This window comes from Vulpes vulpes, chromosome 3 (assembly GCF_048418805.1).
Source record: "Vulpes vulpes isolate BD-2025 chromosome 3, VulVul3, whole genome shotgun sequence".
In the NCBI taxonomy this organism is placed as follows: Eukaryota; Metazoa; Chordata; class Mammalia; order Carnivora; family Canidae; genus Vulpes; species Vulpes vulpes.
The window spans coordinates 143,195,039-143,267,127 of NC_132782.1; the positions used below are offsets into that span (position 1 = coordinate 143,195,039).

The window sequence follows — 72,089 nt, forward strand, 5'->3', positions numbered from 1 at the left end:
CAGCAACCTGAACATTTCTCAGAAGCCCAATGTTCAGTGAAAAAAAATGAGAAACAAAAAAAAAATCAACAAAATAATGCCATTTATGAAAATTAACAATATAAACGCACAAAACACTACCGATGTCACCCATTGACATTCACTTTCAAGAGTAGATATGCTCATGAATGCCTATGGGGGAGACCCTTTTGGAAGTGCAGGAAGAGAGGGGGGAAATTTCAAAAATGAAAGTGTTTTACAACTAGTGATGATGGTGAGCAGAGTACAAGGGGCTCACATATTTGAACCCGAGGCATAGAGGATGGTGAGGGAGGGAGGGACAGAGGAAGAAAGAAAAGAAGGGGTTAGGGAGGAAAATGAGCATGAGGGCGGACGTATAGGAAAATAAAGCTGGTAAATAGAATTCTCTTTTGATCTCCTCGTTTCATTGAGGGTTGGGTCCTAAGCACCTCAGCTTGTGTTCGTGGGACCATTCCTGGATGTGAACTAAAGTTGCAGCAACAGCTCAGGGTGCTGGATCACCAGGGCAGATAGTGCCAGCTCACACCCAAGCTTTAGACATAAAAGTAAGGAGACGCCAGGATGTCCTTTTGCTTTCCTTGAGCCTCCGAGTCTATCCTGACTTATTTATGCCATCTACTGGTCCTTTCAATTAATGGCCTTTGCAAAACTCACTTGCTGCTGGACAAGGACAACTTTGCAGCCATCTGGGAGCCAGACCCCAGAGTCTTTTCACTCAAGTCCTCCATTTCTTGCCAAAGATGCCTCCTCCGAAGCAACCTCTGGCTCTGGCTGTTGTCTTCGTAGGTGCCACCTTCACCTTTCTCTTTGCTAGCCAATCCCCCCGGACTTAATGCCTCTGTTAGAAGTACTCTCTCAGGGAAAAACAGGAGCCCTTTTCTGAGAGAGGCGAGAAAGCCACTTTTCAATTTTGCCATAAACATCAGGTTTGAGTTTCTCTTCCAAAACTGGAAACGTGCCTTGGAAGGGACTATCCTTATGTCCACCTAAAATTCATTTCTTACACTTTCCTATTTGAATTAAAAAGATTTGCAAAAACTCATTATACTCTTTGGGATGGATTTCTGGTTGTTGTTGTTTTTCCCCCACTTCAGTGTAAATCTGTGAGCTGCAACAATCTTGCTGTTGGATGCGTACTATCACATGCCCTTATCATCCTACTGCCATTTTTTAATTTTCTCATTTATTGAGGCTGTTCCCGGGCTTAACTCATAAGGAAAAGATAAATGCCAGTATTTTTAATGTTGTTTCAGCCAGACAGCCAGTCACTGGCCCCATTACTGATAGTCCCCTCCCCAACCCGAACATGTGTAAGAATCTCATGGTCTTACACCTGTTCAGAAATAGAAGCCATTCGTCAACAAATGTAAAATTTCAACAATGACAAAAACAAAAATTATGTCTCAATCCACATTCCACAGTCCAGCACATCATGCTGAACAATTTCTCATTCATGTTGAGAGCTTGTTGCTCTGAAGAAGGAGAAAAATCAAGCAAGTTGTTCCTGGAGCCAACACTGGGAATACCCATTACATTGACAAGCCATCTCCTCTTCCTTGTTGATGTGGCTATGAAGCAGCTGAAGTCGATTCCAGGAACAGATTGTCCCCAGAGTGTTTCCCCCAAATTCCACATGACCGTGATGCTGCCATTACAGAGAAAGAGTACTGACTCTCCTGAGGAGCCTGAATCTCAGGGAGGACTTGAGACCCTAAGAGAGAGACCAGAAAACTGTAGCCATGGGTCCAATGCACCCACCACCTGTTTTCACACAGCCTGTGACTGAAGAATGGGGTTTTAAAAAATACTTTGTTAATTTTTTTTAAAGTTTTTATTTAAATTCCAGTTAACGTACTGTGTACTGTTATTAGTTTCAGGTGCACAATATAGTGATTCAGCACTTCCATACAACACCCGGTGCTCATCACGGCAAGTGCCCCCTTAATACCCATCACCTTTTTTTTTTTAGATTTTAAATGTTGAAAAAAAGATATCAAAAGAAAATAGTAACTCATGGTGCATGAAAATTAGATGAAATTTATTTAAATTTCAGTGTCCATAAATAAAATTGTATTGGAACACAGCCCTTCTCATCATTTGCTTTTTGTCAGCAACAGCAGAGCTGAGTAGTGGCAACAGAGAATTAATTGCATGGCCCCCCAAATTGAAAATATTTTCCAACCAGCCTCTACAGAAAAAGTTTGCTGACTGCTGTAGTCACTTGGGTGAGAGGGTGAGGCACTGTGATCCCTTTCATGGTCTCTACAGCCTGAGACACTCAGGAATTGGTTTCAAAAAAAAAAAAACAAAAAACCTAAAGAACGAAAAAAGAGAACCAAAGCAGCCAGCCCCTCACTTCCTGAGATTCATTGTTCTTTTCTTTCGTACATTTAACTTTTTCTTCATCAGATGCTGGTCTCAAGACTCTTCAATTTTTTTTTTTAATCGCTATTTCCATGGTGTGTTGGTTCACCTTGAAAGGTAAAGAGTTTGTGCTAGAAATTTCCCCTACAAATCTCAACTTGTGGTGGTCTCTGGAGGCTAATTCTGAACAAAGAGTTGGGAAGCTCCAGGTATATCCACAGAAGACAGGCTAACATTCTTCAGAGTAGGATCCTTACTCAATGTATAGCATAATACGCGGGCAAAAGCCACCTAGAAAGATGGCTTCCTTTCTCCATGGTGCCCTTTTCTTCAGGATCCTCCCCTGAAATTGGGAGTTCCTTGGTATCTGTAACCTGTTTTACATCACTAGTCTGCTGAGATTACAGCAAAGCTTAAACCTCTTTTATTTAGATTTTTGACCTTCAAACCTGTTCATCAGCAGGTGCCTCAAGGGGCAGAAGCTGCTGAGGAAGAGGAGCTTAGCTCAGTGCATTGTTGGGTTTTTATTTTCCTTTCTTATTTCTGGTTGCCTTGGTTCCCTTCCAGTGCTTTCATATTTTTTTCCAGTGCTTTTAAATAGACGTTTTTATTGATTGATTTTTTTTTATTGTATCCAGTGTTCATTGTTTGTTTCAAGACAGGAAGTTTGCTCTGATGCAAGCTACTCCCTTAAAATCAGAAGCAGAACTATTTTTTTTTAAATCTCTTTTTAAAAGTAAATACTAGTCTCCAGTTTTTTGCTACTAGGATTGCCAGATGATAAAGCTGTCCGCTTCATTCCAAGAAAAAGGTGACCGTAGGCTGGAAATCCTGAGAGATGTCTTTACAATATAAAGTACATTATATTTTCACTGAGTGTCAAAGGGATTCGCTTTGTGATAGTAAAGATAATACAATTATGTGACACAGAAAAATCCAAACTATGACCTGCGGAAGAATGGAATTTGGTCCCAAGGAGATCTTTGGCAGGTGAAATGCCATTGAGAGACCATGAATCTATGAGGACTGCTCATGTCCGAATTGCCCTTGGATACCCAGTTTGGTCCCTTTTATCATGTTTCCATGCAGATACTGAGCTCTCTGACGAAGTACTCAGAACCAAAGTAACTCTATCCCTCTTGGCTATTGTTCGCTTCTTCTCAGTAACCATAGAATGCTGATTTTCCCAAATTATCGCAGTAGAAGACTTCACTGCCATGTTATTTTCATAAAGGTAGACCTTGCCTTAAGATAGTCATAGGCAGCGCAGTGTTTTCAATTGCATTTCCCTGATGACTGTTGGCGTTGGTCATCCTCTGCGATGGATTGAGAGATAACTGGCCACTTTTGTGAAGTATCTGTTCAAATCTTTTGCCCATTTAAAATATTTTCTCTTTGAATAAAAGTCCTTAATATGCTCTGGATGAGGTCTTTGCTTATTTTTTTGGCTATCTGCTCTTTGTTGACATAGATATTTCAAAAAGAAAATATTTTTAGGGCAGCCAGGGTGGCTCAGTGGTTTAGCACCGCCTTCAGCCCAGGGTGTGATCCCGAAGTTCTGGGATCGAGTCCCAAGTCAGGCTCCCTGCACCGAGCCTGCTTCTCTCCCTCTGCCTGTGTCTCTGTGTCTGTCTCTCTTTCTCTCTCTCTCTCTCTCTCATGAATAAATAAAATATTTTTTAAAAAATCAAATATTTGTAATTCAATCTAGTCCATTTTTCCAATTTTTGTTTTTTGTGGCCATTGTGTCCTGTTTAAGAAATCTCTGCCTAAGCCAGTATCATAAAGATTTTCATTAAGCGCAACACCTGGATGGTGCAGTGGTTTAGCATATGCCTTCATCTCAGGTGGTGATCCTGAGGTCCTGGGATACAGTCCCATACCAAGCCCCCTACAGGGAGCCTGCTTCTCCCTCTGCCTAAGTCTCCGTCTCTCTGTGTCTCTCATGAATAAATAAAATCTTTAAAAAAAAGATTTTTAAACTTCTTAATTGTAGCTCTTACATTTAACTTTATGGCCCATTTTGGGTTAACTTGCGTTTGTGGGATGAGGTAAGGGTTGGAGTTTCTTTCTTCCCCTTGCATTTATTTATCTACTTGTTCCAGTACTGTTTTTGAAAAGGCGATCTTTTCCTGTTGAATGACTGGAACTCTGATTGAAAATCCACTGAACATTTTAGCATAAGTGTCCTTTCTGATGTCTTTCTAAGCTCCAGCTAGGAAGCACTACATTAGAACAGCAGGCCACCCATTGGAGCCAAAGTGGAGGTCCTCATAACAGGTCATTTGTAGGAAGGACTTAGAGACGTAAGCAGTTTTCACTGGTGACCTATACAGCCAAGATCCTACCTAATTCTCCACTTGTTTGCCTATCCAGGCACTTTTTGGCAGGCACCTGGGAAGAATGAGGTAAACAACATGTTTCTTTAGCTATTTTAAGCAGAGTTTCGCTATCCTTCTCTTTGATTTGGATGAGGGGATTTGATCACTCTGAAGAGTCATATAAATTAATAAATGATGATTTAGAAGAGTGCACGGGTTACAGTTAGCTCTTGTGAGTCCTTGTCTTATAATCCTGTATAGTATTCTAAATTTTTGCAATGTATTTATAATAACTGGCATTAAGGGAAACCAACGATAATAAATGTTGTGCAGGGAAAATAGCAGTTAATGTGTTGTTGTTTTACAACTGATACTGGCTCTTAATGCAAGTGATTCATTTTGTGACTAATAGCAAGAGAAAACACATGAAATTAGCAGCTGAACAGAGCCACTTAGCCATCATCGTGATCAAGGATCACTGTTGAAGCTCCCAGGCCCTCGATGCACATGATTCTTTCTCAGTTCCCAGCCTCTTGGGTCCTTGCTCCCGCTGAACTGCCTGTCCCTTTCTCTCTACTCGGTCTGTCATTCTCCTGCCCTCCTCCCCACCCCACCCCACCCCCAGGCCTCACTGTAGATTATGAGTTTGTCTCTTTTTGTCCACACAGACTTCACTTGCCTGAAGTAATGATATTCTCGCTTCTCTGGACATACAGTCTTGTCATCTGAGCCCACAGGTGACAAACCGGGACCAATTACAGATCCTTGACACAACATTTGGTAATTTTAAATGATCTATGAAAACAGAATAAACATGGATTGATTTCTATGTCCTACTTTGATTCTAGTCAGTTGCAAATTGTGATAAAACTTGTTTTGAATAGAAAACTGGGGAAAGGTGGGAGAAAAGTCACAGAAAGATGTTCTGTAAACTACAGGTTGCCAAAGTCTTTCTGTATTTCTCCCACCACTTGCTCATCAAAGATACTTGCAAAATCAAGTTATATCACTTAGGACCTCATGTGTCAGAGATGTATACTTCATAGAGTTTTAGCTGCCTCCCCCATATATGCAAATATTTAAATCATAATATCAGAATTTCAGAGCTGGAAAAGAGCTTAGAATTAATCTTGTGAAGTCCAAGCTGATAATTTTACAAATAAACTGACTATTACAGAAGTAAAGAAATTAACCTCAAATCACAGACTACTTAATGATTGAGCAAAATGTTGACTCCTTGCTTCCAAAGTCCCATTCTAATGCTACCTCCTCAGACCCTAGAGTCTGGAACAGTACTCTGCACCATAGAGAATCTCATGAAAATAATCTCGAAGAATGGAAGGAATCAATATTCTGGGATACAAATAAGAGTCCATTCTTGTAACTTATGATTTACATGATTTTTCAGGATAAGCATTATTTTCCATGCGTAGAAATATGGAATGCATAGAAAATGTAGTTCAGATGAGTGCTAAATGTTTTAAAAACAGAGTATGCCTGGAAAAGAAGCAAAATTAGAACAATACAGGAGGGAGTCTCAAAAATCCATAGTCTGAGGCTTTGAAGAATATCTCAAAAGTCTATGGAGATTACGAAATAGCTGCAAGTTTTTAGATACTGAGATGTTGAAATGACTGACTAAGGTCTATATGTTAAAATGCATGCCCTTGGCATGGCTGTGATTCAGTTAGATGGTATCATTTTACTCCAAACTGGGCCCTTGATAGACCCAATCCACATCCTGAAAGGAACCACCTCACCACCCCAGGGATCACTATAACCAAACTTTGTGCACAACTAGCCTTCCCAGGGGGCGCCTGGGTGTCTCAGTGGGTTAAGTGGCTGCTTCTGGCTCAGGTCATGACCCCAGGGCCTCGGGATTGAGGAGTTGTTGGGCTCCGTGCTTGTGGGGGAGCAGGGTTCTCCCTTTTTATCCCTCCATCCCTCTCCCTGCTCATACTCGCATGCTCTCTCTCTCTCTCTCTCTCTCTCTCCTCTCAATTAAATAAATAAAATCTTTAGAAAAAATAAAAAAAGAACCGACCTTGAAACATTTACACAGTCCATGGCACATGGATGCTTAATAGAGAATGTTGTTGAACAGGTAAATAATTTCTTCCCAGAATACTGAGAAATTTGTAGTATGAGACATTGGGAAATATGGAGTTCGAAGCTCCGTCGGCAGATAGTGAGCAACCCTAATACTGGTGTTACTAAATCAGCCTCGCTACCCCTTGTAAAGGAAAAGCATACTGGCTATCATGTTCTCACCCTCTGGAGACTTGTCTTGAAAAAGAGATAGAAATTTCTGTATTTGGAAGAAAAAAAAAACAGTCCTTAAAAAATTCAGTGTACTTATTTTTCTAACTAAATTAGGTCCGTGCCAACAATGGATTCTCCAAAAGAGAGGGCAAAATCTGAACATCCATTATAGCTTCAGTGTCCCCATACCTGAGGAAGAAAGTTCTTTTCCTATCGTAGCTAAACTAACAGAAGTCTTCTCTGGTGCCAGAGTCCCTGGGCCGTGGATAGAGGCAAACCACCTCAGGTAATGCCCTGTGGACACAACTCACAGTCCACACATTCTGGCACCAAAGAAAGTGTTGAATCAGGGGGGATTTTTTTAGTCTAGCATTAGCCCAAAATATTTTTAATATTAGGAGAGAAGGACACATACATAAATCACCACACTGTAAAGCAAAATTCATTGCTACAGAGATATAATGAAAGTACTAGAAGGTACCAGTGGGATACTTTCTGTAACTGATAGCATGAGAAAAGTCATAAAATGTGGTCAAATTGGGCTTTGAACAATTTGTTAAATTCCAATAGGCAGAACCATCAAGCTTGCATTCTATGCTGCAGACGTAGTGAGGGTGTACATGTTTGGCCTGAGTTTAGGAGTGGAGAGACCAGAGGTCTCAACGTAAGTTGTGGGGAAGGAAAGAGTTATAGGATGGTCCCCGGCACCTTTGCCTCTAGATCTCTTCCTCAGACAGTCACCGGATTCCACTCAATCACAGGAAAGCCCACTTCTGCAGGCCGCTTTCTCCAGGCTCCTACCTGGGCAGGTTTCCATCTGCATCTGGCCAGTGGGAGGTACCCACTAGAGATGAGAGGGCAGACGTGTGAGATCCGGGCTCCCCTCTTCCTCTTGGGCATGATCTCTGGCAGCCAAAGTGCCTCCTTCCTGGCTCCAGCTCCCATGGGAGAGCCCCACCCCAAGCCCTAACCTTTCACTTGGTCCTTCCCTTCTGTTCGCTCCCTCTAGAGAGCTTTGGCCCCTCGGTTCTGGGACCTCTGTCTTATCACATTGTTCCTTCCGCCCTAAGGGTGGTAGTGGCTTCTCTGTTTTAGCTGAAGGGAATTGGAATACTTCACCCCAAAATATGCCTCTTTGACCTAAAAATGATTTTTGAGCTGTAGGCAATTAAGAAGCAAGAAATGCAAGAAAATCTCTATCACCCCCCCCCCCTTCTGCCTAAAGGTAGGAGGTACATTCTCCCTTTCCTGGAGACAGACTCTTTATTGGCCCATGGACAGCACCAGAGCGACCTGCAAACAAACCTGACTGGATCAGTGCCCTCTCATGGATTTACCACCCCACAGCTTGCCATCTTGGAAGCCTAAAACTGTTCTCCTTGTCCAGCCATTCCCCCACAAATGTCTTGTTCTTTGACAAGGATGCTACATGAACTAGAGTTGTAAGCCACAATTTTGTTTGTTTGCAATCGGCATATAAATTTCAGGTGCACAACCTAGAGACTGGATGATTCTGTATATCACACAGTGCTCACCTCAGGTGGAGTCACCATGTATGACCACATGACGATGTTACAGGATTATTGGCTATATCCCCCATGCTGTCCTTGTCATCCCCACAATTTATTTATCTTGTAACTGGAAATTGACGCTTCTTGTGCCTTCTCCCACCCTCAACCCCCCCACCCTCCACCCTCCAGCCCTTCTGACCATCAGTTTGTTCTCTGTATTTGGGTCTTTTTTTTTTTTTTTTTTTGACTTTCTGGTTTGCTTTTTTTTTTTTTTTTTTGGTCATTTGTTTCATTTTTATTTTTTCTTAAGGTTTATTTATTTTAGAGAGCAAGTGTCAGCTGGGGGAGGGGCAGAGCAAGACGAAGAGAATCCTGGAGCCGACTCCTGGCTGAGCACAGAGTCCAAGGATGGGGGGAGGGGCTCAGTCCCAGGACCCTGAGATCATGACGTGAGCCAAAATCAAAAGCTGGACGCTTAGCTAACTGAACCACCCAGGCACCCCTGTTTTGGTTTTAGATTCCACATATAAGTGAAATCGTGTGATTCTTGTCTTTCTCTGTCTGACTTATTTCAGTTAGCATAATACATACCCTCTAGGTCCAACCATATTGTCACAAAGAGCAAAATTTCATTCTTTTTTATGAGTAATATTCTGTTGTACACATTTTTTTCTCCGTTTATTCGCTGATGGCCCCTTGGATTGTTGCCATATCTTGGTTATTGTAAATAATGCTACAACGAATATGGGGCTGCATGTATCTTTTTCCAAGCCATGGTTTTGAGTTACTCATTGAGGTTTCTCCATCATGATGTGCGGTGTGCATGTGTTAATAAACTGTTTTTCTCCTGCTGGTCCCGCATTTTGTTAAAGAGCTTCAGCTGAAAACACTGAAGATGGATAGAGGTAAAGTTCCATCTCCCATACTTGGCCAACCTATTGCTTGCTTCTCCGTCTTTCATTTGACTTCTCAGCTTTCCCATCACTTGCATAGCCAAATTTCTACATAAAATCACATGGCTTAAAAGACCTGGAGTCCCTTCTATTTTCTGCCAGAGTCTGATAAATAAGGGCAACCTTTAAGACTGACTCTTAAGGGCACTTGGGTGGCTCAGTGGTTGAGCGTCTGCCTTTGGCTCAGGACATGACCCCAGGGTCCTGGGATTGAGTCCTGCATCAGGCTCCCCACAGGAAGCCTGCTTCTCTCCCTGCCTATGTCTCCGCCTCTCTCTCTGTGTCTCTCATGAATAAATAAATAAAATATTAAAAAAAAAAGACTGACCATTAAAAGGAGTAATGGCTTCAGCTCTACCTTTCTTTGCCTCTTCTTACTTTAGCTTCCTATATTTAAAAATAGTTTTTTGTTGTTGTTTTCAATTGGCATTAAATGAATCGGGTTCACATACCAGCAACCTTCATATGTTTTCTCATCACTTCTTTTAGTCTCCCAAAACATTATTGGATGTCTATTATGCCCAGAAACTGTACTATTTGGACTCCTGCCCACAAGAAGCTGTGTACCACGTACACAGTCATGTAGCAAGATAATTCGCAGAGTGTGATAATGCTTGAATGATATCTACAAAAAGTCAGCAGAATGCCAATGGCAGAGAAAACAATTCTTTATTGGTAGGTGGTAGATGGGAAAGGGGAGAAATATTACAGAAAGTCAAGAAGGGCAGCCCGGGTGGCTCAGCGGTTTAGCGTCGCCTTCAGCGCAGGGCCTGATCCTGGAGTCCCGCGTTGGACCCTCATGGAGCCTGCTTCTCCCTCTGCCTGTGTCTCTGCCTCTCTCTCTCTCTTACTCTATGTGTCTCTCATGAATGAATAAATAAAATCTTTAAAAAAAAAAAAAAGGCCAGGGAAAAGTGAATAATACTTAAAGGCATTTAGTGCTTACTCTGTTTCAGACACTTTTCAAAAAGTACTTTACATATACTTTCTCATTTAATCCTCAAAATAATCGACATAGGTGAAGTATCCCCATTTACCAGATGAGAAAACAAGGCAAACGGAAATTAAGTAACTGCCCCCAAAGTATGAACAAAGCAATGGAGACAGGAGAATGCACAAAAGAGGGAAGAGGAGGAAGTCACGCAGTTGAGCTCTTGTTTTACAGTTTATCAAATATGAGATCAAATATGTCCAGATTAGGAAAACCATCCTAAGAAAGGTTGGACTCAATACTTTTGTAACTGAAAGGAAAGGAATCCACTGTAAATCTCTACAAAGGCAGCATTGGCAGGGAAACAAGGCGTATTTTCATGCTTTGGTAGCAATTTGCTACAGTAACTAATATGCAAACTCTTGGTTCATAAGTAATAATCCTAAATCAAATAGAAATCAAAATTGAGAGAACACAGCACTTGAAGTATAATGTTTCTCCTGCTCCCCACAACTGTGATTTGTCTATACAAATTAACTCCTGGATAAGTGGGTTCAAGACTTCATCCAAAAGTAATGTAATTGGGGATCACATTTATGAAAAGCAAGGGGCAAAAGTACTCATTTTGTGTGTTCATTGATCACCATAAGCCTTAAATATTGTACATTCAATTTTCTATTCTGCAGGTTAACAAAAATGCTAACATGGGGCACATTACTGTTAGCTTAAAATGCAAATTTGCATAATAATAAGTCTAATATAACGCCAGAAATATTAGAGAATGCAGAACACAGCATTTCCAAATACTACCACAGCTTCAACACCAGGAAAAATGTAAATTTTGCATACCTTTTACGAAATTACACATTTAAAATTGTTTCTGTCGTGATAGCTTTTCGAAAAATTAGAAAAACTTTAGTTTTTATGTGAGCTTCCAAATTCAACCTTCAGCATCCTTCCCGCTTTGTAGGGCCAGCAGGGGGCAGACGTGACCAAGCCATTTAATATGTTTCTCTGCTGTTATAAAGTTTGCATTTGAGATACAATATGCTCTTGAAGCCAAAGGTATATTAAAAAAAAAAAAAAACTGCATATCAAACAACCAAAATCGAAAACTCTGATAATTTGACTTTAGGTCTCTTTCATCTTTTTTTTTTTTTTTATGAGCTACCAAAATCCAAGTCTAACTTTTGTATCAGTTTGCCATTATACAAAATTAGCAATGCCCATGAGCACCTGAGTTTCTGTTTCTAAGCACCTGCACTGATAATCTACTTGTAGATATTATCTAATTTAGTTCTTACAACATATCTATGAATAAAGTGTTATCATCATCTGTAAGATCGGGAAATGAGAGACTTTTTAAAGATCACATATGATGTAGCAGAGACTCAGTTTTGTCTAATTCTAATGTTTGTATATGATATCGTTTCTCATTTTTTTCTTTTTTAATTACAAAATATATAATACATACAGAAAGTGCATGCAAGATAAATACACAACTTAAAAATAATTATAAAGCAAATATCCATTTCATCACCACCCTGTTCAACACATGGGACATTTTTAGCTTCTGCAAAACAGCTAGGTGAGCCCCTGACTCTTCACAACCCCAAACCCTTGAAAGGTAATCACCATCTTTTTATGGTCGTCATTTCCTCCTTTTATTTAGAATTTTTGTGAGATTTATACAAATCTATTCATAATGTATAGATTCATTGATGTCTTTACCCTTTAGTCAATATTATATTTGCAGTATTTGCACTATTGTATATATAATTCTTTAATTTTCTTTGCTATATGAAATGAAGTACTTTATATAATATGGCACAATTTTATACTATTGATGGGTATGTGGGTTATCTTTTCTACTATTGATGGGTATGTGGGTTGTTTCCAATTGGGACTATGATGAACAATGCTACTACAAAAATTCTTATACATGTATTCAGGTGCACACATGAAAGTATCCCTAAGATACATAACTGAGAGTCAAATTGCTAGCTCATCAGGTCTGTCTGCATATCTTGAACTTTACCACAAACCATCCAAAAGTCTGTTAACAGATGAATGGATAAAGAAATGTAGTATATTCACACCATGAAATACCACTCAAAAAAAAGAAAGAACTATTGTTACATGCAACAATAGGGTTGAATCTCAAAACACACTGAATAAAAGAAGCCAGACACAAAAGGGTATATTTTGTACAATTTCATGTATATAAATTCTAAAAAATGAAAAGTAACTTACAGTGACAGAGTACAGACCAGCGATCATCTGAGGATCAGAACAAGAGGTGGAATTAAGAGAATGGATTATGAAGGCCCCATGTAAATATTTTTGGAGGGAGGGATAGAAATATTTGCTACCTGGATTGTCAAGATCGTTTTACGGTATATTCATATGTCAAAAATCACTCAATTTTACACCTTAAATATGCATACTTTATATGTCAACTAAATCTCAATAAACATAAAAAAAGAATCAAATTATTTTAGTTTGGATTTTTTAATTATTACTAATGATATAGAACACATTTCTTCTGATATAGAACACATTCAAAAAGGAAATATTTGAATTTCCTTTTTCTTTAGAGCTCTTTCTCAAGTCTTTGGTTCATTTTCTGTCATGTTTTAGTTTTCTTCTAGACCTGTAGGATTACTTTGTACATCCTTTTATTAGTTCTTTGTTAGTCATATGTTTTTCCACATTTTGTGGTGTCTTTTCACTATCTTAATGGGATTTGTTGAATATAAAAGTTACTGATTTCAGTGTAGTTGAATTTTCAATCTCTTTTGAGATTAAGCTTTTTGTATCTTGTTTAATAAATATGACATAAGAAATATTTTATTACCCCCATTATAAAAGTACCCTTCTACTTTATCTTCTCAATGCCCTTTAGCACATAGGTACTTAGTTCACCTAAAGTAGACTTTTGTGTATAATGTGAAGGATTCACTGTTATTTTTCCCCAAACCAATTGACTAGACCATTTATGAACTGTCTGTTGTTTTTCCATCCATCTGCAATGCTAACCTTATCATAGGACAAATGTCCAGACGTGTTTGAGTCTGTTTCCGGATTCTCCATTCTGTTCCATTAATTTATTAATGCACCAAAGTCAACTTACATTTCTTAATATGTCTCTTTATACCTTGTTTCCCACTTCATTCTTTAAGAACATCTTGACTATATTTGACCCTTTACACAACTCCATAAATTTTAGGATAATATCAACTTATTCATGATGCTACTTCTCATTTCCAAGGTATATTTACAAACTGAAATATAGTATGTTCCCATTATGGAATATTTATTATCATACAAAACTGGAAAGACCCAAAGTCATATGGTTTATTTCTATGTAGTTATAAATAAGAAAAATGCTTAACACAACATGTATGTTGACCTATAAGGAAAGTATTAGAACTGCCCATTAACATCACAATAACATGAGAGATAAGATTAAATTATCTTTACTTATGTACAATAATAGGAATCAAACAAATATACTATCTCATGAAATAAGTCAGATCCAAAAGAGTAAATAGTGCATGATGTTATGTAAGTGATAAAAGAGACAAGACCAATCTATGCAATTAGCAGCCAGAGTAGTGGATATCCTAAGTGGCTAGATGGGGGACTTCTAGGATATTCTACAATGTTCTGTTTCTTACCTGAGTTCTAGTTTTATGGGTTAAGTCTATCAAAATGTACTGAGCCATGAACTCTGTACTTTTTATGCATATATATTAATAAATAGCTTTTTTAAAGTAACTGTTAACAATTTTAGACCTATTGATAAGACTTTCTTTATAATTTAAGTGAGAAACTAGATACAAAATGTTCTGAATCTGTGAGATACTTCTTGAGGTGCGTCTCCAGCTGAGTTAATACAACAGCGACCATGTCCATGATTAACTCCCTGTTTCTAATAACAAATCACTCTTCCTGGGCAAGTATGACTCAAGGTAGGATGATTATATTTCTCCCTCTTCTGGAGATAAAGTGATTGCTCCTATAGGCTCAACATATGATTCAAACTAGATCAATTGCGGTCCTTTTTTGGAATATTTCATAATGAAACTGGAAAAGAAAAGCCCTCTTCCTTTTTGGGTCCTGGGACTGAATGAATGTCAACTTGAAGGTTGGGTTCAGATGGCTCAGGATTTATCAAGAATGCTAGCCTGAGAAAATGACAGCAAAAGACACAAAGAAGGAACCAGAGAGTCTGTGCTTGTGTATGTGGGTGTGGGTGGGTGTGGGTGTGAGAGCATGTCTGCAAGAGAGAGAAAGAGAGGATAGATTTTGAATCTATAGATACAACTAGCTGAGGCAGTTCTGTTCAATCCCAGCCTTTTCTATGGTTTATTTTTTATTCGTATAATTCAGGTTGAGTCTTTTCACTTGTAACTAAAATAGTCGTAGTTGGCAGAAAATCAAACTATAGTCAGTTTTAATTCTCTAGAATTCTCATAAATATTAATTGTCACATCCTGGAAAAGGGTTTAGATATTATACAAACAAAAACATGGCTTTAGGTTAAAGAATACAACATTGACTGGAGACCCAAAGAGAAGATCAAATGCTTTAGAAATAAAACAAGAAGGCAAAATTAAGATGACGTGGGTGAAGATCAAAATATGCTGACAAGTTATATTAAAATAAACTTTGCTAAAAGCACACACACACTTAAGGTAACAGGTTTTGTAAGAAGAAACCTTCATTTTTCACACAGATACAGAACATAAATCCAAAAGAAACTATAATCTTTTTTTTTCACCATTAATAGCTATAAAGCTATTAGCTTTCCTATTAATAGCTGTTCCTAGTTATTTGCAGGTATTACAATTTCGCATATGCATCTTCATTCCAGATATACATAAAATATGCCCCTTCCGTTTCAGCTACTTCTATTTTTCCTGTTTTCTTATTTCTCAGTTTTTGCTCTTCTATGATGAGATTAAAATTATTAGTATGTGAAGGAGTCACATATTTGTTTCCTTCTTTTACTTCTTTTTCTCTGAGAAAAGAGAAACAAAATACTATTACTGGATTATTTAGGGAAGAGAAACCAGAAGGAAGGGGAACATTGGGTTACTGGGGGTCTAAACCAACCAACCCCAACTTTGGAAGTGCATGCTCTATGAAGGAGAGAAACCAAGATGGTAGGATCAGTAGTAGCTTGAGGGTTTCTTCGTCATTTGCAAGTGAGAGAGAACAAAGAGGGTAGCATATCCTAATCTGATTTCTTACAAACTAAAATAAGATTTTAGTATAGATTGAAACTTCTATCTGATCTTTGATTGAAATGGCGCAGCATGTATTGTCGAGAGAATTTGAGAAACATGGTGAACAATAGATCCAAGCAGGGGGTAGCCATAGAGCTGACACTTTCAAGTGTCTATACCACCAAATACAACTACCTGTTTTCTCAGGAGGCAAATCCTCTAAGAAGTCATCTGCAGCCCACAGCATCTGTCTCAGTGCAGAGAGAATCAGAAGGTCCTTTACGGGCTCCAGTTCCCACTCTGAGGTATAATTACTAACCACCAAGATGTCAGAAAGAGCAAATCCAAGTTCTTTGTGGACCATCTGTAACTGCAAAACAGAAACAGTGACAAAGACTTATCTTAGGTCAATATATATTGTGAAAACAGTGACAAAAAGCAGGAGCTTGGCAATGGTATACCTGTTGGGGAAATGAGGATAGAGATCTGGTCCCATAAATACTTTCTTAAAGAGCTTCACAAGTCAATGTTCAGTATCGCTATTAATTTTCATCAAGAATACACACAACAGATTCCATGTGAATTAGAAATGAAAGATAACTAATAGTTCTATTAGATAACTTTGAAACTGAAGCATTTTTAATACTCTTACGCTGGAATCTGTAATTTCCCTGTTTCCTATTATAAGTATTCTCATGATTAGTCAATTTTTATTAGACTAGTTTAATGATGATATTTAATTCTTGCTTAGACTAATTTCTCTGTGGAATGACACCACCTGGGTTCAAAACGGGGCTCTGTTACTTCTTGTCACTGTCAAAAACACTGTGCTTTTGTTTCCTCATCTTTAAAATGCGGTAATGATGGCACCCATCTCACAGATGGTAGATTTAATAGGTGATGGGAATGAAGGAGGACACTTGTGATGAGCACTGGGTGATATATGGAAGTGTTGAATCACTATATTGTAAGCCTGAAAGCAATAAAATACAGTATATTAACTAACTGGAATTTAAATAAAAACTTAAAAGAAGAGGAAAAAAATTGCTATGACTCCCTGTAATGTACCTAATTAAGTCAAGTCACCCGTGCAAATATAACTTTTTAATTTTATCTCTTCCTACAAGGATTCAGCCCTCCACTAAACGGAATGATTCCATGCTTCCCACTCACACTGCCTTTTCATACACTGATGTATTGACATATATCATCCTCATAACCCCAATTTTTTTCCTCTTTTTGTCTCTTCACCTCCTGAAACTTTCCTCCTCTTTGAAAGCTATTTTCCAGTGACACTCCAGGAATGAAATCTTCCCCATCTCCCTTAACATAATATTTTCCTCTCTAAACTTTCATTTTTGAGTCCCTTCATGACATTTATCATACTCATACTCTGTCAATTTTTTCCTATCCCACCCCCCATCCCCTCACCTCCATTGATAAAATTCTAAGCTTTTGAGTGAAGAGAAATTGTTTTAATTATCTGTGTATCTGGTTAGAGATGATCACTCTGACTCAGTATGAAAAGCAATCAATAAATACTTGTTGATGGGCACCTGGGTGGCTCAGTGGTTGAGTGTCTGCCTTCAGCTCAGGTCAGGAACCCCAGGGTCTCCATCGGGCTCCCCACAGGAAGTCTGCTTCTCCCTCTGCCTACGTCTCTGCCTCTCTCTGTGTGTCTCTCATTAATAAACAAATACAATCTTTCTAAATAAATAAATAAGCAAGCATTTGTTGAATTGAACCTAATTAGATTAAATTATAATGAATGGAATGATCTGTGTCTGTGTAAAGATGAATAAATATTTAATTTTTAAATCTTGGGACACGAATCTGAATTATCCAAGCAATTGTTTTAATTCTTAAGTTCTGTAGGTGTCCATTTTATTTTTTTTCCATTTTATTTTTATACACAGTAGTACCAGGTGATTATAGTGACATATCCCAGAATATGTGTTTACAAAAAGGAACATCATTCATTACCTTGCACTTCACAGGTGTACATCTATATATGTCTATGAAGTCACCTTTTGTAATCAGATCCAAGCTATCCACATGAGTGAGCAACACCACATGTATTATACCTAGACCAAACAGATACATGTCACTTTGATCATTAAAGACAGCATCAGTATTTTTCAGTTAATCAGCTATCAATTATAAAACACGCTTTCTATGGAGTCATTTCAGAGATTTGGGAAGGTCCACTCCCCTAAAAATATCCCTTTCAACTACTCATTAGTACATGGAATTCCTTTGATATAGGAAATTTCCTTCATTGCTTTCTATGGGAAGAAATGAGGCTTCAAATAAAACCACCTCTTGGAAGAGATAAACTAAAACTGGGCTACAATATTGTTGACTGGTCTTATGTCCTATCCCAACAATTGTTTTTATGGAGACTAGAGAAAAGAGATCTAATAAACAAGATGGGGGAGAAGAAGGAGGAAATAGCATTGTCAAAGCATCACAAATAAACTGCTCTCTGTCACAATGCTTTCTGCACACCTCCCTTGCAAGGTTTCAAACTTCAATGAGCAAGTAAATCATTTCATGCTTCTAACTTAATCAAGATTGTGATAAACTGGCTCTTTCCCAGACAGAATGGATAATAAAGCCAAGAAAAGCCAATATGGGGCTTTTCTAATTCCCTGATCCTGTTTACCTTCTCCTAAGCCTTTATACTACCACTCCCTACCTAACATCTTACTTCCCTGTCACCTTTTCTTACTGATATATTGTTTTCCATTTCTAATCATTTAAGATCCAAGGGAAAAGCTAGAACTTTTGGTAAATAAATTCATGCTAGGATATAGTGATAGCAGGTAGTGAGGACTGTGCTAAACTCTTCAAATATAATGATTTGTTTAATCCTTATAATAAATCTCTGAGGTAGGTGCTATTATTATACTAATTTTATAGATTAGGAAATTGAGACCATAGAGAGTTTAAGTCACTCACACAGAATCATACAGCTATCAAGAGCTTGATTTGATTGAATCACACTGATGGGCCAGAGAAGATTCACATGCCCAATTTCTTAAGCTTCTCATCCTGTTCTAAAACCATTCTATAATATAGTCTAATAAATTACTCTTAATAGCAAAGTGGAATGAGACTCACCACACTTTATCAACTCCCTTCGAATTTTTTTGATCTTTGCCATCATCTCATAAGAGAGGTGTTCAACAGAGTTGATGTTGAACACAAATACCGCACAATGAATTCTGTCCTTCAGCAATGGGTTTTCAATATAGTTACTATGACCTGGTGTGATTGGTTTCATGGGATTAAACTGTAAGGTAAACATAAAGCAATATATTAATTCCATGGATATTTATGAGCACATACTATGTATGAGGCAGTATACAAGTCTCTGATATTATGAGGCTAGCAATCCAATAGGGAAGACAGTCTATGTAAGTAGCAAGTAGCCTGTTCACACAGGCAAGGAAAGCTTCTGCAAGAAAGGGACACGTAATCTGGGAGCTACAAAGTAGGGGGTGGTTTGTCTGATAAAGGGAACGAGCATACAGTAGAAAGTGTTCTAGATAGAAGCAGTGTGGGCGAAGGTGGAGGTGAGAACATTCAGAAAGAAATCCGGCATCATCACACAGAATGCAAGGGCAGAAAGTGGTTCAAAACGAGATGCATATACTCTCAAACTAGCAATCCCTCTGCTGGGAATCTGTCACAGGTATACTAGCAAAAATACAAAACGATGTAGGTACAAGCCTATTAACTTCAGGGCTATTTGTAGTAGCAAGACTCTAATATATCAATTATATATTTATATATATATATATATATATATATTTATATATATATATATATGGTATTTCATGACTTCCCAAAAAAGAGAAGAACCACAAATCTGTAAGTATTTTCTTATACAGTAAAAAAGGAAAGTAAACCATACATTTTTATATGGTTGCTTATTTTTAAAAAGGAAAAAAATGTATTTGAAGGGGCAGAGAAATAAAATGGATTCTTTGACTATGCCCCAGTTTGTAAAGTTGACTTTAGACTACATTTCAGTATGCCAAAACTAATTGCATATGGTTTGGGTAAATGTTAGTTGACTACTAGGGGTGTGTTCACCATAGTTTTGGTGTACTTGCTATGATTTATGGATTAAATGCTATGATGTAGGGATGCCTGGGTGGCTCAGTGGTTGGGAGCCTGCCTCTGGCTCAGGTAGTGATCCAGGGATCCAGAATCAAGTCCCTCATTGGACTCCCTGCGAGGAGCCTGCTTCTCCGTCTGCCTATGTCTCTGTCTCTCTCTCTGTCTCTCTCTCTCTCTCTCTCTTTCTCTCTCTCTCAGTCTGTGTATCTCATGAATAAATAAATAAATCTTTTTTAAAAATGTTACAATGTATTAAATTTGATTCCAAATAATACAGGAGAGGAGAAAGTGGATAGACATGGATGATGGGCTGTGAATCAAAAATTGTTGAAGCTGAGTAAATGGGAATTCGTTAAATTGTCTTGTCTACTTTGCATTGGTTTGAAATTCTCTATAATAAATTTGTTTTTTTAAAAAAGAATATTTAAAAATAAACTTTGCCTCTATAAGATAATGCTATACTAAAGAATGAAAAGCCATTGCATGAATAGAAAAATAAAACATGCTGTGTTTCTGGATAAAAACACTGGATATGCAAAGATGTAAATAAACTTTCAATATAAAATTTTAATGTAATTTTAATCAAATCACCAACAAATCAAACACAAACAATCAAATAAAATACAAATAAGCTCACTTGGAAAAGTATATTGTGAAAATGTTAAGAAAAACAGATGCAAGAAATAAGTAATGAATATGACATGTCCGGTGAGGTATAAAGACATAGTTGATTACTATGGTAATTAAAACAATTAAATAGGGACACCTGGGTGGCTCAGGGGTTGAGCAGCTGCCTTTGGCTCAGAGTGTGATCCTGGGATCCCGGGATCAAGTCTGACATCGGGCTCCCTGCATGGAGCCTGCTTCTCCCTCTCCCTATGTCTCTGCCTCTCTCTCTGCATCTCTCATTAATAAATAAATAAAATCTTTTAAAAAACAATTAAATGATATGGTAACAACAAGAATATCATAAAGGGATTGATAAATACAACAAAAGAACAAACTAGAGAATATGAAAACCAATCCCTACATTTGGTAGGTAAAAGATGCAAAGACATTCAATGAAAGATGTTGGCACAATTGACTATTCATTTGGAACTAGATAAATTAATGACTAATTCAAAATCTAAATGTTTATAAAAAGTACTAGAAAGTTTTAAAAAATATGACAGACTAAAGTGGCTTTCTCTTTAATCTCCCCCCTCCTCTCGCCTAGGACATCTGAGAGCATAAGGATGAAAGCCACATGTCTTAGTCTGCTTGAGCTGTTATAACAAATGACCATATTTGGTGTCTTACAGGACAAAAATTACCTCTCACAGTTCTGGGGGCTAGAAAGTCCAAGATCAAGGTGCTAGCAGATTTGGCATCTCCTTGCTGTGTCCTCATATGGCAGAGAGAAAGATTTATATCACTTCTTGTAAGGACACTACTCCCATTCATGAGGGATTTACCCTGTGACCTAATCACCTTTCAAAGGTCCCAACTGAAAAAAAAAAAAAAAAAGATCCCCTACAATGTGCTGTAATGCCATCACATTGGGGATTAGGGCTTTGGCAAGTGAATTTTAGGGGGACACAAAGCACCCCATACTGAGGGTCTCAGTAAGAGAAAGTCAGATTGACCTTTGAAATTGATAACCTCAGAGAGCTTTCACACTGGCCCAAAGCTGCCTACCTTCAGACTTCCTGTTACGGAAGGAAAATTACCTTTGTGAGTAAATTGCTGTATTTGGATTTCTGTTTCACATAGCCAAAGGCAATTGAATATGCAACAACATTCAGAGTTGTTATGGCAGCTTTGACAAAAGAGTCTTTGGATGTTTTAATTCTTTGTAGAATAAAGTATCAAAAAGGAACAAATGATCTTGAACAAGTATAGTTCAAGAAAATAAATCATAATGCATTAAATTAGACTAGCCTCTGCCGTTGTCTATAGTGAGCAAAAATAAACATTTTAAATATCAGTTATACTTTCTCAATAATTAGTTCAATCATACCTGGTATCTGTCAGAAATGTGGCCTTTTAAGATGTAGACTATGTCATCCATGCACGGCCCTTTGTCCTCCTCACCCAGGCCCATTGAGTCACACAGAATAAATGGCAGGGAGTTGTAATGCCCCGCATCCTTAATGGAATATACCCTGTACTACAGAGGAGAAAAAGGCAGTATTAAGGTACATTTTTTAAATTGCAAATGGAGGTAAAGCCTTCACGTAATGAAGTCAACCAGCAAAAGACTTTTCAACCCTAATTAACTCAAACAAAGAAGTAAAGACTGAGTGACCTTGAATGGACATACCTTGTCAGACACCCCGGCTGCGTCAGAGCCCACCAGAGCCTGGTGTGTTACATGGCCTCGGAAAACAGACTTAACTGAGTTGAAAAAGCTAGACTTCCCAGCTCCAGTTGGACCCAGGAGCAGAATCCGTATTTGGCGAACCAGGTCTCTATATGGCCTATAGGATTTTATGTCAAACAATAAGCTCTTGTGGAGCCTGTTGAAACAAGACAATTTTAACAGTTGACTGGAGGGTAGATCACAAGAACTTATCATAAATTTTCCTAGGATTCATTTTCTTTTCTTATATATTGTTTTTTTATTTTTGAGTAGCAATTTGCTTTCCTGTTAAAAGGACACGAAATTATCCTACTTCAAATCCTACTATAAAAGAAGAAAAAATAAAAATAACACTTATAAACTAAATCCAATCAGACATAAAATCTACCAGGTTTAAGCAAGCAGATCATATAAACCTAGTAATAAATATGAACTGTGTTAAGTATGAAGATAACTTATCAGTAATAAACTTCAAAAAGCACAACATAATATGTGACTTTTGAAGTTTGTGGAAGTAGGTAATTTCTAACATATTCTTGATGTTCATGTAAGCATTCTCCACCTACCAGCCAGCCCTTCCAAAGTAATTCCCTAAAATAGTTGAAATTGTAACTGCAAGAAGCCTAAGATATAATGTAGACATACAGCCAAATAATGGTTTTCCTTCAAGTATATAAAAACATTAGGAAGGCTTTCCCTCTACTTGGAGTTCTTTCTGTTTTAACATTGGTATTATCACAAACAGCTTTATAATTATAATTATAGTTTATTCTTAATGATCCACAAGCTGTCTGTTATAATCTATGCTGCCAATTTGACAGAACCTATAATAGAATAAGTCTAAGATAATGAGCAGAATAAAAAAACATTCAAAACATTGACTTACTGAGTAATCTCTTCCATGTTTCTTTTGTCCAGTAAGTCTAGGGGAATAATCAAAGAAAAATGCAAATTACCAGTTGTTGAATGACTGGCTAACTGAATGTCAATGCCTTCACCAGGGAAAAATACAAAAATAGCTTTTCCATAAGAACAGCACAGTATAATGAAAGCAAGTGGAGAAAATTCTGGCAAACCTCCTTAACATCTCTTTGGAGAGTCTAGAGCTAGAGGCAAGGTGGGCACTGTAAGATTAGATGGTTCACAGATCTCTTCTCATCCAATTACTCAGTGGTAGTGTGTGGCTTGCTCCAACATGGGAAATGAGAACTGAGGTCCTTTCTGAATCAGAGAAGCAAGGTATAAAGGCAGGGACAGGCCAAAGAAAGACTGAGAATAGTTAAAGATAGCTACTCTCCATAATCCAAGAGGTCTGAAAGGGATAATGTACAGAGACACACAAACAAAAAAAAAACCCCATAGGTACCAATGTTTCTCTGAAACCTACTATCGGTGGGATGCCTGGGTGGCTCAGTGGTTTATCATCTGCCTTCTGCCCAGGGCATAATCCTGGAGACCCGGGATCAAATCCCACATCTGGTTCCCTGCATGGAGCCTGCTTCTCCCTCTGCTTGTGTCTCTGCCTCTCTTATGAATAAATAAATAAAATCTTAAAAAAAAAACCCTGCTATCTGCAATTGGATTTCCTGGAACTTCCAATACATTTGATTTTCTTCTTGGCTCCTAAGAGAATGTAGAACTCATCCCTACCGCATCAGAGTGTAGTGAGTGTTCAGGAAAGGGCTGAGGACTTTATGTGAACAATGAGACTCAGGCACAGAATTATTTATTTTCTGTGAAGAGACACTCTTTTGTGGTTGATTTAAAATTGAAAAGGCAAAAAAAAAAAAAAAGAAAAAAAGAAAAAACGAAAAGAAAAGGCACCTAGTTGCCTCAGTGGGTTGAGTGACCAAATCTTGATTTCTGCTCAGGTCATGATCTCCCGGTAGTGGGACCAAGCCCAGGTCAGACTCCATGCACCACATTGGGCTCCACCCGCAGTGTAGAGTCTGCTGCAGATTCTCTCTCCCCCTCTTCCCCTTACTCATGCTTTCTCTCTCTCTCTCTCATAAATAAATAAATAAATAAATAAATAAATAAATAAATAAATAAATAAATAAAATCTTTAAAAAAGAAACTGAAAGGGTCAGGTATAGTGATGCTGGCAATTCTCTATAATACAAAAGAAGAATACTATGTGAAACATTTAAAAATATGGCTATCCATATCTTTCCAGAAAATCCCTTTAAATTACGGAAAGTAGGGATCCCTGGGTGGCGCAGCAGTTTGGCGCCTGCCTTTGGCCCAGGGCACGATCCTGGAGACCCGGGATCGAATCCCACGTCCGGCTCCCGGTGCATGGAGCCTGCTTCTCCCTCTGGCTATGTCTCTGCCTCTCTCTCTCTGTGTGTGTGACTATCATAAATAAATAAAAATTTTTAAAAAATTAAAAAAATAAAATAAATTACGGAAAGTAAAAATATTGAAGACTACATACAATGACTATAATAAAACAAAAAAAAGTGTAAGTGTAAACAAAGAGAAAAGCAACCTCTTGGGATGTTACAAAGCACTTCCTTAACTTTAACATCCAAAAGGAAATTAAAAATCAAAATTGTAAATATATAGAAAATAATAATATAAACACTATATCAACCTTGTGATAAAGTACACTTTGTTAATAACAAGAAAGAAGGAAATTTTTGAAAATAGAAAATAGAAAAGAATATTGAAACAAACCTTAGAAATATAAGAAGGAATTAACAAAAACACAAGATAAATTTTGTACATTGAAGAAAGGATAAATTAATATAGTAATTGGTTTAAACTATAAAATATATTACTGACTAGTCTAATCAAAGAAAACCAAATTCACAAAATGTCATGCCACAACTCACATGCCAAAATGGCTACATATTATAACAAAAAGTGTTGGGAAAAATTCAGACATGATGGAAACTCTAATATACTGCTTGCAACAGTGGAAATTGCTAGGACTATGTTGTAAAACTTTGTCAGAATCCATTGAAGCTGAACATACACAAATCTGATGACCCAGAAAGTTTATATTTATATTCTTTAAAAAATATGAACTAAAACACATGTACAAGAATGCTTATAGCAGTATTATTTGTAATAGCCCCCAACTAGAAAACTCAAATGTCTACCAACAGCAATTTTATTAAAAAACCAAAAGAAAACAAAAATAGAGGCTCCTGAGTGGCTCAGTCAGTTAAGTGCCTGACTTGATCTCAGCACAGGTCCTGAGTTCAAGCCTGGAGTTGGGCTCCACACCGGGCATGGACCCTACCTAAAAAAAAAGAGAGAGAGAGAAAGAAAAAAAAGAATGAAAGAAAGGAAAGAAAGAAAGAAAGATGGAATCATTACACTGGCAAAGTATATGGAAATGAAAAGGAACAAATGACTACAACACATAATATGGATGAATCAGTAGGGAGGCAGGGAGTTAAACAGCTGTCCTGAGATACATTTGCTCAGTTTACCAAATAACACTCTCAGGGGAAAAAAAGAAAATGACTCAACCTGATTCCTTTGCAAATATGCTACAAATCTTATCTCCTGGTAAACAGACTAATGATATCTCCTGCAAGGAACATACTTATCTCTTGAATGTCCTTAACAGGATGTTCCTGGCTAAGGATTACTTAGGATAAATAAATACGGATCCTATGGATTCATGAGCACATCTTCAACAGGAACTGTCATGTAAGCTGACCGCTTTCGTCTGCTCAAGGACAACAGAAATGTATTTCTCACAGTTCTGGAAGCTGAGAAGTCCAAGAACACTGTGCAGTAAGGTAAATTTCATCCTGAGGCCTCTTCTCTTGTTTTGTAGGGGGCAGCCATCTCACGGTGCTCTCCCATGACCACTTCTTATATGTTCATGGGCGGAGAGTAAGCTCTCCGGTGTCCCTTCTTATAGGAATGCTTGTCGTCTTGAGTTAAGGCCCCACTCTTATGACCTCACTTAACCTTAATTACTTCCTTCGAGGCCCCATCTCCAAGTATAGTCATATTCAGTGAACATATGAATTGTGGGGGGGGGTGGCACAGTCAGGCCATAGCACTGACATATAAAGGTTCCATTACATAATCACTCTTCAATATGTAAAGTGGCCCATAAACTTCATAAAACAACTCTGCTTGTTGTTTTTATACAGAAACATATGTCTAATAAGCAAAGCAAGGACCTAGGAGACACACAGAATATTCTTGCACCCTTTCCGCCTTCTCTGAGATTTCTGATTGCCTTTATCCCTGAAATTATTACCCAAACCTAATACTGGGTAAGATATCTGATTTGTAGAGGTCTTATTTTATAAACCAATCCCTGGTTTAGCTCAGTCCCCCAAACATAATATTGAACATAAGAAGCCAAGCAGAAAAGAGTACATATTTTGATATGATTCCATTTATATAGAATTCAAAAACAAGAAGTAATTAATGTTGACAGAAGCCAAAGCAACAATTAACTTGGGTTGGTAATAAGCTGAAAGAATCAGCAAGGAGTCTTTTGAAACGATGATAATAATCTATTTCTTCATCTCACTAGTGGCTGTATTAGTGTGTCTAATTTACAAAAGTTTGTCAGTTGATACATTTATCAATTGTGCACTTCTCTGTTTATGGGTTATACTTTTTTTTTTTAGATTTTATTTTTTTATTCATGAGAGACACACAGAGAGAAAGGCAGAGACACAGGCAGAGGGAGAAGCAGGCTCCATGCAGGGAGCCAGATGTGGGACTTGATCCCGTGACCCTGGGATCACGCCCTGAGCCAAAGGCAGATGTTCAACCGCTGAGCCACCCAGGCGTCCCTACGTGTTATACTTCAATATAAAGTTTTCTTAACTGACCCATGATTGTCAACATCATGACATAGCCAGGTAAATTTACCAAAGATCAACAAAAAACATTTTAAACGTTTGGGGCAGCCAGGAAGAAAGATCAAATCATCCAAAGGGAAACAATAAAAACAAGTAAGTCTGGCCCTAGGTTTTCCACAGCAACATCAATAGTGTGGAAACATTACAAAATCGCCCCTCCCCCAAAATTATATACTCTGATGATCATTCAAGTATAAAGACCACAAACCATTAGTTTGGAACATGAAAATACTCAAGGATTATCATTCCCAGGGTCCCTTCTTTTAAATGGATAGACATTAATAACTATTTCAGAGAAGAAATTTAAATAGCCACTACCTATAGACTTGCTAGTAATCAGGAATAAGCACGGAAGAAAATGAGAAACCATCCTTTGACTATCAGATTGCAAATATTCTAACATTTGATATTACCGAATAGTGGCAAGAAGATAGGGAAATAGGCATTTCTATAACACTCTTGGGGATAGTATAAAAGCTTTTGAGAGGTATCTATCAAAGTGTGAATGTAAATAATTCTTAAACAACAATCCTACTTCCACGAAGTTACTATTAAAAAAGCATTTTTGGGCACAATTATATTCATAAATACCTTACCAAAGCATTATTTATAAAAGAAAATACTGGAGACAATGTCCTTTAGCAGAAAAATAAGTAACTTAATTTTGATCTTTTGATATAATGGATACAATGGGAAACTGCTGGATCTAGTACCAATCAAGAGGAGTTCAAGCTTTGGTTTCATTCCAAGAGAATCTAACAATCTTTAGGTTTGCTGCCTCTCTCTCTTTCTCTCCCTTCTCCTTCTACCTTTCCTCATCCTCCCTTACTCCTTCTCCCACACAAACACACTCCAGAAAACTGTAAATGCTACTTTTGGCCATGGTTGGGTCTCAGCAAACAATGTGTGGCCAGGTTTCAGTCTGGGTCACCCAGAGATAAGGAGATTCTTTCTTAAAGAGATAAGTCAAAATCTCCCAAACATTCAGGAGAAAACTCTATATAAGTTTATCTGATTAAACCTACCTTCACATCGAAAAACTTCACATTCCTTAATGGAAATAATTTGATCTTTTTGATGCTTTTGATGTCTCTCATTTGAAACTTGACCTTTCAGTTGAAGTTTCTCAATTGCATCTAATTTCATAGTCACTTTTTTTCCATCCAGATTTAAGAGGAATTCTGAACAATTATCTTCATTGTACAGACAGAGAAATGTAGATGGTGAATATGCACCTATTTTGCATTCTGAAATTTCATTCTTTTGAAAGGCAAATAGGACAATGGGAATTTTTTCACCATATTCCTGGTAACTGTCTTTTATATATGCCCCAAAAATATCATGTCCACTATAAATCACCATCACAGTAGGCCCTTGGTTATTGCATCTCTTGTACACATTATGGCCAGAGAAATCATGGACACTCGCTTTATAGAGAAGGGTAAACCGTTTTCCTCCAAAACAACTTTGCAGCTTCTTTTCTTGCATCTCTGTCAAACAAGTTGTCACTGCCATACTTCTCAATCTAGTAGAAAATCAAACACATTCTCCATTAAATATTGAAAAACAGGTAACACATACTGTCACAAAGCTTACATTTGTGCCTCTTATTTACTCTACATTAGACATAAGATGAAGAAATGGAGGATGATCAAATAGCAAGAAAAAATCTTTAACTAGCTTTTCATTCTAAATTATTTTTTTCAATTCAAAAAAGAAGACTTCTATTGGCAAGTGGCTAGGAATAGTGAAAAGCAGCAAGTCATTTACCTGTTTGTAGAATCTGTACAGGGACTGAAGCCAAGGATAGCTGCTCTGTCCTGATAGCTAAGCAGACACAAGATAGAAAGAAAATTCTTCAGCAACCTCCAGGCTTCAGGGACTCCGAGAAAAGGAAAATGAAACTCAGAAAGGCCCAGCCCACTTGGCCGGGTGCCAGCTTCCTTCTGTGAGGGAGCACAAAGCGGCCCAGTTCAACATATACAGTCAAGTCAAATAAAAATATTAGGAAAGTCAAAGAATTGAAGTCAGAAGAAAACCTAACAGCTCGCTAGATTTTTAAGTGACTTTTGGAAAGAGAAATTCAATTTCTCTATGTTGAGATACCAAAAAGTGCTGTCTATTCCTGCTCCAGGACACAGGCCTCAAAGTGTCCACTTCTCTGCTATCAACTTCCTCTCATCAGAGTCCACTGTTTCCTGTGCTGTTTGTTTGTTGGTTTGTTTTCCTGGGGATTTTTATTTATCTATTTGGTATTAAAATCCACTAGTTCTTGAGTAAGACATGCAGTCTGAAAACAACTTTCTTGAGATTTATTTCAGCCAAGAACTGTGGAGACTTCTGTCTAGCTGTGACAGAGGAGCAGCAGTCTCACACAGAGAACACTGAGGCAGTATGTAAGGCTTTTGGAGATCAGCAAGTGTTGAGGACAATGTCACCACCATCTGAACATCTTTCATGCTCAGTTCCCACTGTTCCCTGACTCAGAAAAGCAGGAGACTCTTTTTCATTTGGCAGAAGGTCTCAAGAACTCAGGCTCAAGCAGGAGGCTCTAACATTGCCTGGCAAACAACTGTCAGTTCACTAAGGAAGCCAGGGATCTTCATGTTCGACGAATTGCTTGTATCATCAGTGGAATGGACATTTTAAAAGCTTAGCTCTTTAATAATAAAGATACAAGACATGGAGATGGTCGAAGAGATCATTTGGTAGTCTGTACTTAGCCCATATTCTTTTAAGAGGTCCTGTAGAATTGGCATTTAAGACACAGCTTTGAACCTCCCTCTTATCACCCCTGCACACACACCAATAATCCAATGATTATGCCCATAAGTTATGGCATTTGAATGAACAAGCACCTTCCAGAAAGTCATATTCCCAGCTCTCCTTCTCTTGAGCTTTTGGAAGACACCAACTCCCCACATGAGCTCAGAAGTGTGATAGGGCCCATCTAAGGATCTGTGTTGGAGGATGCCTCAGTAGTTCAGTCCGTTAAGTGTCCAACTCTTGATTTGGGTGCAGGTCATGACCTCAGGGTGGTGACATCGAGTCCCGCATGGGGCTATATGCTGGGTGTGGAGTCTACTTAAGATTTTTTCTCTCCCACTCTCTCTTTGCCCCTTCCCCTTCTCCCTGCCTGTACATGCATGTTCTCTTTCTTTCAAGAAAAAAAGAAATCCGTTGTTTTAAAAATTTTGAAAATTATATTTTCACACCATTATTTAACATAGCTTGTTATTCTTCTTCTGCATCTCCACTCCCATTCCTACAGTCTCTACCTGCAGTTTTGCTTATGCTGTCATTCCTGTCCTGGAGTCTGGAAGAGCTCAAATCCATTGTGTGAGCTGTACTGGGAAAGGAAGGGGAGGGGGCATGCAGCTGGATATTGACCATAATCCTAAATTCTCTTGTCTGGCTGGCCCCTGCCGTCTGCATTTTCTCTAACATCAGAAAAAGGTTTTGCAAAGATTTGCAACTAGTATGCAAGTTTCCATCTTGTTCAGATTGATGGCAAAAATCAGATCTACTTACATCTACTATTCTCTCTAAATCGGCCCAGAGATTCACCACATTTGGGATGGGATCTGGGGACTTCCAAATTCCCACAACATTTAGGAGCACCATGAAGACTTCGATCAGCCTTGTTATCAATATAGCTGCTTTAGCATCAGATTGAGTTTTGTCACTTCAAGATGATTACTCGTCAGCTGGTATCTGAAGCATCTGAGGGTTTATCTGAGTCTCTCAATCAACTTTGTTGTATTCAATGTGGACTTGCATTTTTTTTTATGAAAAAGCAACATGTAATCTTTAAATTTAGCTTTCTAAAAAAGACACAGGCTTACACACCACTCACCGTAATACCATCTTGGTATATTATTAAGGTGGCTGCTGGGTGAATTTGTACCATGCCACAAACTTCTGTCAGAAACAGCCACTTTTACTTTACTTTCCCCGCCCCCAGCTTTATTAAGATATAGTTGATACAAGCAGACTTTTAGACATAGAGAACTGATGGTTGTTGGAGGGGAGGCAGGCAGGGAGATGGGTTCAACGGGTGATGGGCATTGAGGAGGGCACTTGTAACAAGCACTGGGTGGTATATGTAAGGGATGAATCACTAAATCCTACTCCTAAAATTCATAGTACACTCTATGTTAACTAACTGGAATTTAAATGACAACTTGGAACTGTGAACAAGATTAATTCATTACAATTAAAAGATAAATCAATAAATAGGACTCAAGAAAGTTGTTTTCAGACTGCATGTGTTACTCAAGAACTAGTGGATTTTATTACCAAATAAATAAATAAAAATCCCCAGGAAAACAAACAAACAAAAAGATATAATTGACATACTAAAATTGTGTAAGTTTAAGATATTCGATGAGATGATTTGATGCGTGTATATATTGCAAAATGGTTAGCACAATAAGGCTAGTTAACTCATCCATTACCTCAAATAATTACCTTTTTTGTACATGTGGTGAGAACATGTAAGACCTACTCTCCTAGCAACTTTCAGGTATATAATATCTCATTGTTGACTACAGTCACAATGTTGTACATCAAATTCCCAGAACATTCTCAGCTTATAACTGGATATTTATACCCTTCGAATGACATGACCCCATTCCCCTCACCCCTCAGCCCCAGGCAACCATAATTCTACTCTGTTTCTACGAGTTTGGCTTTCTAAGATTTCACATGATAAGTGAGATCATGCAGTATTTGTCTTTCTCTGACTTATTGTCCTTAGCATAATGCCCGTAAGGTCCATCCATGTTGTCTCAAATAGCAGAATTTCCTTCTTTTCATGGCTGAAGAATATTCCAGTGTGTGTGTGTGTGTGTGTGTGTGTGTGTATGTTTAATATTCTTTATCCATTCCTCTGTCAACAGGCACACTTAGGTTCAGAAAGTCATTTTTTAATGCCACAAGCCAACCCACCCAGCCACCTACCACACAAACTCTCTTGCACTGATGCTTAAATTGTCTCCAGCATCCCTTTCCCTTCAGGTGATGTTCTACTTCCCACTATGTTTGTGCTTTATCCACAATGTCCCTTCACATTGTTTTGTTAATACATATTTTAGTGACTTTGGCTGCACTGTACCTGTATGTACAGGTATTATGTAAATTATGTAAATTTTCCAAATCCTGGGTGGCCTCTAACGTGTGGCAAAGTGGTAAGTCCTCCTGTTAAGATGGTAAAGAAAAATTCAGCAGAATCCTCAAAGTCAGGAAAGGTCCTTTCCCAGATAAAAGAGGAGTCTCCCTAAAAAAAAAAAAAAAAAGAGTCTCCCTTTTTGAGGCTCCCCTCACCAACCTTTTCCAGCCTAAGTCCCAAATATATATTTAATCCCATTAAATGTTTAAGTATCCCCAAAGTAGTACAGTAGTGAAGGATTAGAAACTGTGACATCCTTTACCTAACACTGTCCTTTTTAATACAAAAAAGGGGGGAACTTAGCCTCAATTTTACACTCTCAAATGATGTTGATCCACCTGGACAACCCCTCATTGTTTCTCTCTCTTGATCTCTCCATTATTCCTCTTTCTTTCAAGGTCTCCATCTCCTTCATGAGGGTATTCCAGGCTACCCCTTCAGAGTAAAGAAGTTCCACTTTGAATCTAATTTCACATCTAGCAAAACTTTCCTCTGCTCAGATTTTTGCGGAGTCCCCCTGGAGATTGATCAGCTATGGCCTGATAGGTGGTGACGTCCAGTAACAGGTCTTTAATCATCTTCAGTCTTCTAACCAATGAGAGTCATGGCTTGTTTTTGTCATCAATTATGTGGAGAAAACGGGTCCATCTGACTCTTTGGACCTGTTCCTCCCTACATCCACTTCCCAATCATCCTGGCTGGAACTCGGTTTCTGTTTCCAATATCCACTTCTGGCTCTCCCCTTCAATATCTGACCATTCTATTTCTTTCTTTTAAAGACCCTCCCCATCACTTCCGCTAAATCATGAATCCTGAGCATTCATATGAGCACAGCCTTAACCTCTAGCTTTGCTTTAGGAAATAGTTCTTTTTCCATAACTCTCCCCAAGGAATTTTTGCCCTCATAATACACAGGACTTCCCAAAGAAGACAATAATTCTGACTAAAAGTACATTAGATAGCTTTAATATCAATAACTATTGAACCAAAGTCTATTCATTTGAAAAATACAAAGACATTTGGACAAGAGAGTTAGGGCTTTGGGGGAGGGGGGGAATCTAAAACCAATCTTCTGAAATTGTTTTTTTTTTTTTTCTTTACTAAACAGTCCTAACTTCTACAGCTGCCCAGAGGAACTTACAATCACTTACGGGCACTCGTATAGGGCGACCTTCTCATTGACTTGCACTAGTAACCTCATTTGATCACTGGACTCAGGAGACATAAGGATGGTTTGGAATTCAATTCATGCAAGTCAGGTATAGGTTCATTAAAGGAAGAAACTCTTGTTTGTTTGTTTGTTTGTTTGTTTGCGGAAATAACATGTAATACATGTAAGTTCTTAAGAAATATTTGCTCTTTTTAATTAACTTAAGTTCATAACTTCATCTGGAGGTAAGTGAAACATTCTCCTTCCTCTATGTACATTTCTTCTCTCCTCATTTCTTTCTCTTCCAGTCTTCATTTCTGTAAGGAGAAAAATTTTAAGTACCTGTTATCACCCAGGGGAAGTTGGGAGGAATGCATAATGGCAAGCATGCTTACATGCTATCAGGCACTGTGCTAAATTCTATGAATACAAAGCTATGTAAAAGCCAAACCTTACTTCTTAAAGAACTCACCATCCATTTAGGGAAGTGACTATCCATTTTTAAATTGTTACTCCATGTGTTCATACTCACACAGAGTTTTAAATAAAGTGCTGTAGGCAAATAAGTAAGGGGCTAGTCCGTTTTGCTGGGGAGGTTGAGAAGAGTGTCTCAGAAATTAAAATCCTAAATGGTGGTTTGCAGTAGGGCATATCTTGGCCCACTTCTGCTCAGGGTTGGCCTTTGAACTTGAGATATGACTGATCCCAGAAGACACCATCAGTTAGATGCTGTCAGGGACTCTAGGCAAAACATGAATGAAAGCAGAAGTCATAAGGAGGCTGTCAGCAGAGATGGACTCTAACTGGGGCATGCCAATCCATATTTAGGCCAAGTATCAGAACCAAGGCAACTGGTGTCACATGCAGAGCTGAAACATTCCTACAATTTTATCTGAAAACAAAATAGAATAGGAACAAAGCAGATATCCTAACATGGCTATTAGGTCTAGAGCAAGCAAATCAGCACCAGCCATCCAGTGAGGTAGAACTCTGAGATTTTCAAAAAGCACCATGTTTTATGAGAAGAGCAGAAAGGGGCCAGATTACCTGTTTCCTAAAGAGGCAGATCCTCTAAGAAGTCATCTACTATCCGTAACATCTGCCTTAGAACAAAGAGGATCTGAGTGTCCTTTAAAGGGTCCAGCTCCCATTCTGATGTATAGTTTTCAACCATGAAGGTATTATAAATAGGAACACTTAGCATTTTGCTGACATCCATTATCTGTGGAAAAATTGATAAGCATAACTCATCTGAAAATTGACTGAATTCAAATGTAATTCAAGAATGAAACTGAAAAGGCAATAGCTTGATAAATTCTCTTCTGAATATAATCACAATGCAAGTAATTATTGTTTTAAGCTGGGACTTAAACTTGAATTAACCAGGCAATTGAATCATTTCTTCATTTACCTGTAAGTATGTAGCATAAACACACACACAGACACACACACATTCACACATACACTATTAACACCATTATAAGAATGCCTGGTTAAAAATATATTCTTTACCTGGCTTTGAGAAGTCATAGCTTTAGCCATGTTTAAAAAGTTGTCTTGAGGAAGGGTACTGCAATTATCCATGTTAGTAAGCAAGAGTACACATGCTGTACCTACAGCAAAGAAATAAATCAATTATTTTCTATCATAAACAGCAAGGTGTCAACAAGGTAATTAAGCACATGTGAAAGCAGCTTTCTATCAGATGAGGATCTAACAAATGAAATATCCCCAATAAATGAAAATATGAACCTGAAGTTCTTCTAATAGAAGAAATGATCTTTTAATTTCAACACGAGAGATCATTCCTAATGCAACTAAATGCACATTACATTGCAATCATCTACTATTCCAAATAGTGTGTTATAAAGTGATCTGAGGGAGGGGAGGGTGAAAGTGGTTGCTGCACACTGAAGACTGAGAAAGAATCCCAGAAAGTGAGGAGGGTTATGTGTGAATATTTGTAAAAGCAAGACATATATTTCGCAGTTCTACTAAAGACCTCTTGCCCTCTCCCAATTGGCTTCTAACTGAATCAAAGTTCTGCTTCACTAACAAATGCTTCCCCAGGAAAATATATAAAACCAAGATTCATTTTCATTTTCTTTGATAAATACCCAAAAGTAGAATTTCTGGATTTCTTGGTAGTTCTATTTTTAATTTTAATTTTTTGAGGAACCTATAGACTATTTTCCCAGTTTCAACAGTTTATATGCCCACTAATGGTGTACAAGTATTCCCTTTTTTTTCACATCTTCACCAATATTTGTTATTCCCTGTCTTTTTGTTAACAGCCATTCTAGCAGGTATGATATGATACCTCATTATGGTTTTATTTAGCATTTCCTTGATGATTAATGATGTTGAGCATCTTTCCAGGTACCTTATGGCCTCCTGTGTATCTTCTTAGGAAAGCTATTCACTTGTCTTCTGCTCATTTTTAATCAGATTGTTTTTTATGTCTTGTTTTGGTTTTGATTGGTATGAATTCTTATATATTTTATCTTTTTAAAGATTTATTTACTTTAGAGAGAGAGAGTGGGAGCAGAGAGAGGGAGAGAGAGAGAGAGAGAATCCTCAAGCAGACTCCCCACTGAGTGAACGCAGAATCCACTTGAAGCTCGATCCCAGGACCCTAAGATCATGACCCAAGTCAAAATCAAGAGTCAGACACTTAATCAACTAAGTCACCCAGGTGCCCCTTTATTTATTTTTGTTATCAATCTCTTATCAGTTACATGATTTGCAAATATTTTCTTTCATTCAGTAGGCTGCCTTTTTTATTTTACTGATAGTTTCCTTTGCTGTGCAGAAGCTTTTTAGGCTGCTGCAGTTCCATTTGCTTATTTTTGCTTTTGTTGCTTTTACTTTTGATGTCAGATTCAGTAAATCATCTCCAAGACCTATGGTGAGGAGCTTACCACGTATGTTTTCTTTTAGGAGTTTTATGATTCCAGGTCTAACTTCAAGACTAAAATCCATTTGGAGTTGATTTTTGTGTATGGTGTAAGATAGTGGTTGAGTTTTGTTCTTTTGCATGTGGCTGTCCAGTTTTCCCAACATCGTTTATTGAAGAGACTGTCTTTTGCCACTGTATATTATTGGCCCCTTTGTCATAAATCAATTGACCAAAATGTGTGGATTTATTTCTGGGCTCTCTATTCTGTTCTATTGATTTATGTGTTCATTTTTATGTTAATACCACACAATGCTTCCAGCCTTGTTCTTTCTCAAATTGTTTTGGCTCTTTGGGGTCTTTGGTGGTTCCATACAAATTTTAGTATTGTTCATTCTATTTCTATAAAAAACACCATTGGAATTTTGATAAGGATAGCACTGAATTTGTACGTTGCTTTGGAGGGTATGTGCACCTTAATATGAATTCTTCTAATCTCTAAGTACAGAATATCTTTCTATTTATTTGTGTCTTCTTCAATTTCTTGCACTAACATCTTGTAGTTTTCAGTATGCAGGTCTCTCATTTCCTTGGTTAAATTTATTCCTAGATATCTTATTCCTTTTGATATAATTAAATAAATTATTAAATGTAAACTCATTATTAGTATACAGAAATGCAACAGATTTTTGCATATAAATTTTGTATGCTACAACTTTACTGAATTTATTAGTTTTAATAGTTCTTTCATGAAGTCTTTAGGATTTTATAATATAATAACTTGTCATCTGCAATTAATGACAGTTTTAATTCTTTTCCAATTTGGACATCTTTCAGCTTTTCTTCAGTAAGTATGATGTTAGCTGTGGGTTGTTATATATGGCCTTTATTATGTTGGGATAGCATTCCCTCTATACATGCTTTGTTGAGAATTTTTATCATAAGTGGATGTTGAGTTTTGTCAAATTATTTTTCTGCAACTATTGAAATGATTATATGATTTTATCCATCATTTTGTTAACTTGGTATGTCACACTGACCGCATGGAACCAATATACGTTTCCCTATTCTTCTTTCTAAATACAATTAGAAACACTAGACATTATTTATAATCAAACACAAATATTGAAAAGTGAAGAAAAAAATTAACACTGGGAAAGGACCTCAGGATCCAAGGAACAATATGGTGGTGAGTTCTCTAGATTTTCTTTTTTTACTTCATAAATCCTATATTGGCTGCTGGAGAAGAGCACACTATGGAAAAAGCCAATTGGAGCTGGTGAAAGGAAAAGGAATGAAAGGAACAAAATGGGAAGGAAAGGGAAAGGGAAGAGGGGGAGAAAGGGGGGAGAAGGCAGGAAGACTGCTGTCTCTAACCAAGCATGAGAAAAGAAGCAACCTATCAAGATAGAAAACTTTCACACAACAGATACACTATCCCAGCCAAACACCAAGAAAGAGCTGCAGTCCCATCCACAGAAGTGTCTCTTCCCTTCTCCATCCTCCACACTATGCCAGTATAGTATCACAGAAGAAGAACAAGTAAGGAGCCAGGACTTTTATACCTGTAATTTGCTAGGTCCCTCTTGATGGTATCAATGGAAGCTACTTGGGGTTCCTGGACTTCTACCCCAATCATTAGGGTAGGGTGCTCCCATCCTCTTTACCAGTGTCAGAGGAGGCCAACCGAAACAGCAAAACTTTAATCACCATTCATCCAGTCTTAAGAAGGCTCCTAGCCTCCTTTGGTATCAGTGAAGGTCATATGGAGAGGAAGAACAAAGTTTGCTTCCCCCTGAAGGTGTCAACCAAGGCCTAGTGGGGAACCTACACTTGCAGATCCACAAGCACAGTTTCACAAGAGGTCTGCTAAACACAAGATTTAAATAAGATCCAGGGGCACCTAGATGGCTTAGTCGGTTGGGCATTTGACTCTTGATTTTTGGCTTGGGTCATAGTGTCAAGGTCATGGGAGGGAGCCCCGAGTTGGGCTCTGCACTCAGTGTGGAATGTGCTTGTCCCTCTCCCTCCCCTCACTTGTGCTCACTGTCTTTCTCAAATAAGAAAAATATTAAAAAAGAAAAAGAAAATAAATAAGATTCAGAGTATCATTGTATCATACCCCAAACATTAAAGGTATAAACAAGAATCACTTCTCATACCAAAACCAAGAAAATCTAATCAAATTTATAGAACATACACATAATTTTCAAGCATCCATGGAACATTTACCAAAATATACTATAGACTAAGACATAATTTAATTTCAAGAGCAATTTAAAGAATTTAAATCAGAGTGTGTCCTTTGACCATAATGGATCAAACTGTAAGTCAGTAACCAAGTGGTAACAAGAAAAACCCCAAGCACTTAAAAACTATACAAAACATTCTAAATAACTCATGAGTCATAAAGGAAGTTTCAAGGGAAAGAAAAAAATACATTAAACTGGAAGATAATAAAGATACAGCATATCAAAATCTGTGTAGATCACTGAAGAACTGTTTACAGGAAAATGTGTAGGACTCAATGCTTATAATAGAAGAGAAAAAAGTCCAAAATCAACAATCTAAGTCCCTCCCCTCAAAAACCTAGTAAAAAGAAAGCAAATTATATCCAAATCAGGAAGATGAAAGAAATCCAAAAGAGCAGAAATCAATGAACAAATTGAAAACAGAAAAACAATTTAAAAATCAATGAAACAAAAACATGGATCCTTGGAAAGATCAATACAATTGACAAACTTTTAGAAATAGTGTCAGAACAAAAGATAAGGCACAAATCACTAACATTAGGAAGGACACAGGGGATATTCCTACACACCCCACAGACATAAAAGGAATAATAAGGAAATGCTATGAACAACTCTACACACATAAATCTGACAACTTGGATGGAATAGACTGAACTAAAAACTACAAACTATCCCAATTTGCCTAATATGAAATAGATTATTTTAATAGCTTGCTAACTATTTTAAAATTAATTTTTTGATATTAAAAACGCTAAGAAAGAAATCTCCATACTCAGATGATTTCATTGAAAAACTCTACCAAACATTTTAATAGAAATTAACACCAATTCTTCACAATCTCTTCAAGAAAATGGAAGAGGAGGGGCACCTGGCTGAGTGGCTGAGCATCTGCCTTTGGCTCAGGTCATAATCCCAGGGTTCCTGAGATCAAGCACTGTATCAAGCTCCCAGCAGGGAGCCTGCTTCTCCCTCTGCCTGTGTCTCTGCCTCTCTCTGTGTGTCTCTCATGAATGAATGATTGAATGAATGAATAAATAAATAAATAAATAAATAAATAAATAAATAAATAAATAGAAAGTGGAAGAGGAATACTTTCCAACTCATTTTTTGAATTTAGTGTACTCTAACACCAAAACCTGACTAAAACACCAACTACGGGCGGGGGAACTACAGATCAACATCTTTCATAAATATAGATATAAATATTTTAACAAAATATTATCAATAAGATTCAGCAATATGTGAAAAGAATTATATATCATGATTACACGGCTTTTATTCTAAGGAGATAAGGCTGGCTCGAGAGATTCAAGAACCAATATAATCCACCATATTAAGAAGATAAAGAAAAACTCTGCATGATTATATCAATCAGTGGGGAAAAGTTATTTGATAACATTCAATAGCCATTCATGGTAAGGAAAGAAAAACTCTCAGAGAACTAAGAATTAAGAACTTCCTCAAACTGACAAAGAACAACTGTAAAAAAGCCTATTGCTGTATTTATAATGGTGAAACACTGAATATTTTCCTCCTAAAATCAGAAACACCACAGGGTTATCTGCTCTAAACACTATTACTCAACATAGTACTGGAACTTCTAGGCAGAACAACATGACAAGCGAAGAAAATAAAAGGCATACAGATTAAAGAGAAAGACAAAATTACCCCTATTGAAAATATCATGAAAATCGAAAAAAATAAAAAACCTTTCCTAGAACTAATAAGTGAGTTCAGCAAGGCCACAAGAAACAAGATCTGCATGCAAAATTCTATTGTAATATGAGGTACCAGCAATAAGCATCCGGAAACCAATACAAATATGATACCATTTTAAAAAATTAAACACTTAGGTATAAATCTAATAAACGTGTACAGAACTTGAATCTTAAAAAATGTGGAGCACTTTTGAAAGAAATCAAAGATCTGAATAAATGGATAGACCTAGTATGTTCACGGATTGGAAGACTCCACAGAGTAAGATGTCAATTCTCTCCAAATTGATATATGTGTTTAATATAATTACTATCAGTATCCAATCAAGTTTTTTTTTTTTTTTTTTTTGTAGAAATAGTCAAAGTAATTCTAAAATTCCCATGGAGGAGGAATTGAAGATGGCAGTATAGGAAAACTGTGAACTCACCTCCTCCGCCTGGAGACACAATAAATTTATAGCTACATATGAAATAATTTTCTCTGAAAAGGACCCGACAACCAGATGAATAATATCTCTATAACAAAAAAAAACAAAAGTAGTACATCTAGAAGAGTATGAGAGGCAGAGACACTGCCTTACCCAGGACCCCACTCCAGATGCAGTGACCCTACAATCAGGTGGGATTCAAAAAAATATGAACTCTTTCTCAAGGAATAAAGGGAATGTGCCCCACATCAGGCACCACAACCCTGGGGGTCGGCACCAGAAAGACAAGTCCCCACAATATCTAGTCTTGAAAATCAACGGGGATTAAGACCAGGAGAATCATAGAACTATAAAGAACAGAGATCCCAATCCTAAAGGGTTTCCACACGAACCCAATCATCCTGAGATCTAGTAAGAAAGCAACAGACTGGATAGCACCTAGATTGTAAGTCAAGGAGACCCACTCACGACTTTTAAATGTACACATGTAATAAAACAATACAGAGCCACACACACACATTATAACAGTGTCGATTTCCTGGTTTTGATCAGGTCACATAATGTGGGGAGGTGACTATCCTACCAAGCCACTGGAACATCACATGTGACAAAAAAATATATGAATGATCTGTGTCTGTTATTGCCACCAACCAACCCAGGACTCAGGAAGTAGGGTATAGAGTGCATAGGCCCTCTCTGAACTCTCTCTTTCCAACTTCCCATGAATCTGTGATTATTTCAAAATTAAAGGTTTTTCATAAGGATAATGAGACTCACCACATTTCAAGACTTCTTTTTGAATTTGTTTTAACTTTGCCACCATCTTAGAGGAGAGATCTTGGATAGAGTTGATATCTAAGACATAAGCCACACAGTGAATCCTGTCCTTCAGCGATGGAGAGGTGATGAAGTTAGGATGATTGGGTGTAATTGGTCTATTGGGGTTCAACTGATATGGAAACATAAGATAACATTTAGAGATTATTAACTGAGTTCTTTATGACACATTCATGCTTCAAATGCAACTACCACTAACCTCCAACTTTTCTTCCTCTAGCCACTCTTCCCTCAAGTTAATAAGTAGTACCCCTTCCATACTTCCTCTCCACTATGAGTGTAATGTTATTATATCTTTCTTATGGAAAAAAAAAACCACTTCATTGCATTGGTGAAAATGAGAATTACACATACTTTATATTATCCATACTGGAAATATTTCAGGAAAGTACAAACTATTTAAAAAGCTAGTTTCACATTCCAGTCTCCAGAAAAACAAAACAAAACAGAACAAAACAAAACAAAAACTACCATTGATATTGGTTACACATCATTTAGGACTTCTCTCTAAATATTTTGTGTACTTAAATGGACTAATGGATAGAGAAAAAAGGAGAGTGAAAAATAGATGGAAAATACATTTTAAAATAAAATACTATAATTTCTTTAATTTTACAGAAGAAAAAGAAATTAAGATAAAACAGAAGAAATACCAAATTTCAGTTATTATCTCCTTACCACCGAACAATCATCTTTCTAGGATTAAGAAAATAGATTTAAAAGTATCGTGAAGGGCTACATTCATTATTATTTTACCCATATGTTTCAATGTTGGATTGAACTGACTGCCTCTCTGTTGTGAAAAATGAAGGTTCTCATAGGTTCACAATTTCTCCCATCTCTCTGCTCTGTTCCATCTCCCTGTAACTTATGTCTCCTTGGATTGTGAGGGTAAGAATTATGTTCTTAGTCAGTTATGTGTTTCCAGTAACTAGCATAGTGTCTGGCACAAATTAGGTTTTTAATCGTGGTTTTTAAATATATAAGTACATAATTAAGGTTTCCAATCAAGCACAAATGAAAGGCAACAGAATTCACTGTTCAGAAATTGAGGCTGATTGTATTATACCCAATGCCTAAAAGAAAGGTGACAATAATGGTTGACCCTTTGAGAATTTAAAGTACATCATCTCATTTATCTTCTCGGGCACCCTATGAAAGGGCATTATTATTATTATTACCTACATTTTATATATGAAAAATTAAAACTTACAGAGACAAGTGTATAACTTGCTTATGGGTACACATCGAACTCATGGCAGAGTCAACCTTTGAATGTAGGTGTTTAAGTAGCATTTAAGTGTGATTCCTAAGTACTGACAGTATAAAATACAACACTTCGACAAAAAGTGTTTAATTGTTCCACGATTTTGTCTGATTGATCAAAAAAGTGCATGAGATTATTATTTTCCTATCTTTTACAATTTTACAATATTGTAAAGAGTGATATAAACACGACTTCTTCTTGTCCTTTTTCTAGAATCTGTATGAGTAAAATGCTGCCTTTTGGCTGTATTTCTTTTCTTTCTTTTTTTTTTCCTCTGAGGTCCCATTTTTTTTAAGTAATCGCCATATTCATTGTGGAACTCAAACTTATGACCCTGAGTTTAAGAGTCACAAGTTCTATCAACTGAGCCAGCCAAGCATCCCAGGCTTTATTTCTTATTGCTATAGAAAATAAGTTACTCTACTTTACCTATATGAACACTTAATCACCCAACGTAGAATAGTATTGGTTGATGTTGAAAACATCTTAAAGACAGTTGAAACTGCCTTATGGGATAAAACTTTAACAAAAAGCATTGATGAAACTGATTTAAAACGTTTGAGAGATTGGAGAATTCTTACCTGGTATCTGTCTGGCACGCAGCCTTTTAAGATGTAGGGTATGTCTTCCATGCACAATCCTACTCCTTCTTTCTCATGTATCCCCATGGAGTCACACAAGCTAAATTGCAGACATGGGTCATATTTCCCGTATTTAATAGGATATATCCTATACTATAAAACAAAGTATATCAAAGGTAAAAACTCATTCTTCAACTAGCATTCAAGACATGACAATAGGAAAAACAGAGAGTGGTTAATATTTTAACACTGTGGTCCTCAAACATCTTGGGGAAAAATTATTGAGAATCTCAAAGATATTTTATTTATGTAGGTTATATCTATTGATATTTAACATACTAAAAATTTTAAACTGAACAAAATTTCAAATGAATTCTTAAATCATTTAAGAATACAATTATAAATCTGTTGCATATTAACCTAAAATATATTTTTATGAAAAAAATAAATTCTCCAAAAAGCATTAAAAAGAGCAGGACCAATTTACTTTTTTGCAATTCTCTTTATTATCTGGATTAATATAAGATGGCTAGATTCTCATATCTGCCTCTGAATTCAATCTGTTGTGATATATCATTTCGGTTGAAGTGTATGAAGAAAATCTATCTCGCATACATGCATGTAGTAGGAAAAGGAAAGAGTGTTTAATTTAACAGCTTTCAGAGAATTGTAGCTATTCCTCATTAATAATCCATCAAAGCTCAATAAGTGATAATTTCTCCAAAGGTTAGCTACAATGTGGAATCTGTGACATTTTCATACTCAGCTACATTAAATTCATTGATCTATCTTATGCTTTGAATATACTTTTTACCCATGCATGACTTACTAACCCAATGCATTTGGTCATTTGAAAATATTGGTTCCTTGGCATATCTAGATCTTCTAAATATTGGCACATTTCACCACACAATATTAAAACATCATATTTGTTACTAACACCATTAATCTCATCAGGTAAATCTTTCAGTTATGAAGTTATGGAGCTCAAAGTGATGGATACAGGTTTCCCAAAGTTCTAATTTTTCTTAAAAGTTCAAATGTTATCACTGGCAACAAACATTGCTGGTTGGTTGCTTTTCTTGTAATGATATGCTCACTTTGTGCATTGTCTATTAATGCCTACCAAATACCTAAGTATGAATAAGCAAGTCCGTCAATTGTCTTCTCAATTAAAAATGACATTACATGAGAAAAGTTCAGCTCACACTCAATTGCACCAGTGTCTTTGCTTAACAACCACCATGTCTTGATATACCTTAAAAACCCTTTGAATGTACTTCCAATTTTATCACACAAAATATTAAAATAATGTGTTCTCAAAAGTTGAGGTCTTTTTTTTTAAAGATTTTATGTATTTATTCATGAGAGACACAGAGAGAGAGGCCGAGACATAGGAAGAGGGAGAAGCAGGCTCCATGCAGGGGGTCTGATGTGGGCCTTGATCCCAGGACCCCAGGATCATGACCTGATCCAAAAGCAGACATTCAACCACTGAGCCACCCAGGCATCCCTCAAAAGTTGAGTTTAAATAAAAATCAATAGTTGTTACTTAGTCATCAATTACATTAAGTGAAATTAGCATTTTGTTTGTTTTTACTGCAAGTGATAAGAGCATACACAGTGATTACTAATAGTGCTTGGTGCCATTGCTTGATTCATGCTAAAGTGCCAGCCAACAAGTAAAACTACATTTGTATGATCAGTTCAAATGTCAGCATATGAGAATAAGCAAAACCATCTAAGTATTATTACACAAATAATTTTAAACTCACGGATCCCCTAAAATGCTCTCAGGAATCCTTAGGGGTCTGCAAACCTCACTTTGAGAAGCTCCACTTTAACAAGTCTTCTTTCCTAGAGAAACACACTCCATCTGATACCAAGAGTATTTTTCAGAACTCTGAAAATTTTTTATTGATCAAACACACTTCTGCACAGGCACAAGTATGGAAGACATAGGAAGAAACACAGAAACGTACTTCTCAGAGATAACAGACAACACCTGAATCACAATTCTCCTATTCCAGACCCGGCAGTTGGGAACCCCTCTAAGATCCTACTGTAATCTGTAATGGGGTCAAAGCTCCATTGGGCGATAAACCCAATGCCTAGGAGCAATCCCATTAGATATTCTGATCTAAGTGAAAGGGAACTACTACTGGTGCCTCCACCTGAAGGGACTTACACAAAGCAGTCGAATTACATACTTAAAGTGCGTTGTAAAACTTCAAGATCAGCGGGCGCATTCATAGTCTTCATTAATCTGTTTTCTTCATAAATTTAATTCTTCAAAGAGAAAGGTCTCTTGAGAAATAAAATATTCTGTTTCCCTGACATTCTGTCTCGTGTTCCTTCAGTTTATATAGAAGTATTTGCCTTTCATTTGGACTTTCGGATCTACATCTTCCCTTAAAGCCATGCCTTTGGAGCTTTCAACACGAAAAAGAGGGAGATCAATCCTGTTCTGATGAGTACCTTTATTACAGCATCCATCACATTGAATAGTACTTATTTGCTTATTATCTACACTGAAATCCCTGAATAAAAAGACGAGCTTCTATTTGTATTTAGGTCTTTGTTGCCAATACAATATTTAACAAATAGAAATATGTCAATCAACGCTTAGGGTATTGAATTACTGTTGTGATACCTTGCTTCAGCTTCTGAGACTAGGCTAATATACCAAAATAAAGCCAGTCAAATAAGTAGAATCTAGTCAACATCAAGAAATAAGATGAGGTTCTTGAAGGTGTTAGAAAATGCTTTCATTTATTAAATGTGACACAAAATTAAAATGTCTTACGCTAAATTTTGCACTGACAGTGCACAGAGTGTTTCCAATCAGTAGGCACTATTTGCTTGTAGCAGTCACAGAAAAACAGAGTTGGATTATGAAATGTTCTATTCTTTCATCTTAATATTTTCACTTGAGTATGTAACATTGAAAAGCACAGAATGGAAGAAAGTTTTTCCACCGTACTTTGTAGATCTTCAGATGAACAGTTTCAAAAATGGTATTAGCACTTAACATTTGTTAACAAGTAAGATGGTATTTGTAGGACCACTGATAGATTTACCGTTTGAGGGTTGACCCACCAAAGTGAAATGCTATCTTGCTTTTCACGATCATTTCTTATAAAATGTCTTGTCAAATGGAAAAGTGTTGTAATACATCATTTTCATTATTTTTATCATGGGAAAAAAGAATTTCAATCCAGATACAACCATGTGGGGCATGAGTAAAACTGACTTCTGATATCATGGACAAAGATTTCTATAAAGTTTCTTAAATTTTAGTGGTTTTTTTTTTTTTTTTTGCAAATACCAAAAATCATTCTCCCTGTAACTACTTCTTGCATGCATAAAAATGGAAAGCCTCTCAGTGAAACACAACTCAAGGAGGGAATTCTGAGTTACCTTTTGACTCTTGTTTTACATTTGATTTAGCATTTAATTGCTTGTGGATTGGGAGGAGAGTAATGATCTCAGAGAAAACAACTAAGAAACAAACACACGGAATAGTTGTAATCGATAAAACAAAAGCCTCAGGAAATCCTTAAATAACTCACCTGCTCAGTAATGCTGGTGATATCAGCACCCACTGGGGCATGGCGAGTCCTCTGGCCTCGGAAAATAGACTTCACTGAATTGATAAAACTAGACTTTCCAGACCCAGTTGGACCCAGCAAGAGAATACGAATTTCTGAAATAATGTGTACACAGGGCTTGTAGGCTCTGAGTTCGGCTACAAGTGGATTTCTGTACCTGTCAAATAATATTCAGTACTTAAAGACAACAGCCAAATTTCCATAGGAGCGGTACAATTCTCCTGCTGCTTCTTTTCTTCCCTTAAAAAGTATGTTTTAAGTACTTATTATCTTGGCATTAACACCTATCATATGATTTGAAAGGGTCTAAGGTTACGCATTTTGTACTTGAAGAAAATGTGTTTATCGATGTCCAAATAAAGTTGAACATTAACCAGCAACCAAATCACTGTTAAACTATGAGCCCTAGACCACCCAAGTCTAACAAATTCAGCAACTGAAGATGAGTATTATATCAGTAATAATATCATATTAAGGAAAAATAATATACATGCAATGCAGATATTTATCTATAAATTGGCGTGAGGGGGCTTTTTTTAAAAAACTTACTGAAACTACCCCAAAAAAACTTTATTCCCAGGGAAAGGTGTCAGAGGAATTATCTGAAATAGACACCTAGACTTTTCTGTCTGGAAAACCTAGAATCTAGCAAGTCCAAGGTGAAACATAAAGTCAAACTGTCACCAGGTAGATTTTTAAAGGATCACAGTTGGTAGTGATCTTGCTTCTGTTGTCGCTGTAAATTGCCTCAAATGTATTATGTAAGTAACATAATAACTCACTGGTATCACTCCAACTTATGTGATCTTTATTTTACGATGTCATTTCCAATGCCATTTATAGGAGTGTTCTAAATAAAATGAGTAATAGATAATCCAAGAACCTAACTTACTTCATGGCTCTTGTTATCTTGCTTATGTAGTTTGTATCATCCTTAATCCCTGTAGGAAATAAACATAGTGTAATAAGTTTTTTTTTAAGTTACCTGGCTAAATCTCCCCAAGTCTACCTTCTAAATGGGAGCAGCGAGTCTTCCTATATAATTCAGGGCTGAGCCGTCCAGTTAGGAGTCAGAGTTGGCAACATCATGGGAAAAGAAAGGAAAATTATCCTCCCCGCACATTAACTGGCTCTGGAAACTCTCACATAACTATGCCTAGAGATCCTAGAGCTGACCCAAAAGGGGTCATGTGCCAAAATAAACCCTGCTCTCATTAACTCTCCATCTCCATGTCTCCACTTATACCTCTCACCTTTCTTTGCTCAAAGCTGCCTATACTTTCTGGGTAGTATACTCTTCTGCTCCTTGGGTTTCATTTTGAAGTTTATGGAAGAGAAATTCGATGGCATGAAATCTGACTGCTCCTCTCATTTCTCCTTGTTCTTGCAGCTTGATTATGACCCACAAACACAAAGATGAGAACCAGAATGCTGGATTATCTAATTTAACATACCTTCAACTCGAAAAACTTCACATTCCAAAAACCTGGTCTTGTAGCAGGAATTTTGTTCTGAATCATTGTCTTTTGAAGGGTATGTAGAAAGTATGGCTTTGCCTAGATCTACAGAGAACTTCTTTTTGCCAAAGAAATAAAATTCCAGTTGTTTAGAAACAATTTTCATTTCTGTTTCTAAAACTGCAGTTATTTCACTTTCTCTATCCTTTCGAAATGAAAAATTGAGGGAAGGATTTGGCCTTGTTAACTTATCAGACTTTTCAGGATAATGCTCAAGCATAAAGACCACCCATAAAACTTCAGAAAAGTAAATTATTGTAACAGTAGGTCCCTGATTAATGCACCTCTCAAGCATATAAAAAATGTCACTTTTGTGAACACTAGACTTATAAAGAAGTCTCAAGGACACGTTCCCAAGAAACTTTTGCAGTCTTTTCTCCTCATTCCATGTCAATCTGGTTGTGACTGCCATTGTTCTGTATCTGATAGAAAAACAACAACAGGTTAGGAGGCTAGTTAGTGTATCATAGTGGTTTAAAGCACAGATTTCTGCTTCTAGCTCCAGAGCATTTTTTTTTCCTCTGCTCCAGTGAAAACATTATTTGGATTACAAGGCAAAAAACCATATAGAAATGGAACAATAGTGGTACATATGAAAAAAATAATTTAGAAATAAAAAATATCATCGAATTTTTTAAAGACAAAATAAATGCAAGCCTAGATAAAGAATAAAGTAAGATTAATAAATTAGAACACTGATCACCAAATGTTTTTCTTAATAACAAACAGTAAATATTTTAGGCTTTGCGGGCCATATGGCCTCTGCCATAATGACTCAACTTTGCCAATGTGACACAAAAACAGAGACAATATGTAAAGCCCTTTTTACCAAAACAGGTGGGTGTCACACAGGCCATAGTTGACCAACCCATTGATTAGAAGGTAGGAAAAAGGAATTTATATAGAAAACAGTTCCCAAAGAAGGAAATTGACCTATGAAAGGATTTAACTTTTTTTTTTTTTTTTTTTATGATAGGCACACAGTGAGAGAGAGAGAGGCAGAGACACAGGCAGAGGGAGAAGCAGGCTCCATGCACCGGGAGCCCGACGTGGGATTCGATCCCGGATCTCCAGGATCGCGCCCTGGGCCAAAGGCAGGCGCCAAACCGCTGCGCCACCCAGGGATCCCTATGAAAGGATTTAAAAGACATTGAGGTCCTACAGCAGCATAAACCATGTGCCATCATGCCAATTCTTTCAATAAGAAAAGAGAACACAGGATAAATTGTAAATACATATATTTGAAAACAGTGGAGGGCTAAGATTTGGAAAATAAGTGAACACGGAGACATGAGCTTGGCATTTGGGAGCACATTTCCCTAAGGAGCATCTGTTAGCTTTAGAAGAGATGCCAAAGATGCTGAGATGTTAGGCAAAAGTTTTACTAGACTCCCAGACCTAGAGGAATATAGTGCAACAAAGAGGATGTCTTGGCAATCCTCCTCTCAGGTCATGGGCAAGGATTATTTTTTTTTAATTTTTGTTTATTTATTTATATGAGACACAGTGAGTGAGCAAGAGAGAGAGAAAACAGAAGCAGAAGGAGGGGGAGAGGAAGAGGGAGAGGCAATCTCCTGCTGAGCAAGGAGCCCTATTTGGGGATGTGGGGTTTAATCACAGGGGCTCCATTCCAGGACTCCAGGATCATGAATGGAGCTGAATGCAGACATTTAACTGACTAAGCCACCGTGGGCAAGGATTCTGAAGACCTACAGGGTAGAAGGAAGAGTGGACTGGAAATGGACAACCTTGACTCCATCTCCTAAGTACTTCCCATCTATGATTGGGTTAGGATAAATGAAGATTGCTTGTGCCTCCAAGCTGCGTGGCAAATACAAAACAAATCTTGTCTAGATGAAGAGAACATCTTTCTAGCTTCAAATGATCTCCACATTCTTTTAATATTCAGTGATTCACGTTCATCATAAACACAAGAGGAAATGAAACAACAGGATAGAAAACCAAGAGAAAAAGTAGAACACATGAATAAACCCATACTGTTTATTCATTTGCTTTGTTTTTTTAGATTCCACATGCAAGAGAAATCCGATGGCATTTTTCTTTGGCTTATTTCATTTACCATAATCTCCTCTAGATCCACCCGTGTTGTCCCAAATGGCAAGATCTCGTCCTTTTTTATAGCTGAGTAATATCATAATGGGTGTGTGTGTGTGTGCGTGTGTGTGTGTGTGCACGTGAGTATGTCACATCTAATGGAAAAACCGTCTCTAATGGAAAAGCAGTCAAAGTATACGAAGAAGACATTCACAGATGAGGTAACTCAAATGAACTATAAACATAGAAAAAAATGTTCAGCCATTCTAGAAAGAACTGTAAATTAAACAATAATGAGATGTCATATCACATTCAAACAAAAGTCCGGCAATAGCAAGTTGACCTGGACATGGAGATTCAATAATATTCACATTATTTGACAGACATGCATCATTCTGGGGAACAACTACATTCATAGCAGCATTGTTTAGGATGACATTAGGAGATTGGATGTACACATTTTGGCATATTCACACAATGAAATATTAAAGAGCATTGAAGTGACTGAACTAGACCTATTTGTATCAACATTGATAAAGTTCAAAAAATTAATCTTCAGCGGAATAAAGCAAGTTGAGAATGACACACTTAGTATGGACACACTTAGATATCATTTAAATGAACTGTTAACAAAGCAATACTAGAGATCATGTTTAGATACATATGGGTATACCAAAAGCATAAAAACAGGCAAGACAACAATTTATACCAAAGTCTGGATAATATTTCCCTCAAAGAAGGAAGGGAAGAGAAAAGAACGTAGGAGAGGTTCACAGAGAACTTCGACATTATCTGTAATGCTTTTGTTTTTCAGGAGTGAAAAACTGTCCTAATTGGATAAAGCAAGTCATTTAAAATATCTGATAGAATTGTGTAAGATTACACTGGAGTTTACCTACTCTCTGAAGTGCCCTGTGTTGGAAACTTTCATTAAAAAAGAAAACAGAACAAAATTAAGGAGGAGGGCAGCCCAGGTGGCTCAGCGGTTTAGTGCCGCCTTCAGCCCAGGGTGTGACCCTGGAGACCCTGGATCCAGTCCCACGTCAGGCTCCCTGCATGGGGCCTGCTTCTCCCTCTGCCTGTGTTTCTGCCTGTCTCTCTCTCTCTCTCTCTCTCTCTCTCTCTCATGAATAAATAAATAAAATCTTTTTTAAAAAAAAAATTAAGGAGGAAATTGCATCAGCAGCAATTTGGAATTCTTTTTCAAAGAAAGGAAAATATAATTTTCCATACACAGCTAGGAAACATCGGATGGCAAAAAGTCACTTACCTGCTTTTAAGAGTTGGATGGAGCTTCAATGTCGGGTTAGCTGCTCTGTTTGATGCCTCCAGCAGCCGCAGTGTGGAGAACGAAGGTTCTGCTGAGAGCTCTGGTTGAAAGAAAAGAAAGTGAAACTCAAAGTAGCAGGCAGCAGGCAGCTGTCATTAAGTTTCGTTTTCCTTGCTAGAGAAAAGAGACAGAGAAAACAAAAGGGAGAAAAAAGATTTCTGCCAAACACATGAGAAAGATCTTTGGTCCCTCTGTAGCCTGCATGAAATGGCCATTAATAAAAAACTGCACTAAATCTAATAGCTAACATTTCTGTACATTTAACTATGTGCTTGGCACTGGGCCACTGCATGCATTTTCCTAGTTTCTTCTCAAAACAATCTCACAGAGTAATCACTATTAGTATCTTTATTTCTCAAAGTATGCAGATGAAACTTAGGGACATTTGATGACTTTGCCCAAATTAATCCAGTGAGCAGAGTGGTGGCCCTGGCTGGTGTTTAAAACCAAGTCTTTCTTTTTTTTTTTTTTTTTTTTAATATTTTATTTATTTATTCATGAGAGACACAGAGAGAGAGGCAGAGACACAGGCAGAGGGAGAAGCAGGCTCCATGCAGGGAGCCCGACGTGGGACTGGATCCCGGGACCCCAGGATCACGCCCTGAGCCAAAGGCAGACACTCAACCGCTGGGCCACCCAGGTGTCCCTAAAAACCAAGTCTTTCTGCACTGGAACAAACAGATGGGGACTTGACTTTTCCTGAATTCATCTTTAAGGCAATTTCTTTTCCCATTTATTCACTCAATGCAGGCCTAGACCCTGGGGAAGGATATGGCCAAGTAAGATAAAAACACTGCCCTCAAATGGCACGCTGTGTGCCCAGGGAGATGGTCAGACACACAGACAGTTGTATTAGTGTTCTGATACCAGAACTTAGGGCACTAGTAACAGCTAGTCAAAGTTTAGACTGAGGCACAAAGTTGTAGGGCAGGAAGAAATTTTCCTCTTTCCTCCAAGGTTTTTCTAGTTGGTTTAGGAATTAAACTGACATGAGACAGATTAACAAAAGGAAAAAATAAAGTTGTATTATATGTGCATGGACCCAATAATAAGATGAGGCCCGAAGAAATGACAAAGGCAGGCAGTTTTTATGCAATTAGACAAAGAGACAATAAATTTGTGAGAACTTGGCAGGATAAAGAAAACAGATGTTTGGGAACTTTAATTAATAAGGAATTCTAAGTAGAATTTGGGGGGGACGTATATACAGATTGATAAACACACACACACACACACACACACACACACACACACATGCACCCTAGGTCTATTTCTACTCCTTTCTTGGCTTTTAAGTCCCTCTCTTTGGTGATAAGGATGTCTTTTTACTTACTAGTACAGGCAGGATATTTTTCATCGAAGAGATTTATTTCCTACTTTCTGGGGGTCAGAGAAGGTTCTTAGTGTCCTTGCACTGACTGTTTCCCAAGTAGCTTCAATTCAAAATAATCAATATGTCATGCATGTGCTACATTTGGGGGCAGCCTGCCCTGGGCACCCACAGAGTAAAAGGAAGAAGCGAAATAAGAGAGAGCACAGTTGTCATCAAGGACCTCCAAGGATTTTAGCCTGCCTGGAACAGATTGACAGCATCAAACTGGCAAGCAATGAGGCTAGGGAAGTGATTAGGATTTTAAAAGTCTTTAAGTTGGATTTTATCATGAAGTCAATATTAAGACTCTAAAACCTGAAGAATGGCATGATCAAAACTGAAAGTCTTTGAAAGAAGAGCTATTAGTTTTTTCTTGCTTTGTAACAAATGTCATAACCTAGAGGCTTTATTTATTTATTTTTTGATATTTTATTTGTTTATTTGACAGGGAGAGAGAGAGAGAGGAGAGAGAGAACAAACAGGGGGAAGGGCAGAGGCAGAGGGAGAAGAGACTTCATGCTAAACAGGAATCCTGCCTGACGGGATGAGCACTGGGTGTTATTCTGTATGTTGGCAAATTGAACACCAATAAAAAATAATTTTATTATTTAAAAAAGTCATTATTGATGCTATGTGTAATGTTATTGGTAATGCAATTATTTTATACATAATATTATGGAATCCTCTTGCATATAACAATGTTATTATGGATATAATGTAGCATACCTCTAAGTCTTAGGAGCAGCATATTAAATATTTTATGGCTGGAATGTCAAAAAAAATAAAAGGAATCCTGCCTCAGGGCTGGATCCATCCCAGGACCCCGGGATCATGACCTGAGCCAAAGGCAGATGTTTAACCAACTGAGCCACCCAAGCGCCCCAACCTAGTGACTTTAAACATTTCACATTTATTATGGCTCAGTTTCCATGGATGGGGAAACCCAGCGTGGCTCGAATAAAATTTTTGCTCAAGGTGTCTCACTCAAGGTATTAGCTAATGGTGGTCCCATCTTTCTTGGGGAAAGAATCTGATTCAAAGCTCATTTAGGTTATTGGCAGAATTTAGTTCTTTGCTGACTGCCAGCCTGAGGCTATTCTCAGTTCCTAGAGGTTGCTCAGTTGCTTGACAATGGCCTTTGCACTCCTCTTACACAACAGGGCAGCAACAGAATCCTCTGAGGTCAGCAGCAGAATCTTCCCTGTGTCAAATCTCCTTCATGCCTTGAGTCTCTGCCTTCAGAAAGGGTCCCTTTCTTTTAAGGGCTCACCTACTTTTTTCAAAGCCACGGAAGATAATCTCTTTCTTAAAGACAATAAATGAATCATGGAAGTGATATCGCATCATTTTCAGATCTTCACCATACTCAAGGGGAGGGAGTTGTACAAAGAGGTAGGCCACTGGGGAGCCATCATGGATTTCTGACAATAACAAAGAACAAGACTAGAATCAAAGAGGCTAATTTTTGGCCTTTTGCATTTACTCAATCATTCTTTCAACCATCCATCCATCCATCCATCCATCCATTCTTTCTTCTTTAGTAAAACATAAATTGAGCACTAATATACTACACTCTGTGCTAAACTCTGGAGACATAAACAGACATAGATTCTATCCTCCTAAAACCAACCTGGAACAAGATTAAGTGAGGCAATGTATGACCCTAAGAATAAGATTAGGTGCATTAAAGAATTTAAGGCAAACACAAAATAATCTTCTGGTTCTTTTAAAAATATTATTATTTATTAGACCATGGGCAATAGAATATGAAAAAGCTACTTACACAGGAAAACCACAGGATGAATTAATGTCATCTATTCTAGATTAGGAGGTAATGTGGCCACCTTTTTTTTTTTTTTTTGAGCTATTAGAGTACTTACAAGATCTGCTTTGTATACTTTTCATCAGTTAAAAATATGTTTTAAAAACACATATGTAAAAATACATTGATATTTTCATAAATTTTTGAGAGCACTATTTATTTATAAGGAAATGAATCTTCTGAAAAAGTATATAGAGGCTGTTTAAACAGAAGAAAAATGGAAGATGGAGAAAAATGAAGAGAAGATATTCCCATCTTCCAAGTCCTATGGCGGTAATAAGGAGTGGCTGAAATCATTCCCAGGCCTCCCTGTAGTAGGGCCTAAATCCTACACTCTGCACCTCAAAGACTGAAATGGCCAAAGTTTTTTGTCACTTGAGATATTCCTGTATTCCTGTATTCCTGGATAAGGGACCCACCTCTAAAAGCAGTGAGCATCACCCCTATCACGTGGCTGGTCAGGAAGACCAGGGAGCCAGAGCTATCTCATCTGACGGCCATTAAGGTATGGCTTCGCCTTCCGTCTCCTTCATCACTCTTCCTGTTCTGCAGCCTCTTCCTGGTACAAACTCGGGGTTATTTGTCCCCCAGGACTATCTTGCCTTGAAGAATTCATTTTCTCTCCAATTACTTGGCTTCCCATCTCATAGCTCCTTCTTTTTTTATTTCTGCCTTCTCAACATTTTTCCTTCCTTGGCCTTCTCTTTCCTCCTTTGTAGTTTCCTCCACCTCTGCTTTCCATACCCTAGCTGCTTAATATACATTACAAACAAATTAGGGTGTCTCAGTGATTGAGCATCTGCCTTCTGCTCAGGGTGTGATCCTGGAGTCCTGGGATCGAGTTCTGCATCGGGCTTCCTGCAGGGAGCCTGCTTCTCCCTCTGCCTGTGTCTTTGCCTCTTTCTCTGTCTCTCATGAATAAATAAAATCTTAAAAAAAAAAATGAAATTAATTAAGTGAAATAGATGTGTGACAACTTAGAAGCCCCAAAGATTAAAGAAGAGCCTGGTAATAACCCTTTTGACACAATCTGCTTTTCTTAAGGGAGGTAGACCTTATTTAAGAAAAATGGTCTCTTTGAGAAAATAAAAAGAATAAAAATAAGTGTTTTTCTTATGATTAAATCATTTCCTTTCTTTGTGATTAAGCGTTTACCATTTATTGATTTAATATTATTCTGTATTATAGATAAAAAGTGAACTGATTTGAACGCAGACTTAGTCTCAGGAAGAACAATTTATAATGCATATATAATTTCATTGCATATATCAATTTCAGTTGGGGGCTGTGAAAAACTAAGGTATGATAAATGTCAAATTTAAAAATTCTGCTACAAAGACATTTATAATTTTTACTATTAAATGAAAAAGCATGTTTCATAAGAACATGTTCACAATAACCATGGACATAAAGTAGAGATAGATTTTTTTTAAGATTTATTCATTTATTTTAAGGAAAGAGAGCATGAGTGGGGGGAGGGCCAGAGGGAGAGAAAGAATCTTCAAGCAGACTCCCCACTGAGCATGGAGTTTGATGTAAAACTCAATCCCAGAACCCTGAGATCAGGACCTGAGCTGAAATCAAGAATTAGATGCTTAATAGATTGAGCCACCCAGGCACCCTAATAGAGACATACTTAAATGAAATATGAATTCACTCTTTCAACTCAAGTGTATAAGTCATCATTTTCTTTAAATCAATTTAAATTCATTTCTGGATCTCTGTGTCAGTTTTTGGACTTACTCCCCACCATTTGAGAAGGTCTCCACTTTCAGAATTGGACCGGGGATTGGGTGCAGCAGTAGGATAGTATATACCCTGTTGCGATTAGGGTAAGTGTCCTAAGTGAACCATTGCAGAGACAAGAGCTTGGCTGTGCCCCTGCTTCCTTGATTCCTGGACAAACCTACTTCCACAGCTTTTCTGTTGACATCCACATAACACATTCTTTTTCTTTAAGTCAATGAGTTGATTATGGTTGCTTGCTATAGTACAACCCTGACTAGTACACTGGCCTTCATTCTCTATCAACACTCTCACCTCCTAGATGATTTGATTCAATCCCATTACTGTAAACACCAGATATATTGATATGCCAGTGACTCTCAAATGTATGTCTTCAGTCTGGACCTCTCCCCAGAATATCAGGTGACTTGCTTGAAATCTCTGCTGGATGTATAAAAGGCATCCCATTTTTAACAGATGTACAACAGAACTTGCATTCAAACATGAACTCACTTCTCCCCTAGTACTACCTATTTTAGTAAAAGATACCAATACTCACCCAGTTTTATTAAAGAATTCTCCTTTGTTTCTCTTTATTTCACCCCCATATCCAGATCATGAGCAAAGCTGTCACTATATTTTTTCTCTCTAATATCCCTAGTCTAAAACATTACCTCGATTAGCCTAGATAATGATACAAGCTCTATCTTGATGTTTCAGTTATCTGTTATTGCATAACAAAGCAATTCTAACATTTAATAACTTAAAACAACAATAGTTTACTAATTACAAGATTCTATGCTTTAGCCATTAAGTGCTTCTGCTTTATTTGATCTCAGATGTGATGTAGGACAGCCAAAAGGTCCACTATAACCTCACTCTCAATGCTGGAAGTTGGAAGTTGTTTCTGTCTCCTGGATAGTAGCTCTTCTGGGGCTGTTGGCCAGAAGTCTCGACTTTCTTTGACATGGCCTCCTCATGGTATAATGAGGAAACAGCTGATTCTTTGCAAAGACAAATAAAATTGATAAATTCCTAGAAAGACAGATCGAGAGAGTAACAGGGTGAGGAAAGAGAGGGGAAAAGACGAAACACAAATCACCAATATTAGATATGAAAGAGGAGTCATCACTAGTGATTTAATTCTAAAGACTAAAAGATACTATTCACAGCTTGCATGAACATATGTATAAAATAGAAAATTATCTAGAAAAACACAACTTAAAACTGACAGAAGAAAAAAATAGAAAATTCAAGTTTTCTACTCTCTGATTTAAAAAAATTAAACCCATTTTTTAAAATTTTCCTACAGAAAGAAAGAACAAAGAAAAATTTATAAAAATGCCCATCAAACATACAAAAAAGTGTTAAACACCATCATAACTAGACAATAAAATAAAACGTAGAAAGCATTGATATGCTATTCCTCATATATCAGATTTAAAAATTTTAAGAATTCTGGGGATCCCTGGATGGATCTTAGTGGTTTAGTGCCTGCCTTTGGCCCAGGCCATGGTCCTGGAGTCCCGGGATCAAGTCCCACATTGGGCTCCCTGCATGGAGCATGCTTCTCTCTCTGCCTGTGTCTCTGCTTCTCTCTCTGTGTGTGTCTCTCATGAATAAATAAATAAAATCTTTTAAAAAAATTTTAAGAATTTTGGGACACCTGGGTGGCTTAGCAGTTGAGCACCTGCCTTCGGCTCAGGGCATGATCTCGGGGTCTGGGATCGAGTCCCACATCAGGTTCCCTACAGGGAGGCTGCTTCTCCCTCTGCTTATGTCTCTGCCTCTCTCTCTCTCTCTCTCTCTCTCTATCTCTCATGAATAAATAAATTTTAAAAATCTTTAAAAATTTTAAGAATTTTAAGTGTGGCACATTCTGTTGGTGAAACTAAGGGAAAACAGGCACTCGTATAGTACTGGTAATAATGCAGACTGGTACAGCACTTCAGGAGAGAATCGAATGATATGTAAGTAAAGTACACATTCGTTACCTCCTGGCCAACAATCCCTCCCCTAGAAATCTGTCCTGAAGATACACTTCCAACAATACAAAAAAATACCTGCATACAATGTTATTCATTGCAGCATTGTTTGCAATTGCAACATATTGGAAACAACCTAAATGCTCATAGATAGGAGATCACTTGAAAAGACAACAGTACATTACACAAAGAACTAGGTAGTTGTCAAACAATAAAGAAGATCTCTGAATTGGTAGGAAGCAATTTCGAGAATATACTGTTAAGTGAAAAAAGCAAGTGCAAGAAAGAGTATCTGTAGTAATCCACCTTATATGTAAAAAGAAAAAGAAAGAAGAAAAAAAGAAAGAAAGAAGAAAGAAAGAAAGAAAGAAAGAAAGAAAGAAAGAAAGAAAGAAAGAAGAAAGAAAGAAAGAGAAAGAAAGAAAGAAAGAAAGAAAGAAAGAAAGAAAGAAAGAAAGAAAGAAAGAAAGAAAGAAGGAAGGAAGGAAAGAAAAGGAGCTATTTTGCACTCATTTTTGCAAATACAGGGATGAAAAGCCAGAAACTAAAGAGACTGGTTACTGACAGGTGGGAAGGGGTAAAATAAAAAGGGGATGAATAGGAGGAAGCGGGTATGAGGGACAGCATCACTTCTCTAGATATACCCTTTGAGTGGCTTTTATTCTTAGAGCTATAGTCAAATTTCATGTGCCAAAAAAAAATCAGTATCTAAACAATTAAAGTCAATCAAGATGTGGGCAGAACCCAAAATCCCATACAGACAATAATAAATGAATCTAACTGTGTGCACATAAATAACATAAGCACCCTTGGGGGGAGAGGGAGGGAGAAAAAGAACTAACCTGAGTAATGGTGGAAACAGTATTTTGACTGTACTGTAAGGCCGAAGGCAAAGGGAACCGTACAACACTGTACTCTAGTCAATCAATGTGTTAGCGACAGGGGCTTGAGTTACCAATTTTGAAACAAATTAATGTTGAAGAGAAAAGTAAATTTATTACAAATATTAAGAGCTGGGCTTCTCTTTGTCAGAGAAGAAAAGGAAGAAGACTACCGTCATGTATTCCAGGATCTGTCCAGTGAGAAAGCCTGAAAGCAATGACCCTGTAGCAGAGAGTGCACTTGGCTCTAAGATCTTGGTTTCCAAATACCAGTCTCCAATAAAAGGAACCAGAGCTCCCTGGAGAAATATTTGATTCCAAGTCTGGGACAGGAAAAACATAAAATGAACCTATGCTATCTTGTGGTGCCCGAAAGTAAGGGGGTGCTCAAAAAAATGGCTGCACATCAAAAAGACAAAGAATGGCCAAAGGAGGAATAATTTGAGAAACAAAATAAATAATGGTAATATTGAATTACAACCCACAGAATAAAATAGGTAGCCATGAGTCCATGCTGATATAAACAAACAATTTAATAAATGAGTGATAAACTACAGCTTTGAGTTCCAATTAATAATGGTAGAAAAAAATAAGAAAAATACAAAATCAACATTAGGTAAATTTCCTGGTAATCATTTCTGTAGGGAAGCTCCATCAATGAATGCTAAAATTAATTAGCATAAATTTGAGAAGAAATAGGATATTTACAGTCTCAATGTATCTTCTCCAACATATTTATTAATTTTTAAGGGAAAAAATAGTAATTTAAAGTAGAGAAATCCTACAGACACCACCTTTACTAAGTGACAGAGGTTAACATTGACAGGATAGACATATTGATATCATGTACTTCCAGTTACCATGTACTGAAAAGAGCACATCACCTATGATGTTCTGGCCAAAAATTCATTACCTTCATCTAATCATGAGAAAACATCTGACAAACTCAAAATGAGAGGCATTTTATAAAATAACTGACCAGAATTCTTTAAAAGTGTTGAGGCCATAAAAGACAAGGAGAGGATGAGGAACTGTCATAGATTGGAGAGTAAAAAGACAACTAAATACCATGCAGGCCCTTCTGCGGATCGTGAGACAAAGAAACTAGCAGAAAAACTGATGAACTTGAATGACACCTGTAATTTAGTTAATAGTATAATATCAATATTAAGTTCCTAATTTGGTGATTATATTATGGTTATGGAAGATGCTAATATTAGAGGAAGCTGGGTTGAGAGCATATGGGAACACTCCACTATGTTTGCAATTTGTCCATAAATCTAGAATTACCACAACATACAAATTTAAAGGAAAATCTTCTTACAAAGAAAAGCCTAAACCCTAACCTCTACTAGTAAATTATTTTAAATATTAGAGGACTACATAATAGTAAACTGAACCCTGGAGAAACCACAGGTTTCAGAACTTGCAGAACCAGGAAGCAAAACCCTTCTCAGGCAGTGTCTCTCCAGTGACTCCTACTGACAAATCTGAACTTTGAGCCAGCAGGCAGGGAAAAAACATTTGAAGGGATCATTTCCATTTCAGAGAGTCCACACTAAAGGAAAATTTTAGAACTAAGAGAAAATAAATTGATCACTGAAACAGAAGAAGAAAAGCAAAACTTGAAGACTACTATGGAACTATTGTAAAACCACAATAAACATGAGGATTGATGAAAGAGAGACAAATTGACCAACTGAACCGAATAGAGGCCAGAGACAGACTCATACATAGTCACCTGACGTGCTCATCCCGCCAAGTTCCCCCCTCAGTGCCCATCACCCAGTCACCTCAACCGCCCACTTCCCCTTCCACTACACCTTGTCCATTTCCCAGAGTTAGGTGTCTCTCATGTTTTGTCTCCTTCACTGATATTTTCACTCATTTTCTCTCCTTTCTATTTATTCCCTTTCACTAATTTTTATATCCCCCAAATGAATGAAACCATATAATGTTTGTCCTTTTCTGATTGACTTGTTTCACTCAGCACAATACCCTTCAGGTCCTTCCACGTTGAAGCAAATAGTGGGTATTTGTCGTTTCTAATGGCTGAGTAATATTCCATTGTATACACAGACCACATCTTATCCATTTATCCATTCATCTTTTGATGGACACCGAGGCTCCTTCCACAGTTTGGCTCTTGTGGACATTGCTGCTAGAAACATCGGGGTGCAGGTCTCCTGGCATTTCACTGCATCTGTATCTTTGGGGTAAATCCCCAGCAGTGCAATTGCTGGCTCATAGGGCAGGTCTATTTTTAACTCTTTGAGGAACCTCCACAGTTTTCCAGAGTGGCTGCACCATTTCACATTCCCACCAACAGTGTAAGAGGGTTCCCTTTTCTCCGCATCCTCTCCAACATTTGTGGTTTCCTGCCTTGGTAATTTTCCCATTCTCGCTGGTGTGAGGTGGGATCTCATTGTGGTTTTGATTTGTATTTCCCTGATGGTCAGTGATGCGGAGCATTTTCTCATGTGCTTGTTGGCCATGTCTATGTCTTCCTCTGTGAAATTTCTGTTCACATCTTTTGTCCATTTCATGATTGGATTGTTTGTTTCTTTGCTGTTGCATTTAATAAGTTCTTTATAGATCTTGGAAACTAGCCCTTTATCTGATACGTCATTTGCAAATACCTTCTCCCATTCTGTAGGTTGCCTTTTAGTTTTGTTGACTGTATCCTTTGCTGTGCAGAAGCTTCTTATCTTGATGAAGTCCCAATAGTTCATTTTTGCTTTTGTTTCCCTTGCCTTCATAGATGTATCTTGCAAGAAGTTGCTGTGGCCAAGTTCAAAAAGGGTGTTGCCTGTGTTCTCCTCTAGGATTTTTATGGATTCTTGTCTCACATTTAGATCTTTCATCCACTTTGAGTTTATCTTTGTGTCTGGTGTAAGGGAATGGTCTAGTTTCATTCTTCTGCATGTGGATGTCCAATTTGCCCAGCACCATTTATTGAAGAGACTGTCTTTTTTCTAGTGGATAGTTTATCCTGCTTTGTCGAATATTAGTTGACCATAAAGTTGAGGGCCCATTTCTGGGTTCTCTATTCTGTTCCATTGATCTAGGTGTCTGTTTTTGTGTCAGTACCACACTGTCTTGATGACAACAGCTTTGTAGTACAACCTGAAATCTGGCATTGTGATGCCCCCAGATATGGTTTTCTTTTTTAAAATTCCCCTGGCTATTCGGGGTCTTTTCTGATTCCACACAAATCTTAAGATGATTCGTTCCAACTCTCTGAAGAAAGTCCATGGTATTTTGACAGGGATTGCATTAAATGTGTAAATTGCCGTGGGTAACATTGACATTTCCACAATATTAATTCTTCCAATCCATGAGCATGGAATATTTTTCCATCTCTTTGTGTCTTCCTCAATTTCTTTCAGAAGTGTTCTGTAGTTTTTAGGGTATAGATCCTTTACCTCTTTGGTTAGGTTTATTCCTAAGGTATCTTATGCTTTTGAGTGCAATTGTAAATGGGATTGACTCCTTAATTTCTCTTTCTTCAGTCTCTTTGTTAGTGTATAGAAATGCCACTGACTTCTGGGCATTGATTTTGTATCCTGCCACACTGCCGAAATGCTGTCTGAGTTCTAACAATCTTGGGATGGAGTCTTTTGGGTTTACTAGGTACAGTATCATGTCATCTGCGAAGGGGGAGAATTTGACTTCTTCTTTGCCAATTTGAATGCTTTTTATTTCTTTTTGTTGCCTGATTGCTGAGGCTAGGACTTCTAGTACTGTGTTGAATAGCAGTGGTGAGAGTGGACATCCCTCTTCTGTTCCTGATCTTAGGGGAAAGGCTCTCAGTGCTTCCCCATTGATAATGATATTTGCTGTGGGCTTTTCATAGATGGCTTTTAAGATGCTGAGGAATGTTCCCTCCATCCCTATTCTTTGAAGAGTTTTGATCAGGAATGGATGCTGTAGTTTGTCAAATACTTCCTCTGCATCTATTGAGAGGATCATATGGTTCTTGTCTTTTCTCTTGATGATATGATCAATCTCATTGATTGCTTTACAAGTGTTGAACTAGCCTTGCATCCCAGGGATAAAACCCACTTGATCATGGTGAATAATGTTCTTAATGTATTCTTGGATCCTATTGGCTAGTATCTTGTTGAGAATTTTTGCATCCATGTTCATCAGGGATATTGGTCTATAATTCTCCTTTTTGGTGGGGTCTTTGTCTGGTTTTGGAATTAAGGTGGTGCTGGCCTCATAGAACGAGTTTGGAAGTACTCCATCTCTTTCTATCTTTCCGAACAGCTTTAGTAGAATAGGTATGGTTTCTTCTTTAAATATTTGATAGAATTCCCCTGGGAAACCATCTGGCCCTGGACTTTTGTGTTTTAGGAGGTTTTTGATGACTGCTTCAATTTCCTCCCTAGTTATTGGCCTATTCAGGTTTTCTATTTCTTCCTGTTCCAGTTTTGGTAATTTGTGGTTTTCCAGAAATGCATCCATTTCTTCTAGATTGCTTGATTTATTGGCGTAAAGCTGCTCATAATAAGGTTTTAAGATGGTTTGTATTTCCTTGGTATTGGTGGTGATCTCTCCTTTCTCATTCATGATTTTATTAATTTGAATCTTCTCCCTTCTTTTTAATAAGGCTGGCTAATGGTTTATCTATCTTATTAATTCTTTCAAAGAACCAGCTCCTGGTTTTGTTAATCTGTTCCACAGTTCTTCTGGTCTCTATTTCATTGAGTTCTGCTCGAATCTTTATTAACTCTCTTCTTCTGCTGGGTGTAGGATCTATTTGCTGTTTTTTTCTCCAGCTCCTTTAGGTGCAAGGTTAGCTTTTGTATTTGAGTTCTTTCCAGTTTTTGGATGGATGCTTGTATTGCAATGTATTTCCCCCTCAGGACTGCTTTTGCTGCATCTCAAAGATTTTGAATGGTGTATCTTCATTCTTATTAGTTTCCATGAATCTTTTTAATTCTTCCCTAATTTCCTGGTTGACCCTTTCATCTTTTAGCAGGATGGTCCTTAACCTCCACGTGTTTGAAATCCCTCCAAACTTCTTGTGATTTAGTTCTAATTTCAAAGCATTATGGTCTGAAAATATGCAGGGGACGATCTCAATCTTTTGGTATCAGTTAAGACCTGATTCGTGACCCAGTATGTGGTCTGCTCTGGAGAAAAGTTCCATGTGCACTTGAGAAGAATGTGTATTCTGTTGCGGTTGGATGTAAATATCTGTGAAATCCATCTGGTCCAGTGTATCATTTAAAGCTCTTGTTTCTTTGGAGCTGCTGCACTTAGAATATCTGTCATTTGCAGAAAGTGCTGTGTTGAAGTCTCTTACTATCAATTATTACTATCTAAGTATGTCTTTAGTTTGGTTATTAATTGATATATTTGGCAGCTCCCACATTAGGGGCATAAATATTCATGATTGTTAGGTCTTCTTGTTGGATAGATCCGTTAAGTATGATATAGTGTCCCTCTTCAACTCTTAGTACAGTCTTTGGGATAAACTTTAATTTATCTGATATGAGGATTGCTACCCCCAGCTTTCTTTTGAGGACCATTTGAATGGTAAATGGTTCTCCAACCTTTCATTTTCAGGTTGGAGGTGTCCTTAGGTCTAAAATGATTCTCTTGTAGACAGCAAATAGATGGGTCTTGCTTTTTTATCTGGTCTGAAACCCTGCACCTTTTCATGGGATAATTAAGCCCATTCACGTTCAGAATTACTATTGAAAGATGCGAATTTAGTGTCATCATGATACCTATTCAGTCCCTGTTTTTGTGGATTGTTTCCTTGGACTTCCTCTTTCTTTTATAGGATCCCCCTTAGTATTTCTTGGAAAGCCGGTTTGGTGGTCATATATTCTTTCAGTTTCTGCCTATCTTGGAAGCTCTTTATCTTTCCTTCTATCCTGAATGAGAGCCTTTCTGGATAAAGTATTCTTGGCTGCAGGTTCTTCTCATTTAGGACCCTGAATATACCCTGCCAGCCCTTTCTGGCCTCTCTCTTTCTGGCCCTTTCTGGCCAGGTCTCTGTGGAGAGGTCTGCTGTTATCCTAATGCTTCTCCCCATAAGAGTTAGGGATTTCTTGTCTCTTGCTGCTTTCTTTAAGGATCTTCTCTTTATCTTTGGAATTTACAAGTTTCACTATTAAATGTCGAGGTGTTGAACGGTTTTTATTGATTTTAGGGGGGATCTCTCTATCTCCTGGATCTGAATGCCTGTTTCCCTTCCCAAGTTAGGGAAGTTCTCAGCTATGATTTGTTCAAATACACATTCTGGACCTCTGTCCCTTTCGGCGCCCTCAGGAACCCCAATTAAATGTGGATTTTTCCTTCTGAGGGTGAAGGAAAAATTTATTTCCCTTAATCTATCCTCATGATCTTTAAATTGTTTTTCTCTTTTTTCCTCAGTTTCCCTCGTTGCCATCAAGTTGTCTTCTATGTCACTCACTCATTCTTCTACCTCATTAACCCTCGTTGTTAGGACCTCCGGTTTGGATTGCATCTCACTTAATTGATTTTTAATTTTGGCCTGATGAGATCTAAATTCTGCAGTCATTAAGTCTCTTGAACCCTTTATGCTCTTTTCTAGAGCCACCAGTAGCTTTATAATTGTGCTTCTGAATTGGCTTTCTGACATTGAATTGTAATTCAAATTTTGTAATTCTGCGGGAGAGAGGACTGTTTCTGATTTTTCCTTTTGAGGTGAGTTTTTCATTCCAGTCATTTTGCTCAGTGCAGAGTGGCCAAAAACAAGTTGTACTGGAAAAAGGAGAAAAAGAGAGAGGAAAAAAAAAAGAAAAAAAAAGGGGGGGGTTCAAACAGAAAACAAAAAACAAGGGGGAGTATCCTCTGATTCTATATACTGTAAATCCCTCGACTTCCCCTGGACCTTTCTAGTTCTGCTTGGTCAATAACTTGCTTTTCTCCTGTCTTTCTAGCTGCTCTTCTGGGGGAGGGGCCTGCTGTGCTGATTCTCAGGTGTGAGCACCAGCGGGAGCTGCCCAGCCCCTACCAGGTGCATGGCTCAGTGGGAGGTGTTTATCCTGTGAGGCCCCTGCTTAGTCCCAGGTACAAGGTGACCCCAGGAGGAACAACTACAGTGGCAATGGCCAGCTCTACAGCCCTGGAGTCAGCTCCTGCAGTAACTCCCAGAGCTCCCAGTTTGCAGGGGCCTGGATGCTCCGGGGGTGGGGGCCGCTGATCTGCAGAGCTCGGGGCCGCCGAGTGGCAGGAGTGACCTTGCTGTCCTGGGCCCTCCCACCTCTACCTGTCCCCGGGGGAGCGCCGGATTCTGGGCTGTGTCCCCACGCCCTGGGCTCCGGGGTGGTGCTGCAGCCCTTTAGGGAGCTCCGCCACAGTGTGGGGTGCTCTCCCTGGGGTGCAGGTGCTCTGTTAGTGCCCCTGGGAGCCTGAGCGCATCCCCTCCCCTCCTGGGCTCCTGCTCCAACTCCCTGCGAGCGTCTTTGCCCAGGAAGATCGGTGAAGCTCCTGCTTCTCCGGCCTGGGCTCTCCTGTCCTGGGGGCACTTGCCGCAGGGCCTTAGCCCAGCTCCTCGGGGACCCCTCCCCTTGGATGCCTTTTTTATTTCTTTATTATTTTTTTTCCACCTTCCTACCTTGATAGAAGCGCAAACTCTTCTCACTGTAGCATTCCAGGCTGTTCTCTCTTTAAATCTCACACCAAATTTGTAGGTTTTCAGGATGATTTGAAAGTTATCTAGGTAAGTCGGTGGGGACCGGTGAGTTGGGGACCCTACTCTTCCACCATCTGCCCCCTACCCCCAGTCAGAAATGGTGATTTATTCAATAAATGGTTCTGAGTCAACCAGAGAGCTTTACAGGAAAAGAAATTAATGTTGATGCATATTCAAAAATTTCCAGGTGGTTTGCCAATCTGAATAAACAATCTTACTTTTAGAAGAAAGTTATATGAGAACATTTCCAAACTTTGGAGTAGATGAAGCGTTCCTAAACAAGATGCAAGACACACTAACCATAAAATCTGATAAAGTGAAAAACCTTAAAAATGAAGGATTTCTTATCAAATGACACAGCGCTGAAAATGAAAAAACCATCCCACAAATTCGGAGAGGAGATTTTTCAATTCTTGTATCCAACAGAGAACTCCTCTGCAGAATGTTTCGAGAACACCCACAAATCAGAAGAGGCAAACCACTTCCTCAATGGCCAGTAGGTATACCCAAAGGTACTCGACTTTATCAGCCATCAAGAAAATGAAAAAGTAAAACCACAGCGAGATACCACTATTCACCTAAAACGAAAAAGACCAACCATGGGTTATCCAGAATGTGGTGCAATAGCCATTCTGGTTGTGTAGCTAGAAAATGGGGCAACTACTTGAAAAACTCCTGGGCAATAGCAATGAAAGCCGAGCACACGCATAGCTATGCTCCCAGCAATTCTAGCACATGTGCCTTCTCATAAGCATACCCACCAGAGGACGTGCACAAGAATGTTCGTTGCAGCGCTGTTTATAATTTCCCAGACTGAAAACTGCTCAAAACCCCACTAACCACAGAACAAATGTATTATGATATACGCACAAAATGCAATATGGTCCAGCACTGAGAACAGAAGAACCACACCTATGACACAAGGTACGTACCTGAATCCACAGACACCATGTTAAGTGAAAGAAGCCAGATGGAAAAAGAATATATACCGTTCAGAGTCCAAATCAAAAGCATAATCAAAACCTGCCTGTGGTGTTAAACATCATAATAATGGCTGCCCTTGCAGGGGTACTGATTAGAAGCAGGGACAAGGGGAATATTCTGGGTGCCAGCAATATCCCTTTCTGGATCTGGGTGCTAGTTACACAGACGTGTTCAATTTGTGATAATTCAAGGAGCTATACCCTTGTGATTTACATACTTGTCTCTGTGTGTTATACTTCAAGAAATTGTTTTTCAAAGAGAGAAACGAAAATCAAACAAAACCAGGAAAAAAAAATGGTGACATCATGTTGGTGGATGGGGTACAATGAACTGATTTAAGTATACTGGGTCTCTGGTAAGAAAAATCTGACTAGTTCTAGTTACAGTCTTCATCCACAAGGGGGTTCTCTTGCTACACTCCTTTATTTATGATAGTACATATTTCCTAGATTCTCTTGGTATTCTAATGCATTTTACCTATTTCTCTTTGAAGGGTTCAACATGGTACACTCTTTGTTGGAAATCTGTAAAATGTCTAGAAAAACATGTACAGCATGAAGAGTCTTCACAATTACTCAGAAAAATAGTCAACCAACAAGTACCAGAATATGTTGCTCCCAAAACTTCTCGGATCACTAGAAAAATGCATCCCAATTTGATATTTAAATCTACTGCTTGTCATTTCTAGTCCTTGTTCTTGCTCTGCTTCTTACAACAAAATTCTCTGGCTTGGGACAAAGTATAAACTTTTATGAGAGCCATCGAGGAATTTTTGTAGGCTCCGTCCTGTCTGACTGCTCTTGAACTGACAGCTAGGTAACTTTCAGATGTTTTGTTTTGTTTTATTTTTTTCCTGAGTGTCATCATGTTTAAACCAATTTGGACAACCCACGTTGTAAGAGTCTGCTAATTCCTATGTTTACCCTTATTGGCTTTCTGTTAAGTTTAGACAACCGTTTCAGCCTATTATAATATTTTCATTCTGATTCAGTTATCAAACTAGATTTTACAAGTCTTACGTTAGACACAAAATGTACTGAACACCTCATATCTCATAATGCGTCTAGTGTAAAGTAATAATATTCATTGCATCAATTGGATGAAATGATATACTAAAGAATGGAGCAATTTGAATCCAAATAATTGTAAACTGAATTTACATTTCTCTATCTTGTCCATATATATTTTAAAATATTTATCTTTTTTCTTTTTTTTTTTTTCCAAAATCCGTATTTCTACAGCATGACCCCAAGTCTCTGGGTCTAGCAAACCTACTTCACACAGAATTGGGTTTTTCCAGCAGAAACTGTTTTTGACTAATTTATGACAGTAGTTGATGATAGTTGTGCTTCCTTGATAAGTTGGTTCATTTATTCATTCAATCATTCATTCACCAAACATATATGGAGTGCCTGCAAGGTGCTAGGTACTTTTTAGAAGCTGGGGATGGGGACCCTGTATATGACAAACACTGTTCCTACCTTCAAAGAGCCTCATTTTCAGTGGGATAAAAATGGAAAATAAAAAGCAAATAAATTAGTAAGTTAATATCACTATCATTGCATCACTTATCATTGCAATAAGTTCTGATAAGCTAATAAAAGTAAGCTTGGGGCAGTAGAGAGTCACAGGGAGAAAAGATACTTTCGATAGGAAAGCCCAGGGAAGATCTCTGAAAAAAGGATATTTGAGTTGAGAACTGACTCAGTCAAGTTTGGGGGGGGGGGGGGGGTATGTTTAATTTCAAGTGTAATAGGGAGCTACTGAAGATTTCCAATGAAACATATGATTTGCTTGATAAGTTAAAAGCAGTATTATGGATGCTGGGTAGAAGACGGGTGCTAGGGAGGGTGGCTTATTACCCGAGTGGTTATGATGAATTGATGTAGGTGGTGATGGTCAGGACAAAAATAAATGAAACGATAGGGAAATACTTGGAGGTAAAGCCAATCCAGCTTGCTGTTGGATTGTGATGGACTGGCAGGAGAGAAACAAAGAACAACTCCTCAATTTTTGGCTTTAGTAATTGACTGTATAGAAGTGTCCATTTCTGAACCCAAGGGAAACCGAGGAAAGATTGGATCTGGCGCTCAGATCCGAAGGTTCCATCCTGAATGTCAAGGCTAGATGGTAAACATCCACATGGTGTTTCATGGCTGTTCATCATGAGAGCGTTGAGGGGCTCCTTAGGAGTGCTTGACACTTATAATTTGCTCAGCCCCTTACCTTCCCCTCCTCTCTCTCCATCTGCGAGCTGATTTTTGGAAATTCCAGTAGAACGCATATTCCAGCTTTTATTTAGATGATGTTCAATGATTCATGCCTCAACTCCCACAGCCTAGCATGTCCCCCAACAGCTGTTACTAAAAACAGAGAGTGCAGTGTAATCTACCATATATACTATATATTTATCTCATTCCCCTCCCCAGAGAGTAAAAAGTTGCAAGAATCAGGAATCATTTCTTATTGTCAGGAATCAGGAACCGGATTTTTTTTTTGGTCCATTTTTGTATTACCTGAACCAATGCTAATATTTACATAAAACACATTAATTAAACAGAGATTATGTAAACAAAATGTTACCATTTTAAAAACACTTTTAGGGGTGCCTGAGTGGCTCAGTCAGTTAAGCATATGCCTTCGGCTCGGGTCATGGTCCCGGGGTCCTGGCATTGAGCCCCACATGGGGGAGATGGGGCTGCCCCTTACTCAGCAGGGGGCCTGCTTCTCCCTCTCCCTCTGCTTGTGCTCTCTCACTCTCTCTCAAATAAATAAATAAAATCTTTAAAAAAAAATTAAAAGATAAAAACACTTTTAAGCCAGCTCAAAAACCAGAACTTTGACATTGTTTTTAAAAAGCAGATAAAGCATTGTTTGCCTGACTTGAGTTTGTTTTCTCCAATAACTTGATAGGTCAAGTCAATCCTAGCAGCCAAACCTGTTTGGCAAAGCAGATGGAGGTTTGCCTAAGTGGAACTGGGCACCACTTAAGTATTGGTCTCACCAAATGACTTCACCTTCTGATTTAAAGAAAACTACTTCTAAAATTTTATGTTTTAATTTTAGTCAGAATGTAGCATAATGAGAAGGCTAGGAGAGCGGGGAGGGAGTGACAGAGACAGACAGGCAGATGGACAGAGGGAGACAGGGAGAAAAGGAAAGAAACAGATTATAGGGAAATAACATTGGTTTGTTCACAAATATTTAAGTCTGCTGATAATTAAAGATTTTATGTCTTGGAGGAGTGGTAAATAAAGGTCTTCAGTTTTACAGTTTATTCAGTAAAATATAAAAACAATGTTTAGTCAAAATAATAAGGGGATATATTAGTAATGACAGTGCCGTGGGCAACAAATGTATTTTCTTAGCATGGAAACTATCTACAAAACAACAAATACTAAAAGAATTATAAATAAATCTCTCTTTTCTTTTTATAAGATGATCATAAATAATTGAAATTAAAGAGAAGCAATTCCAGATGAATTCCAGATCAGCAAACATTGTTCCCTGCAAGAATTCAAAAATTGAAAGACAGGGCTCCTGAGTGACTCAGTCAGATAAGCACTCTTGATTTCCACTCAGGTCATGACCTCAGGGTCACGGGATCAAGTGCCATGTCAGGCTTCTAGCTGAGTGTGGAGCCCACTTGGAATTCTCTCTCTCCCTCTCCCTCTGCCTCTCCTCCCCCAGCTTCCACCTCCCATGCTTTCTCTCTCCCCCAAAAAAGATAAAGAATGATGAGAGACAGTATATGTCTATAAGTAAAAGCTTCTCTTATCATTTAAAATCTGTTTTTCAATTCAGTAATAAATAGTGTGTTGTGGAAAACACCATGGTATATTGAAAATAATTGATCGCAGCTGGTAGGACCTGCATTGGAATCTTTGGTTCCATTTAGTTCCAGTCAACACATAATTCTA

The 72,089-nt window shown here is 37.8% G+C and overlaps 2 protein-coding genes across 4 annotated transcripts; both read right to left on the minus strand.

The window, feature by feature from the left end:
• Positions 1 to 10,082: 10,082 nt before the first annotated feature.
• Positions 10,083 to 29,268, minus strand: IFI44 (interferon induced protein 44). 3 transcript variants are annotated; one of them, XM_072754787.1, is made up of 9 exons: positions 28,684 to 28,801; positions 27,939 to 28,438; positions 22,953 to 22,989; positions 22,028 to 22,223; positions 21,725 to 21,874; positions 18,721 to 18,892; positions 17,581 to 17,681; positions 15,793 to 15,967; positions 10,083 to 10,316 (listed from the first exon to the last, which is right to left on the minus strand). In XM_072754787.1, the coding sequence occupies exons 2-9, from the start codon at positions 28,426 to 28,428 to the stop codon at positions 10,285 to 10,287; spliced, it is 1,353 nt and encodes a 450-aa protein (XP_072610888.1). In that variant the 5' UTR covers positions 28,429 to 28,438; positions 28,684 to 28,801; the 3' UTR covers positions 10,083 to 10,284. The 3 variants fall into 3 exon arrangements, with proteins under 3 accessions (XP_072610888.1, XP_025860555.2, XP_025860556.2); XM_026004770.2 differs by lacking the exon at positions 10,083 to 10,316 and adding an exon at positions 10,352 to 15,389 and having other exon boundaries at positions 15,790 to 15,967; positions 28,684 to 29,268; XM_026004771.2 differs by lacking the exon at positions 10,083 to 10,316 and adding an exon at positions 10,352 to 15,389 and having other exon boundaries at positions 28,684 to 29,082.
• A 3,759-nt stretch (positions 29,269 to 33,027) lies between these two features.
• IFI44L (interferon induced protein 44 like) lies at positions 33,028 to 51,784 on the minus strand. The gene is made up of 9 exons (XM_026004769.2): positions 51,663 to 51,784; positions 48,275 to 48,759; positions 47,713 to 47,761; positions 46,782 to 46,977; positions 43,210 to 43,362; positions 41,302 to 41,473; positions 34,746 to 34,846; positions 34,281 to 34,455; positions 33,028 to 33,550 (listed from the first exon to the last, which is right to left on the minus strand). The coding sequence occupies exons 2-8, from the start codon at positions 48,747 to 48,749 to the stop codon at positions 34,288 to 34,290; spliced, it is 1,314 nt and encodes a 437-aa protein (XP_025860554.1). The 5' UTR covers positions 48,750 to 48,759; positions 51,663 to 51,784; the 3' UTR covers positions 33,028 to 33,550; positions 34,281 to 34,287.
• Positions 51,785 to 72,089: the final 20,305 nt, after the last annotated feature.

Bases quoted from the DNA above. Each gene is read 5' to 3' on its own strand.
- IFI44 (XM_072754787.1), bottom strand. From the start codon at position 28,428: ATGGCAGTGACAACTTGTTTGACAGAGATGCAAGAAAAGAAGCTGCAA. The intron at 21,875-22,027 runs GTATGTCCATTC...TCTCCTCTGTAG, and splicing joins CAGCCGGGGTGTCTGACAAG to TACAGGGTATATTCCATTAA. The intron at 18,893-21,724 runs GTATGATTGAAC...TTTACCTTACAG, and splicing joins ACATTTCTGACAGATACCAG to TTTAATCCCATGAAACCAAT.
- IFI44L (XM_026004769.2), bottom strand. From the start codon at position 48,749: ATGGCAGTCACAACCAGATTGACATGGAATGAGGAGAAAAGACTGCAA. The intron at 47,762-48,274 runs GTATGTTAAATT...TATTTCCTACAG, and splicing joins TGAAGTTTTTCGAGTTGAAG to GGATTAAGGATGATACAAAC. The intron at 34,456-34,745 runs GTAAAGAATATA...ATTTTTCCACAG, and splicing joins CTATGACTTCTCAAAGCCAG to ATAATGGATGTCAGCAAAAT.